Source organism: Nycticebus coucang, chromosome 9, assembly GCF_027406575.1.
Source record: "Nycticebus coucang isolate mNycCou1 chromosome 9, mNycCou1.pri, whole genome shotgun sequence".
Classification (NCBI taxonomy): Eukaryota; Metazoa; Chordata; class Mammalia; order Primates; family Lorisidae; genus Nycticebus; species Nycticebus coucang.
This window is the reverse complement of record NC_069788.1, coordinates 3,360,510-3,432,598: the sequence shown is the minus strand read 5'-3', so window position 1 is coordinate 3,432,598 and position 72,089 is coordinate 3,360,510. Positions and strand designations below refer to the sequence as shown.

The 72,089-nt window shown below is 43.0% G+C and overlaps 2 pseudogenes; both read left to right on the top strand.

Moving 5' to 3' along the window:
• The first annotated feature begins 17,116 nt into the window (after positions 1-17,116).
• LOC128593885 (vasculin-like) lies at positions 17,117-19,666 on the top strand (annotated as a pseudogene).
• Positions 19,667-23,606: 3,940 nt separating this feature from the next.
• On the top strand, positions 23,607-62,755 carry LOC128593884 (T-complex protein 11 X-linked protein 2-like; annotated as a pseudogene).
• The last annotated feature ends 9,334 nt before the right edge of the window (positions 62,756-72,089 follow it).

The following is a 72,089-nucleotide window of genomic DNA, read 5'->3' as shown; positions in this document are numbered from 1 at the left end:
GATGAGAGCATCTGCTCTGCTGGGGCGGGGGGGGGGGGGGACCGTGGAGAGAGCTGCTATGTCAGAAAGAGCCGTCTGACGTAGGAAAATAAATGTTACGCTGCACTTTACGAGCTGCAGAAAATGGAAAATGGTGCAGAGGAAGGTTTAAGTACCTCCAACGTAGATTAGCACATGTTGCGAAATAATTCTGCCCACTGAATAATGAAAGAAAAAAGTTGTGACTTCAGAAGAATTTGCATACTTGTACAAAGGTACAGTTCACAACCTGCTTCAGCACCTCACTTCTCCTGGGCAACCTTGTCACCATCTGGCATAAAAACATATGTTACACATCAAGGACCAGCTCTACCCATGACCGGTTTTCATGGTAGTAACTGATTTTCTTATACTCTAAGATGAGATTTTATTTCCTGAGTCCTATTTGTGGTTATTCTAAAGAAAAACAACAGTGGCAGGGAAGCATTCCTAGCTGGTTAAGAGCATGGCTGCTAAACAACGTGAAATTACCAGGTGGCTCCTGCACACACAGAGCGCTTAGAAATGAATTCAGCCGGACAAGAATTAGTTCCATTTCCATGTGACCAGCGCCATACGCCTCTTTGAAATTTGAAAGACAAAGTTTCTTTAAAAGACATCTCTTGTCATCCTAATCAGGGCCTCACCTCACCTCTTCCCTGCCTGCTCCCCGAGTGCTAGTTAGACACTTTCTCAGACTCCTCTGACCACTGAAGTACAGTAAAAATTCATTTTATTTAGCGAAGTCCCTTCATTCACTTGGGAGATCACAGACCATTCAGTTTTTCCATTTTTATTTTCCAGTTCCTGTTTTCTTCCCCCTTCCTTTCCTTCTGTATTTGCTGTTTGCTTTCTGTAATTTGAATTTAATCATCAGTGCTAGTGTTTTGGGGCCCCTGCATAAAGCCTCTGCTAGAAGCTGGAAAAGACACAGGGTTGAGGGTCCTGATTTCCATCCTCAGGGCAGCTCACGTTCCAGGGAGAGAGAAGAGCAGACTCACAGCAGGGAGCATGGCTGGGGCCTCAGACAGGCGCTCAGCTCTGAGTTCTCATCTGGGAGCTTGTTAGAAATGCAGAGTCCCTGGCCCCACCCCATCCTGGTGAATCAGAAGCTGCATTTTAACAAAATCCCCAGACAATGCATGTGCCCAGAACAGTGTGAGGACTAGGCCACGGGGTGGGTGTGGAAGGTGAGCTGAGGATCGAATAAGCAGCCTCATAGTCCAGACAGCAGCGCTGCCCCAACAGTCCCAGAGGACCCGCTCCCTTCTCTCCATGGTGTTATAAGTGGATTTTGAATCTTCCTGGTCTGAGGATAGTTGAGTAAGGTAAACAGAGGGAAGCTATCTAAATTAAATAATTTAATGGCTTGAAGAAATCTCTTGAATTAAAGGATCCCATTTCTGTTTGCATTTTTATGTATCAGACTTTTTCTGATACCAATAGCTTGCAAGTAAAACTAAGGTCAGATTTGCTTTAACATTCAAAATACATAGATTTATAGTTCCCATAGATTAGAGTAGCTATAAATACAGTTATCTACTAACTCAACCTCTAATACCTTACATTTTTTTTGAATTTTATTTCCTAAGTCCTATTTGTGGTTACTCTAAAGAAAAATACAGATAAGAAAAAGTTCACCATTTTAACCATTTTTCATGTACAGTTCAAAGGCATTAAGCATATTCACACTGTTTCCAATCATTATTCCAAGAAATTTTTCATCAGCACAGACAGAAACTCTGTACCCATTAAACAGTGATTCCCCATCCACCGTCCTCAGTCCTGGGTGAGTGGCCTGCTGTCCCTGTGATCTGACCATTCTGTGACCGTGTAAGTGGAATCAGGCAGGAGTTGTCCCTCTCCGACCGGCCCACCTAGCACACTGTTCTCTAGCAAGAACACTGTATGGATTCATTCATACAGTCGCGTATCTCAGAATTTCATTTTTTTAAGACTGAATATACCCCATGGTATGCACCCCACGTTGTATTTATCCACTCCTCTGTTGATGGACATTCGGATCATTTCCACTGGTGGGCCACGTGAGTTATGCTGCTGGGCGTAGAGCTGCTGGAAGCTGCCCTTGCCTAGCTGTGAAGCTAAGCATTTACACACCTGTCCTGGAACACCACCCACAGGTGTGAACTCTTGGGGGAAACGTGCCCTGTGTCTCTCTGTTACTGCCAGGGTTCAGGATCACTGCCAGCACCAAGACACCCACTCCAAGATCTCCTCTGCCTCACAGACACAGGCTCCTCAGTGGGAAGGACACACCCTCCACTCCATGTTGGTCCACCTGCCAGGTGTCCAGGGCTGAGGGTCAGCCATTTCCTGTCACTCATACATAGCCACTTCCCCCACTGTACATGATGAAACTCCACAGGTGGGTCCAACGAAAGCCCAGCACCAGTCAGGACATCCCAGAACCAGTGTCCCCTCCCACAACCCACACGCTCCGGACAATCTACAAAGCCAGTGCAAATCCACTTGCTCCAGCTTCCCTGGGTCATCTCTTGGTGACTTCAATTTCCAAGGAGCCCCTTAGGCTTTCCCGCTGTCCCAGCTCAGTGAGAGTGACCACTTGTCCCTTGAGTGCATTTTAAAACTTTGAACCACAAAGTGGAAGAACCGGAACTTGAAGGGTTCCATCCCGTGTAACAGCACTTCTCCAGAATGTGTATCCTGTAACCTCCACGGTCACTGAGTTTCCTGGAGTGGCCCGGAGACTTCCTCTGCCTGCAGAAGTCCTGTTACAGCCTCTCCCAGACCTGGGCTGCGGCTCACTCTGCATCCACAGGAACCAGAAGATGCCCTTTGAGTAGCAATTCCCAGGCCGAGGGACCCACCCGAAGGAGAGTGGGCAGCTCTTCCCTGAAGCACCAGAAAGCAGACCCTATTTTAAGTAACATCCCAGCCTGTAGGAGAATTTAAATCTGACTACTTCTGAGAAATCTTTATTTACGTAGGCACTTATGTGTGGCCACTGGTAGGAGGGGCCCAGGAGAATTCTAATTGAATCAAAGAGTAACCGTCTGAAGGAAGAACTCACCCTGGGGTAGGGGACCAGGCAAATGAACTTGACCCAGCAGCTAAACCTCAGGAGTCAGAGAACATGGCAGTTTTGGATACTGTGTGGCATCTGCCTCTCAGGCCTGGCCTCCTAGCTGAGCCCTGGGCAGCAGAAGTATTTTAAGGAAAACTGGGAGGGCTCCCTTCACTGAAAGCTCTGCCCAGCCCTGACACAGAGGCAAAGCCCTGGTGACACACACAGGCCGGCATGGGACACAAGAGCGGAGGAGGTCATTTCTCCAGTTTTAAGGAATATGGTAAAGTGTTTTTTGCCAGATGACATGAGCCCCGAGGCCCAGCACACAGGCTGCAGCGACCTGTGCGGTGTGGCAGCATGGGAGGTGTGAGCAGAAGTGGTGTTAACTTCTGCACAGGTGCAGACACTGATGCCCAGGAGAGTGGCAGGTGCCAGCTGATGGAGGCGGGGTGGGGGGCAATTCCACGCAGCTCTGCTGGCTGTGGCCTCCACTAAGGGCCTGGGTGGGAGAGCAGAGTACGGCCCACGTCTACTACTTCTTGGAGGATCCCACCTGTGTCCATGAGACACTGCTGGAGACGCAGGAAAACCTTTGGGGAAACCCTTAGTGGGCACGAGATGGAATTCTGACTTAGGCTGCCCAAAGGCTCCTGTGACTTTTCCAGAGATTTCCACGGACTCTGGAAACATATAGCCCCTTAAAAGAAGGTGCATTTGCGCAAACTTTAACATTTTTTTTAGGAGGATCAGACGATCAGGTTTTCGCTTCTTACTTCATCCCCAAGCAAGTTTCTCTTTTTACTCGGCTATTTGTTATGTTTTTATGAATGAGGAGCTATTAACATTCGTGGCTCTGAGACTTTCACTACTGCTTATCACACATAACAGGGGACACAGCTTCAAAGATGGAGGGTGGGCAGGCAGGTAAGTGTGCCGTGGTCGTAAGATGATAGGAGTGGTGGGGAGAGCTCAGGCCCAGGCTAAAGGCCACTTCACTGAAAACAGCACAAAAACCAAAGCCTCCGTTGGCCACAGGGAGCCAGTCTGAGGATCTGTACTCTATCCTGGCTGTTCTAACCCTCAGAACATAGACAATGGCTGGGTTGACCTTCTTCCACAGTTAACGTGGATGAAAACTAACCGAGGTGGCCCTGGTGTCCCTCTGGCTGTCCCAGGGGCTGACACAGGAAGGGCCAGCTGCTTAGCTTGGGGAAAGGTGACTACCCCAGGCATTATGATGTCATGGGGCAATCACATGGGATGCCTGTCGGGATGCCCAACCACTGAGGGTGCCCATCCTTCCAGCCGTGGCCCTGAAGTTTCCCCCTGTAATTTTAAGTACTATTCCCAGCTGACCTACTGTGTAAGAGCTGTCACCACTCCAGCATTACAGATGAGAGAACTGAGGCCAGAGACACACAGGTGGTGAAGCAGGGGCTCCAGGACTCCAAAGTCCAAGACTTCAACCAAACTAAATACACTCACGGTAAAGCAAGAGCAAGTCTGCAGGACACGGGTTGTGCAATAGGGTAGAGGGAAGATACTGAACGGGGTAATTTTTAACAGGGAATTGTTGGTACAGAGACAGATCTCAGGAGCATCAGCCAGAGGGCCATGGATCAGAGAGAGTGTGCGCAGGGGCTCAGTGGAGACGGAGGCCCTATAGGCAGGAGCGTGCTCTGCCAGGCCAGGGGGAGAAGGCAGCCTCGGCTGAGCCGCTCGGCTGCTCCACCAACCCCCTCCACTCCTCCACCACCCCGCTCCCTCTGTCCCTAGTACTCATGTGTCTCCAGGACCCAGTGTGTCTCTAGTACTTGTGTGTTATGTCTCCATGATGTGGGTGGGCCTCATCCAGTCCCCTAAAGGCCTTGAGAGAAGTGTCCTGACCTCTGCAAGGAGGGGACATGGGGGCAGCCTCCCAAGTCCCAGCCTGCAGACCCACCCTGCAGATCTGAGCTTGGAGCCCCCATAACAGCTGGAGAGTTCCTTGCAATCACTTGTTCTCTAGACACACCACGTCTACTTGTTCTATTCTGCTGGAGAATCAGGTAGAAACACACCCCACCTTTATCAATTCTAAGATGTACATGTTTTTACATTTCTCTAAAATCAGAAGGAATTTTAAGTTGACATCCTTTCCAGTGAAGTGTGATTATTCCTGGAGGTGAATAGCAATTCCACATCCCTTCAACTAGATCCTGCTCTGGAACACCCAGACCCGCAGCTTGGCAGGTGGGGTGGAGTGGCCGCAGTGCAACCGGCTGGCGTGATTACTGGACCCACGCGTATGTCTTCTCCAAGATCATGGAGAAGCTTTAAATAACTGTTTTCCATAACCCTGTCATTTAACTTTCATCTGTAATCTCTGAAAAAATATTTTTTTCCCAAAGGATGCAGAATCTGAACCTTATGAGGGAAACGGAGTCTTAAAGGAATGTTTTGAAAGGTAAAAGCAGGGAGAGAGCACGGAATACACTTGCTTCTTCTCAGGTGAGCCTGGTGGGCCAGCTGGAGCCCCATTTCCTGTGCAGGTCTAGAGCATTTTAGCCGTAACCAGACCTACTTCATTCTGCTGGTTTTCTCCCTGGTACATTTTCTAAAGAACTGGATATTTGGTCAAAACCGCAGCAATGTTTTTGACATGCCACCGTCTTACACAAAAACAAGACTTGGCCTAACAGTAGGTCTTAGGCACATGTGTGTCTCTGTACTCAGCATTTGTCTGGTACTCGGCCTGCGTCTCTAGTACTCAGCATTCATCTGGTACTCAGCGTGTGTCTCTAGTACTACTCAGCATTCGTCTGGTACTTGGCATGCGTCTCTAGTACTCAGCATTTTTCTGCTACTTGGAGTGTGTCTCTAGTACTCAGCATTTTTCTGCTACTTGGAGTGTGTCTCTAGTACTCAGCATTCGTCTGGTACTCAGCGTGCGTCTCTAGTACTCAGCATTTGTCTGGTACTCGGCGTGTGTCTCTAGTACTCAACATTTGTCTGGTACTCAGCGTGCGTCTCTAGTACTCAGCATTCGTCTAGTACTCGGCGTGTGTCTCTAGTACTCAGCATTCGTCTGGTACTTGTTTTGTGTCTCTAGTACTCAGCGTTTGTCTGGTACTTGTTTTGTGTCTCTAGTACTCAGCATTCTACTGGTACTTGTTTTGTGTCTCTAGTACTCAGCATTCGTCTGGTACTCAGCGCGTGTCTCTAGTACTCAGCATTCATCTGGTACTTGGTGTGTGTCTCTAGTACTACTCAGCATTTGTCTGGTACTCAGCATGAGTGTCTAGTTCTCAGCATTTGTCTGATACTCGGCGTGTGTCTCTAGTACTCAGCATTTGTCTGGTACTCAGCATGAGTCTCTAGTACTCAGCATTTTTCTGTTACTTGAAGTGTGTCTCTAGTACTCAGCAACTTCGGAATAATAACTTAACGTTTTTGACTTTTAGTTTTGGGGGCTTGGACAGTGAACATAGTCTCCGTGTAAAAGAGTTTTGTGAGGCTTAAAAACACTTTGTGAAAGAAACAGACACTCAGTCTTGCCAGTGAAATGGTTATGCTCATCATCTGTCTCCTGTCCTGCGGAAGCTCTCGGCATGGTGCCTTACACTTGGAAAGTACTCGTCATGTTTGTTTATGAATCACAAGAACTGCCTTGACGAAAAGCACACACTATTTTTGGCTTTTTACACAACATGCAATAAATTTTATGGCCTGACTCTTGTAAGTACAAAGTAAAGGAGATCCTCTTTTACCCCAAATGTTCAATATTTTTTAACCAGGCAGCCACCCGCTGCATTGTATTACTCATGTCCGAACCTTTCTTGCCTTGAAAAATATCATCTTCATTGAAATGAAAATAATCATCAAAAAAAAAAAGCAGAAAAACAAAACTACAGATAGTTTAGTTAAAACATGGTTTTCCTAGTTTGAATTTTCACACAGGGAAACAAGAGGCTTTAAGAGATAAAATCACAACATGGACATCTTAATGCTGGAATTATCCCCCTTCCCCTCTCTTTCTCCTGCCTTCTCCTCTATCCACCACCTGCTTGTTTGCAAGATCAATGAGTGAGTCATCCAACCAGGCCGACAGACTCTGGATGACACATTCATTTAAGCCACATCCCAAATGAACTGAAAGTTTAAAAGGCCACATCACAACATCAATTGGTATGCATGCTTTTCTCTCTGAAAGATGATCAGACTCCAGAAGGTCCCTCTGTAACACACTGTCCCAGGAATTATCAAGTCCATCATCTCCACATACAAATGTTCTTCACGGGGAACACTGTCAGCCACTTTGTTTGTATTAATGGCACCTTCCTAATTCTTCAGATAAATGATTCACCACATTATGGTGGCATTTAGTCAGAGGGTCACACTAGTAGCCAGAAGAAAGTGTCAAAACCAAGTTCAAGTGGCAATGGAAAGAGCAAAGCCCCGACAGGCTGCAAGCTGAGCACAGACCGAGGGAAGGAGGGTGGCAAATGGGGGCTGGTGGATGGATCTAGGGCTGGATTATTCCAAAAGCCTCAGTCAGATGTCAGGTCTAAGATGTGAATACTGAGTGATAGCTGGAATCCAGGCAGGGGCTGCATTTATTCAATGGAACCATTCAACTAATGCACATGTGACGCTATAGGGAGATGTTCTACCCTGAGGACATATCAGTGAACAAAATAGAAGTCTGTGATTATATTCCAGTGGGGAGAAAAAAATAACTGATGTGCTCAATCAATAAATTATAAAGCAATATTAAAAGAGGAAGAGGGTCCTCTTTTAAGAATTACCCATCAGGGTAAGGATGATTACAAATGCCAGCGTGAAATTTTCAGGTTAAAAAGTGTAGTCTTGGCACAAGAATTACTTATCAATAACCCACCAGAAAATGACAGAATCACAAAACTAACATGACACAGAGAATTTTGTGAAGGTGATAAAAAGAACTCATCACTAACTCATCACGAAGTTTCATCTACCTTAAATGTTTACTGTGCACGTAACAGAAGAGGGGTTCTGGACACATTTCAGGGATGGCTGTGCGTCCACCTAGCCTTGTCATAAAACACCTCGTCACTGAAACAAAAAGCAGGGCATGTGCATTTCACACTTCACCCACAAGGTCAAAGTCCTTTAGAAAGAGCTTCATGTTATCATTATCCATGTGACTTATTTCACAGGTGGGGACATCGCAGTCCAGAGAATGTTTATAACTAAACGTAATGACTATGGAAAATCCATGACCAGGCAGCAGACAATGGGTCATGTAAGAAGTTAAATTATCTCAGGTGGCGCCTGTGGCTCAAGGAGCAGGGCGCCAGTCCCATATGCCGGAGGTGGTCGGTTCAAACCCAGCCCCGGCCAAAAAAAAAAAAGAAGTTAAATTATCTCAGCAATTTTGAGAACTTGGTTTTCTTCATAATTATTCCCCTTTCTGTCGGCCTGTTCCAAACTGCCTGGTCATGGAGCAGAGCTCTGGGAGAGCTGAGCACGAGAGCAAATGCCTTAAAACCCGTAACTGTTGCAGAACGTGCCTGTGCCCTGCCACAGAATTTCTCTAACGAAGAAATTCCGGAAAAGACTAAGTGCTGCCAAAAAGTTTAAGTTCCCAAGTTTGTTTTTTTTTCCCCCCTTCTTAGAAACGTGCCCTTTTGGACCACACTTCAGAGGAAAATGACAAAAGCTCTCCCGTGAAGTGTCTTCTCTTCTCCCACTATTTCAGTCTTCGGAGCATGGTTAACGGAGTGTCTGTGGTTCAGCTAATAAACTCACTGATCACACTTGGCAAGTGACAGCTACCCTACAATTTAGGTGATAACGATGATTTCTTTAAATTCGGGATTCAAGATAAAACTGAGAAATTCATTAAGAAAGGATGAAGCTCTTCCTGCTGTCCTATCACAACATTTGAAATTTGAGGCCAAGAGAATTCGGCTAAGTATTTTATATCACTCAATCATTCTGAAAGTTTTCCAAGTTACTGCAGACTAAACTTAAAGCAGGATACTGTGTTAATCAACTCTTAAATAACAATGTGGCCCTGCCAAACTGGCTTCCTTAAAACCTCCTTCTTTTGTGTTACTCTGCAATTTTCTCATGTAAGAGACAAAGATAAATGCACCACCTGCTTACCCATTTTGCTACTTAGAGCACTATATTCTCACATTTAGACACACACACACAGGCGCGTGCGCGCACACAAGTATATCAGCAAATTTCAGTGTATTTTTAATAGTATCTCTGTTTATATCCCCACACTACATATTTATTTGCATGAGAACGCATATTTAAACCATTATCTTCTCATTGGCAAACTGCCCCCAATAATGGAATACTGACTTATTTGGGGTAAAAAAAACCACTGAATATTCAAACCACTTTTGTCCAAAACAAAATTTATCTCCTGTGCTTAGTGATCATTTTCCTACCCTTGAAAGGTATTGAGATTAAAAACCTCAGGAATTCCAAAATAAACAACCCAGCCTACAACTCCCCCACCCAAGACCCCCTCCCCTCCCGCCCCCGCCATCCTCTGCCACTTCTGACCTTGACCCTAGAGTCTGAAGGGTGGCCTTGTCAAGGCTGCCAAACTGACTCAGGGTGGGGCTAACTGGATGTGAGCTTGAGTGTGCAATAAAGTGTATGGATTCTTGCCCTTTTCCAGAAAGAGGCTAGAGATATGTGGGCTAGATGAAGCCCTAACTTATAGCCTATTTTGGTTGGAGAGAAAATAAATTGGCTTCACCATGGCCACTGTGACCCCTGGCAGTCTAACTTTTCAGTTGGACAACAGTGAGGTGCTCCGTATACAACTGTTGTCAATGACAAAACCAGGCTACAGAGGGAAGCTTTCACTGGTACCAAGGCTGGAGCTACATTTGTCCAAGAAACTGGTAACAGGGTGACATCACTGGGCTCCAGAAGTTTTGAGAACTTCCATTTGGCTTCCAGGAGCAATTTGAGGTGTTAATTCTGATTTATAAACTTCCTGTGTTTGGATGCTGGTTAACTTAGAAATCAGCTTTCAGGGGCGGCACCTGTGGCTCAGTGAGTAGGGCGCCGGCCCCATATGCTGAGGGTGGCGGGTTCAAACCCAGCCCCGGCCAAACTGCAACAAAAAAATAGCCGGGCATTGTGGCGGGTGCCTGTAGTCCCGGCTGCTTGGGAGGCTGAGGCAAGAGAATCGCGTAAGCCCAAGAGTTAGAGGTTGCTGTGAGCTGTGTGACGCCACGGCACTCTACCCGAGGGCGGTACAGTGAGACTCTGTCTCTACAAAAAAAATCAGCTTTCAGGTTTCCTAGATTTACACTTCAGACACCCAGAAACATCACCCTCCCTTCAAGAGCCAAGATGGCCGGAATTAACGCTACCTTAATCTAACAGAATCCTACTTTGTAAATTAAAAATGTTTTGCCCCAGTTTCCTTACCAAGGAGAAATATGAAAACGAAGGAGGTATTGCTATGAAAATTTCAGCACTGACAGCTTTATATGCTTGAGTATTAAAACATTTAAAGTGCAATTTAAAGAATGAAATGGCAAATTCCAAGGCATGTTTTAATAGTATTTCTGTTAATTGTTGGTGTGAATACCAATGCTCCTACAGTTAATAACCCCATAGCACATATTTATTTGTACAAGATCATATGTTCAAACCATTACCTTCTCATTGGCAGCACACATTCCTATGAACAACAAGATTTTAATAAATTAGGTGCCATCTTCTGTAAATACATTTTTTTAAATCTGCCTTTTATTTATACTGTATTTTAAAAATAATTTGGCAGGGTTTTTTCCTTAACCCCTTTGTGAGGTTAATTTAACCTGTATACAGTTATACCTTTTCTACCATATCCTAAGTACTCAACCATCATTTCATTTTTCTTTTTTTTTTTTTAATTGAGACAGAGTCTTACTATATTGTCCTCTGTAGAGTGCTATAGCATCATAGCTCACAGCAACCTCAAACTCTTGGGCTCAAGCGATTCTCTTGCCTCCGCCTCCCTAGTAGCGGGGAATACAGGTGCCTATCACAACACCCAGCTATTTTTGTTGTTGTTGTTGTTTAGTGGGCCTGGGTCAGGTTCAAACCCATTAGCCCTGGAGCATGTGGCCAGTGCCCTAACCACTGAGCCAAGGGCGCCCAGCCCATCATTTCATTTTTCAAAAAAATTCTGAGCTGTCTTTGAATGATCCAGATGGTGAGCAGTTGAGATTGCCTGGGAATGTGCCATAAGCATTCCAGGGAACTAAGAACATCATCAATGTTCAGTGCTACTTCTTCTAAAACCCTTTCCAATCCTTTTTGGGTTTTTTTTGCCACCCTCACACTTTATTTGGGGCGGGAAAGAAGTTGGTGGGTTACTTGTACTTACCCTACAGTTTTAAAAGAGAAAAACATAAATGTGAACTGCTGATTGTATTATCTATATTAGGTTACATAAGATAAAGTGTCTTTATTTTTATTTATAATCTTCTAGGTGTGACCTTCCTTGGAGCCATCTCCAGGGTGGGGTCCAGGCGTCCTCCTGTGTTTCTCCCCTTCCACCCTTCTCCTTTCTCTGCTGCAAACTTTGTCATCCTTTGTTGATTTTTTTCCCCTTTTGCAGCATATAAGGCATCTTCCCATGTAGCCTGGCCTCAGAGTCAGGAGATGACGGTCTTCCCATCTTTCCTGTTCCTCACATTGCTCACAAGCTGAGCGAGGAGATTTCTCCGGTACGAGAGGGGTGTCTGTACTTTCTCTCCAGTTTCCTTCTTATCTAATGAGTAAAGGATGGAGCTTCCCAACTGCAACTTCCATCAGCCTGAAGAATAATTTTTTCCACCATTTGTAGGACCTCTTTGTAAATCGTAACATCCACAGTAGTGACCAGCTGTTCACTCTTCCACATATTCTAAAGTAACTTTCAGTTTTTCAAATTGAAAAACTGTTTCAATATAGCCGTTTCCTCCATAGCCAGTGATCAACGTGTTTGAAGCCAAAGAACATCTCCAGCATTGTCACTGACTTCTTGTCATGGAAAGAGAGGCACAAAAAACCACGTTGGACGTCTTCTGACATCAAGCAGAACAGGAAATCACTATATGAGGCGACGTCCAACATAGGACAGGAAAGGCTAATATCCCGAAGTGTTGCCCACTGCAGTGGCTCGTGATTGTAATTCTAGCACTTAGAGAGGCTAAAGCGGGAGGAGCACTTGAGACCAGGAGTTAGAGATGAACTTGGGCAACACACTGATACCCCATCTCTACAAAAATGTTAAAAATTAGCTCAGCATGGTCAAGTGCACCTGTAGTCCCAGATACTGGGGAAGCTGAGGCAAGGGGATCCTTGAGCCCAGGAATTTGTGAGCTGTGATGACACCACAGCACGCTACCTACCCGGGGTGCAGAGTGGGATCCTGTCTCAGAATACATATACATTCTGCAGTGTCTTAGGACCTTCTGTAACATTCCTTTCACTTGCTGGTGTCTTCCTAATTTACTTTTTTCACTGAGAAGAAAACAGAAGCAGAAAAATGAAGCGTCTTGCCCAGGGCCCTCGAGCAGATTAGAGATGCATTGAGAAGCCCGTGAGGCTTCCACCCGGCAGCCTGCAGTGAAGGTGGGCAGCAAGGCAGGCTGTTCTAGGCACTAAAAATGCAGATTAGAAGTGCATTGGCGCCTGGATCCCTGTAAAGGCAGCTTTTTGTGGGGGTGCATTTTTCTACCAATAAAACTAATCTCTATGGTATAGCAGACAACATCAATCTCAGATGTCAGACTGTTCTTGCTATTCCTGTTAAACATACCGAGCTCACGCAGGAGAACCGCGCAGAACAGGAATCAGAAGAGCAAGAGCCAACTCCGACACACACACTGGAAAAATCCAGCTCCCTGAAACTGGACGGTCACCTAGAGCTCACGGGCTCTGCCCTGCTATCAAAAGCCCAGAGCTGATGTGCCCAGATGTGGGAGGACCAACAGTCTCTCTCCCCTTTCACAAGCTCACCTCATGAAAGGCCAAGATTGCTAGCGACACCTGACCACCAAATTGCCCAAGTAACTGTCTTCTTTTTTATGGGCCCCGTCGTCCCCAGCTTGGAGGAAGTGGCAGACCAGCAAGACTGTAATCTATTATCTGTCCCCCACTAAGAGCAGGGCTTCGTGGTGACCCCGAGGCAAAAAGGCCAGAGGAGCACTGGGGAGACTGGTCTGATGAAGGCTGTGTTGGACTCTCTGCCCTCCCCCCACACCCCAGCACACGAGGAGTGGGGAGGGAGGAGGGATAGATGGAAGAGCTGGGAGGGGGCCGCTAGATTGCTTTACCCCCAGGGTAGTTTCCTAGACTTGGTCCATGTGGCCGTGACTCTCCCTCTTACACACACACACACATTCACTCTCTCTCATGAATTAGCCGGGTTACTGATGAAGCCCACACATGAGGTAACAGAGCCCGTGAGGCTTCCAACCGGCAGCCTCCAGTGAAGGTGGGCAGCAAGGCAGGCTGTTCTAGGCCCTAAAAAACATAAATAAAAGCAAATTCAAATGACCTGCGATTGTAACATTGTCTTACTGCAGCTAATCCAGCTGCCAGCTATGATCAAAACAGCTCTTTCTTTGCTTGTTTTAAGCCCTAGAGTTTGTAGCTGTTGGCTTTTACGATTAAGACATCAATTTGGAGAAAATCCCTTAATTATCATGCTCTTTAAAACCTTAATCCCCGGATGCCACTTTCCAGGCTTTCTTTGCTCCCTTTTGTCCACGACTCTGGGAAACGTCAGCCCCACAGCTCTCCCTGAAACAGTGCAGAGCTAACCAGAAAGATTGTAAAACTATACGACCAGAAACACTGAAATAAAGTCGTTCTTTCTTTTCTTAGGAGCTAGAGACTAGTGTAAATGTTAATATGCTATGAGCTTAAATCACCCTAGAATCAGTTAACAAAAAATATGGAGTAATGGCAGTGAATAAATTACATTCTTATAAACATTTTGCAGTGATTTTTTTTAAGATCTTAAATGAGAAGAACAAGCAAGGTATTAAATGTAAAGGCTGGTTGAATTATTTTTCAATAAATGAGGAATGAAATATAAATGGACATTAGCTATCAGATCTGAGACATCACATAGATATAAGACAGTGTGCTGAGTAAATCTATTCTGATTGGACCCCGGAAGAGCCGTAGAGGGACCTCAGGCAGTCGGCATATCCTTTAAAATAGTGTGAAAAGTGAAAAATTGTGCATCTTTGTGAAAACGTCTCCCACTGGGTTGTGAAATGGTCCATAGCATTTTATATGAAAGTTTTAAAGCTACTGACCCAAAGAATATGTCTTACATAATTCAAGTTTACTCAGGAGGGAATAAAAGCTGTGCTTTCTTTTTGGTGGTTTTTTTGACTTTGAGTGGTTATACTTATTCAAGTAATAAGGCATTATCTCCAGCTTTTGTAATATTTGGACTACGCAATCATTGTGTAATGCAGATGCCTTTTCTGAACAGAAAAGAAGGAAACCAGTGCCTAATGAAATAAAGACCATTTTATAACTGATAAAAGAGCATAAACTGGAACCTCAGGAGATGTATTTTTAAAAAAATGCATATAATTACACTGCCATATTTTATCATCTGCAAAACTGTTTTATTCTGTTCATTTTCAGAGAAAGAAAAACTTTCTCCCCTTGCATTTTCAAGGTAGTCAAAAGCAATAGAAGTGCCTTATAAAAGGTTATTGGCAATATATTTAATTACTTGGTTACTAAAGAGCTATCTTTAAACTGTGTGGACTTTAAGGAATTTTTCACTTCCACAGAAATCTTATCAAAAGTCAGATAGCTACTCATCTTTATATGGTCTGGGAGAAATGATCAAAGACCAGAATATTTCTGCTTATCAAAAAAAAAAAAAAAAAAAGAATGTGTATTTCTTCTTCTCCAGACTCCTATGCATCAAAAGCTTCCTGAGTATGAAACACAAAAAGAAAAATTTCAGAAACCTGTCATAAAATCCAAAGTTCTATGTACAATGGCAAAGAATTTGTCAACACAATTAGAAATAGGTGCTCAGTCTCTGTCAATATGCATTACACCAATGACAGTGTGGTTGCTTTGACATTTTTTAACCTGTTTTATTAACTTCATATAAACACAATTCGAGATATGTTTTGAAAAGTTACAGACTCCTGGTATTGAAGTTTTATCTTTATGTGTCTTCCGAGCAAGTCTCATCACACAGGAAGTTGACTACAAACTTGCCTGCCTCGGAAGATGATCGCTCAGACTTTTGTAGCACTTGCTCACATTACGTCCCTGTCAGCCATAAATAACTGTCAAGGGAAGAGAGAAAAGACCCCAGGAGGGGAGGAAAGGGCATTGGGACGTTTCCTTTTTTTATGTAATTTTCCAGGGTTGTATTATTGATTTTTTATTTAGGCCCTGTATGATAATATCTGAATGTTTCTTCTTGATAACAAAGTTGTGATGGTTTTGTTCTAAACCTTACATGCCTAGCTTTGCTTTCCAGGTTAGCAATGTGCATAAGGTCCTGGGTTTGGGGACCAGACACAGCCAAATCCAAGCCCTCAACCACACCACCTATCAACCAAGTGACCTGGCCTCTCGGTGAATGGCTCATGTATGAAACGTGTACAGTTGTATTTAATTCCCTCTGAAACAAACCCGACAGCAGAGCTCCGCTCCTGCCTGGCTGTTTGCTCCTTACTTGCTAAAATGTGTCTGTCCCACCCCAGGCCTCCTCCTGGGCCCGGTGCTCTGGCACTCGGCACCTGAAGTCTCCTGTGCTCCCCACGGAAAGCCTTTGCTTGGAACTTTCCAAATGCCTTGCTCATCAGATAAGCACTGACCACACATACCATTCGACAGTTAATTCTCAACTTACACACTGTTGGTAGGACTGCAAACTCATATAAACTCTATGAAAAGTTGTACAGAGATAGCTCAAAAAACTAAAAATAGACCTAGCCTTTCACCCAGCAATGCCACTGCTGGGTATTTACCCAAAGGGGAAGCGCACTCCAATGTTTATTGCAGCACAATTGACAACTGCAAAGATGTGTGAAAAACCTAAGTGCCCACCAGCACAGGAGCAGATTAATAAAACATGGTATACGTAAACCATGGAGATCTATTCTGCTACAAAAAAAAAGAAAAGAAAATGGTGAATGAATACCTTTTGTAACAACCGGAGTGGAAATGGAGACAAGTCTTTAAAGTTTCACAAGCACGCACTCACTATTAAACTGAAACTAGTCGCTCAACACCCACGTACACATTTGGTAGAAAAACTCAATGGAAAGCAAGCAGGTGCGAGGGGCAGCGGGGTGGGGGGAGTAAATTGACATCTAAGGGGCAAAATGCACAGGATCTGGGTGAGGGGCTCACTTACAGCTGTGATTCAAACTGTACAAAAGCAGTCCATGTAACCAAACACATGGACCCCTGTAACACTCTGAAATAAAAGAATTCTCTACCTGTTATAACTTCTATCAATGTTTTGGGGTTTATGTCCAGTAAACATCTGACAGTAAACTCTTTAAGAGCAAGCATTATTTCATGTATCTTTCTCTATATCCATAATACCTAGCAAAATGTCCTGTTCTTGTATGTATTATAGAGAGATGATTTGATTAAGCCTGTAACTGAGAAAGATTATCTAAAATTATCTCATTTTATTTTAACAAAATAAATAATATTTTAGTACTCTTTGAAATTTATTTTTCAGAACCCAGGCCTATAGCACTGAGTCGCACAGCTGGACATGGAAAACGTGAGAAAGGTCCCAGCCAGTGGTGCCCCGGAGCCACATCACCCGCTGTGTGTGTTTCAGGGATCAATTGTGTAATCTTTTCCCCAACTAGGCATGCAGTGATGTCTGTTGGTAACTTGGCCATGCTGTATTTATTCCGTAGCAACTGGCAAACACTACAATCTAGGACTTTTTTTATTTTCTCATTTTGGAAAGCTGGTTTACCAGTACACCACAAAGATAGATTTGGAATTATCTAAGGATACATCTAGATTTAAATACACATTGAAAAACCTCCTCCCGGAATGGAGCGCAGCGGCACTCCCAGGCCAGGGGCACCTCTGGTGGGGCAGAAGGTGATTGAATTACTCGGATATGAAGATCATCTTCTAGGTTTTGTGTAAAAGGCCCAGATAATTTCAAGTGGCCATTTTGGAGTTACAATGTTTTGGGATAATTTTGCCCCAGAAGTTTATTAAAAGTGGCAAGAGTCGTCTTTGAAGTGAATTGATAGAAGTGAACAATTGAACAAACTACTTAAAGGGAGACCCAGGCGTTTCTTCAGTATTTTTGATTCAAGCGGATTATATAACTGGTTAAAGTATTTCAGCTGGTGGTATTTTTTTGCACCCCCCCCTTCCCTGTTGTTGGTGTTCTTCAGCCAAAACTGTAAGATATGTTTGAGTTGTATACTGAATAGTTTCACCAGTTTCAAATGACTGTTTAAATATTGCTGAAGTTTCATGGCAGTTTTATTTTTACCCTTATTAGAAATTTTAGGAATTTTTGACCTCAGTCCTTTTCATGTCACAATGGGACAGCTTTTCTAAATGAATACATTGAAAGAATACAGAATTTTTTTCCTTTTATCTTGTACTTACATGGAAGTTTAAGATGTTGCTGTTTCCCAGCAGCATGGCAGTATTGAGATAGCTATGTGTGTCTCTGTATGTCCTGATATTTAGGAATGCTCTTCAGATGTGAAATTTTCTTTTTGTTTTTGCTTTTTGGCTCATAAATTAGATATTTCATCTGGAGTGGATAAGTACAACCGTGGCAAGTACATGGAATAACACAGAAGACTTCTTGATCTTAAATCCGAAGAACTTGGCTAATTCTGGAGACAGCCATATGAAAACTTTAAAACAGAAGTATGGGTAGCTGACTTGAAGTAACTCTATGTCAAATAGTCATAGGTTAAGTATCTTCAAAGAACTTGCATTTTATTTCAGAGGATATAAAATAAAAACAAACTGGAAAACATAAAGATGACAGAGAAAAAGCCAACACCTTCCTGTGCAGTCCTCTGGGAATTTGGACTTGCCATGAGGGGTTGAAGCCTTGTTTCACTGAGTTGGAGAGACTGGACCTAAAAGTAAAAGGCGCAGCGTGACTTTGCTCCAGGCTGGCTTTATGTTCCTACTCCACCATCATCAACAAAGTCATCATTGAATTTTGAGAAGCATTCTGAAAACTTTTCATGGACAGAAAACTGATATGATGTGAATCGTCAATGACACAACTCTTCAGATGGCTTCGATTCTGGTGTTGGACGTCCTAAGGGAGGTAACTTTGGAAGGAAAGAAAAAAATGGAAGGTGTACTCATGGAAGAAATGGTAGTGAAAACATAAATCATCGAGGGGGATACCATGGTGGAAATACTGTAGCAGTATTTTCCATTCTGGAAAAAGCCAAGGACTACATGAAAACAATATACCTGACAATGAAACTGGGAGGAAAGAAGATGAGAGAGAACGCAAACAGTGTGAGGCTGAGGATTTTCCATCTTTAAATCCTGAATATGAGAGAGAACCAAATCAGAATAAATCTTTAGCTGCAGGTGTATGGGGCCTACACGCCCAGACACACACATACCCAACCAAAAAAATCTCCCAAGCTCCTCTCTTAGAATATCCGCCAAATCCTAAATCTAGAGCTCCAAGGATGCTGGTCATTAAGAAAGGTAATACAAAAGACTTACAGCTATCTGGATTCCCAGTAGTAGGAAATCTTCAGTCACAGCCAGTTAAGAACGGAACTGGTCCCAGTGTTTATAAAGGTTTAGTCTGTAAACCTGCTGCTCCACCTTACAAAACCCACACAATGGAAAAGCCAAACTAAAGAAAATAAAGTTGGGACTTCTTTCCCCCAGGAGTCTACATATGGTGTTGGCAACTTTAATGCTTTTCAATCAACTGCCAAGAATTTTAGTCCATCAGCAAATTCAGTGAAAGAGTGTAATCGCTCAAATTCCTCTTCACCTGTTGATAAACTTAATCAGCAGCCTCGTCTCACCAAACTGACACGAATGCGCACTGATAAGAAGAGCGAATTTTTGAAAGCCTTGAAAAGGGACAGAGTAGAAGAGGAACATGAAGATGAAAGCCATGCTGGCTCAGAGAAGGATGACGACTTGTTTTATTTACATAACAGCAATAGCACTCACCAAGAAAGGGATAGAAACCGGAACTTCGATGAAAATGAAATTCCACAAGAGAATGGCAATGCCTCCGTGATTTCCCAACAGATCATTCGTTCTTCAACCTTCCCACACACTGATGTTCTTTCAAGTTCACTTGAGGCAGAACACAGGTTGTTGAAGGAGATGGGCTGGCGGGAAGACAGTGAAAATCATGAAACATGTGCTCCTTTAACTGAGGATGAAATGAGAGAATTCCAAGTTATCAGTGAACAGTTACAGAAGAATGGTCTGAGAAAAAATGGTATTTTGAAAAATGGCCTGATCTGTGACTTCAAGCTCGAACCTTGGAAAAACAGCACTTTCAAGCCCACAGTTGAGAATGATGCCACAGAGACAAGTCGCAGTGACACAGCGGATGACGACGATGTGTGAAGGATTTCCTAACAGCTTTAGAAACTGTAGTGTGATACATCTTTCATACAGTTGGGGGTGAATTGTAAAAATGAAGAACTGTAACTTATGTAGTGAAATACCCCATTAGAAGACGTTTGGAGGGGACTTCAATATAAAGAAAACCAAGAATGTTGTGTTGGGCTGTGTTGAACATTATTTCTCTGTAAATGAATGTTGTAGAAATGAGGACTTTGCAAGATCCAGCACTGACTTTCTTCATCACGGCAGCATTTCTCTGACTAGCAATGTGACAATGTAACAAATGAGATTTTTCTCATTTCATAATAAAAAATTGTGTAATGTTTAAAAAAAATAAAAATAAACATTGAGAAAACTGAAGATAATCTATGCTTCTCTACCAGAATCAGAAGGTGTTCTGTGCACATAGAAATAACATATTCATTTTATTGGTGGAGAGATTCTACAGTTACCATTTAAACATTCATTTCCTTGGAAAATGATATGGATATTTGGTAGACAGTCCGTGTATTTTATAATAAAACTATGGCCTTGGTAGTTGTTTTCCAGGTATTTTGTGTATGTATAACTTGTTCCCTTTCTAAACTGTGAGCTCTTCAAAACATTTGCTAGATTAAAGACAAGTGCCAATCAAGGGCTGTGTTAATGACTGTGCTGGGCTCCTAGTACTGACTCGTGGAAAACAATCGATCTGTCTATTGGTTCACTGAAGATGTGAGGAAAGAGAATGTATTCCACAAAATAAACAAGTAACAAAGCACATGTATATTGTTAGCCTGGGAGGTGGGGGCAGCGATTATAACAGCTATTTTTTAATAGGCAGAGATTACAGCAGCTATTTTTTTATATGCATCTTTTTGTCATTTGCTCTGTAATTCAAACTTCTGCTTTTAAAAGATGCCATTGTTTGTACTTGGTCAGCATTCTAATCCTTGAGAAGTTTATATTTTGTTTTTAAAACCATGAGTTTGATTGCTATTTTTTGGTAAAGTACCTCCAATTTAGGCCCTGGAGTCAGCAGTGAGCCTCACCACACTTTATCCAGGGGAAGCACTATTTTGGTTACTTCAGAGAGGGAAAGAGACAAGGGAGGCACATTAGTAAAATCTTAATTTGCACATGATAGATTTTTTTTCCATGCAAAGCTTTCTTCTGGAGACAGACATAAAACACTATCAAACAACACCATGACACATCAAAATCGCATTCTCAGAGTCTAATAATCCATTACATATACTAGGACAAGACTTTACGGTATATAAACACAGAAGTTCCTCTCCTATTTCACCAAAACCAGAAACTTTCTCTTACCATAGAGGTGAAGTAATGAATCACTTCATCCGAGAGTTCCAACGGCAAGCTGAGTCCCAGCTTACAAATGGGACACACATGCGGTTCTCTTCTTCAAGGAACTAAAGTTAATTGCAGGATTTTCTAATTTGTATAGCTTCCCAGGATTTCAGTCCTGGAATGCTCCCATGCTCCCTGCCAGGCTCCCCACACTCAGGAGCAGCTTCCTGCAGACACACTGGCTCTCAGGCCTACCTTCTCTGTTAAAATCAAGACTAGCAGGTGTTAAAGATATGTTAGTGTTTAGATGAGGGTCTCATCCAGATGTTGCAGAAGACACTAAAGAATACTTTTAGACAGAAATTGTGCATCTCTGGCATACATTTTGTGACAGGAAAAAACATTCCAAGCATTGGCCTTCTGTGGGATCCCTAGAACCCATCTGCTCACATTCTAAATGGGGAGCGTGTCCACTACGGGACAGCTAAATAGAGACCCAAGATTATGGTGCTTACTAGGGCGAAGCAGTAAAGAAAAACATCCAAACTAAAAAGGCAGTTTACTATGTAAACAGTAATTTTAAATTGACATTTGACTTCAGATAAGTTGAAACATCTGAGCCTGAATCCCATAGCCAAATTAAAACATACATAAAAACCATCCTTTGGGGTTGTGAAGCCTTCAAAGATGGAGTGGTAACATTAAGTATATTCTTTACATAAAGCAGTTCCTAACGGTGTCTCTTCCATGTTTTCAGCACTTGAGTTGTTCCCTGTTACACTGCAGGATCAGGCCCAATGCCTCTGTGTGGCGTGCAAAGCTCTTAAAGACCCCACTTCTCCTGCCTCATGGGACATCCCTGATCCCTTTTCAGAATGTTCTCTGTGCTACTAATATTGCAATTCTTTCTTTTTTTTTTTTTTTTTTTTTTGTTTTCCAGGCTTTTACACAAGCTGTTCTGTACCCAAAGCTCTCACTAATTCCTAGATAGCTGTTGATGGTGGTTGCTCACATTAACATCTCTCATACAAGTTTGGGCTTTCTCCATCCTCTGCTGGTCCCCAGAGCCATGGTCTGGTGCCCCTAGTATGTCCTCCACACCACAGGTAGGTCCCTCATGTAACAGCTGAAGTCTGTTAGGAGCCTATTTCCTTGTTTCTGCCTCCTCATAGGCAGGCAGCTTCGTGTTCATGCTGGTCATGCTCAGCCCTCAGCATACTTCTGCATAGCAGGTTATCAACAATCACTTACTCACCAAATGAGCAAATTAAGGGCCTATACTACTAGTTTGTCAAGATTAATGAATGCAAGTACCTGAGTGGTTGATGTTATTGCAAGGAAATTCATGAAAGCAGAGAACTTTCCCTGTCCACCCTCATATCCAAGCACAACCATTGTTTCTGACACAGTTTAAATACATAGAAAAAATTTGAAATAATGAGTAGAATTTAAGGTATAATCCATCGACCCTAACAAAGCGGTTAATGTGACTGCTCACATTAATATCTCCAATAAAAATGTTAACCCTTTCCAGATTTCTTTTAAAATCATAAAACACAGGGGAAATTTTACTATTCTTTTTATAGCTATCATTACTACATCAATATTAGTAACTTTGTCTAGTAGAGATCAATAAATTTTTTCTTCTCAAGTATTATCCTGAATAAATATTCCCCAGTGTTTTTAGATTTGCATGGCTGAGTTTCAGCAGGGCTTCCTCTCCCTGAAATATGTTATGCCCCCCATGCACCCCTATAAGAGAAACACAGTTGGGTTTCTACATGTATTTCTCAAAGAAAAAACTAAAGAAAGAAAACATCTGTACACACCCTTACCTACATAGCTGCTGGAAAAATCAAAACACCCAACCAGAGGGGTGTTTGGGAGATGGTCTGGCACAACTGTCCCCTCTTTGGAGGGAAGAGGACGGCCACCATCAAAGGGTATGATGAGTCTACTCCAAGTAGTTAACTGTTTTTCTTTAAAAATAACACTAATCTACACTCATACATCATCCAGAGTCACCCCTTCCATATATCATGGAAACAATATAAATGATCAAACCCCTATAATCTCGCCTACCCCTATAATCAAGGAGAATCAGGTGGAGAAGGCGTGGTTGCCTGGTAATGACGTCACGCTGATGCACATGGCACCTTCCCCACCCTCCCACCCCCTGCAACGCGGCTGCGGTGAAAGACCCTCCTTTCCCCAGTCCCAAGGCAACTGAAAGACCCTCCTTTCCCCAGTCCCAGGGCAACTGAAAGACCCTCCTTTCCACACTCCCAGGTCAAGTAAATCTATTGGCTAGATTGAATATTGTGCTATAAGTTACATGGTTTAAAAATACACCCCTGTTTTGTTTTCAATTAATAAAAAGAAACAACAAAAACTACTTGGCACCCAGTTCTCACCTAGAGAAGTGATGGAAGGTGGAATTCCCAATGTTAAAAAATAAACAAATTACAGCTGACAAAATTGACTTTTACATTTCCCTTGTCATGTGTAAGACCATCCCTCATCTCCATAGCACCTCATTTGAGCCTGATTTGGGGGAACTTTCTATTCTCCATCCAAATTCAGCCATCAGCCAGCCTAGCCCGTCCTTGAAGTGGTTCAGGTGTGAGGGAAACCACCCTCTGTGGCTGAAATGACAGAGGCGCTGCTGCCGCAGGCTCCACCCATGGGGCTGCGAGGCTGTGGGCTCTCCCTTCACAATGAGGAGGAGCAGGTGCAGGGGGACCGCCAGGCATGGTAAGCAGGAAGCCAAGAAAAGGTTTCAGGAAAAGCAGGGAGGGTGGAGCGGCGCCTGTGGTTCAGTGGGTAGGGCACCGGCCCCATGTACCCAGGGAGGTGGGTTCAAGCCCGGACCCGGCCAAACTGCAACAAAAATGTAGCAGGGTGTTTTGGGGGGCACCTGTAACAGTCCCAGCTACTTAGGAGGCTGAGGCTGGAGAATCACCTAACATAAGTAGAAGTAGGAGGTTGCTGTGAGCTGTGACACCACACACTCTACTAGGGCAATAAAGTGAGACTCCCTCTCAAAAAAAAAAAAAAGAAAAAAGAAAAGCAGGGTGGGTGTTTCTTAGTTCATCTGCTCTTTTTTTTTTACTTAATTTTTATTAAATCACAACTGTATACATTTATGGGGTATAATGTGATGATTTGATATACAATGTGGAATGCTTACATCAAAACTACTTAACATAACCATCACCTCACTTATTTTTGTGGTAAGACATTTATAATATACCATTCGATCCCGCACTATCATTACTAGGTATCTACCCAGATGAACAAAAATCATTTTGCAACAAAGACATTTGCACCAGGATGTTTATTGCAGCCCAATTTACAATAGCCAAGTCGTGGAAGCAGCCTAAATGTCCATCTACCCATGAATGGATAAACAAATTGTGGTATATGTATACCATGGAATACTATGCAGCCATAAAAAAGGGAGACTATGTGTGTGTGTGTGTGTGTATATATATATATATATATATATATATATATATGTCTGTTCTGCTTTAACAAATATCACAAACTAGGGAGCTTTCCCAACAGAAATGCAGTGTTCTCAGTTCTGGAAGCTGGGAAGTCCAAGGCGGAGCCACTGGCACATCCACTGCCTGGCAAGGACCCACTTTCTGATTCACAGGTGCTGCCTTCCAGTTGGGTCCCTACATGTTGGCAGAGACCAACAAGCTGCTGGGGTCTCTTTGATAAAAGAATAATTCCATACACAGAGACATAGCCCTCATGATCTACCACTTCCTGAGGCCCCACCTTCAACATGTAGTAACATCAAGCCAGGTGCTACCCTCATGACATCTTGAGAATAATTTACTCACCCTGACACATATTCAGAGTCAGGTATTCAGAGAAAAGCCAAGGAAATGGCATGATACCAGAAAGGTACTAGCACAGGGCCTTGAAAAAAAGACCAAGGTGACTTATCAACCTGAGAGTGGGTCAATACTATGACTGTTGACCTGATATTGGTCTACACAGCTCATGAAGACCCTGAAAAGGGTCTGCTGAATCTTGTGCAGGTTTCCCAACAACAGATTTGCAAAGGAGAGAGAAAAAATAAAGGCTTGGTACTGACTTCTAGACCTTTCTCTAATCCCATAATGTCTATCAGAATTTCCTGCCCTGGCCTCAGGGCTTTGCTTCTATATAAATTAATTCTTTTATTTATATAATCTTAATGAAAGGATGACTCTTCACAGGTTAAGGCTGTCCTTTCCTCCAACTTTCTTTCCTCCAACTTTAGAAGGTCCACAGAAGCTAAGGAGGAAACCACCCCCAGCCAAACTACCCCAGTGAGCAGGGGGAATGTGGAAGCTTCTCTGCCTCTGCTTCTCACAATTCTGAGCTCATCCAAGAGGGCAACCAGATTAGAAAAAAATATGCTTAAGGGGAAAACACACTGTACTGATGAAAGGTAAAGAATGCCTCATCAGCGCACTCAGGGCAGACAGTCATAGCTGGCCATGACTCAGCCAGGCATCACTGCCACTAAAAATAATCTGTCCCACGATTCCCTTTCCCCTCTCAGCTGCCCTTACCCTTGATCAGACCTTGTTATCACTCAGCCGGATTCTTAAAGTTCTCTATTAGTCAATCCCAGGGCAACTGATCCTCCCTGCTCTGATCCCACCTATGTATCAAAGTCATTGTGATTTTTCTCATCTATCTGCCCCATATATATTTCTTTTTTAAAACAAGTTTATCTTTTTTGTTTTGTTTTTGGTTAAAAAGTTTTTTTATTTCAAATTAATGTGAGGGTACAAATGTTTAGGTTATCCATCAACCCATGAATGATTAAGAAATTATGGTACATGTATCCCATGGAGCACTATTCAGAAGAAACAGAGACTTTACATCTTTTGTGTTTACCTGGATGAGTTGAAACATTCTTCTTAGTAAAGTACCTCAAGAAAAGAAAAAAAGGGCAGCTCCTGTGGCTCAAAGGAGTAGGGCACCAGCCCCATATGCCAGAGGTGGTGGGTTCAAACCCAGCCCTGGCCAAAAACTGCAAAAACAAAACAAAAAAAGGGTCCTGTGTACTCAATACTAATGTGAAACCAATATGTAAACAAATACATACCCACAGGAAAGATAAAACCCAAATATGTTCTAGCAAGGGAGGGGAGAGGATGGAAGATGATTGGCAGATCTCACCTGATGTGCAAATCTGAGGGTGTTCAGCACGCCCTTGGGTGAAGGGCTCAATTGTAACTTGAATTACCTTAGAATTGTTTTGCAGTTTTTGGCTGGAGCTGGGTTTGAACCTGCCACCTCCAGCATATGGGGCTGATGCCCTACTCCTTTGAGCCACAGGTGCCACCCTTTACCTTAGAATTGGAAACAATGCAGCCCATATATATTTTGATGGTTCCCCATCGCCTGCTGAAGTAAGTCTCCATTTCTTATTCTGACCTAAATATTTTTTACAGCATCACCTTCTTTCTCCCAACCTGTATCTGAGGAATCTATAACCTCTTGCTGTTCCTAACTCTCTGAGAACCTTCCCCCTTTTTTCCCCTCTGAACCTTTGTCCCCACTGTTCCCTGATGGACATGCTCTGCCTTCAATGCCCTTGACAGCATCAGCACATCCTCCCAGATGCTGCTCAGATGTCCCTCACGTTCCCTGATCCTCCCAACCACGGGGATTCCAGCTCTCTCTCTCTCTCTCCTGCTTACTATACTATACAAAATATAAGGTTTTCTCCTAATGAACTTTTAATAAATATGGGTCAGATTTTAAAGAAACAAGCATGATTCTTGCGGGTGGATAGAGATACACGTCAACGCACACACATGCCTACGTACTCACTGATATAAACTACACACAACTATTTTAAAAAAGAGGATCGTATCCAGTTAAGAAATGCAGAATTAAACATCTTTTAATGCACATACACTAGGACTCCACAGATAACAAACAGAGTCTGTTATCTAACATGACTAACGTGACTCTAAAGCTGTTTTACAGCCACCTTTTCTTGAGAAGACTCATATCTGCAAAATGCTTCCAGAATCTGTATGAAAACCTCTATGTGGACAAAATGACCTACCGAGAACAACGGAATAATCAGGGAGTCACATAAAATTCACAATTTAGCTATTTAGTCATTCTCCTGAAGTCTACTGAAGCAGAACGTAGTAGCCGGTGGCTTCGCACTTTATCAAATCAAGCGGTTCATACAGCAGTAATCTTTATGACAAGATTTGTTTTGTTTCCCCAGCAGTGGTTTCATAAATAACTTAGAACACTGAGTCAGGAAGGGGTAAGTATAAGTGTTAAAACTCTTAGAAACTCTAGCCACTGGCTCTTGGTATCCAAGAATTGCCATCAAAAAGAAAAAAAAAACAACTGACATATTCTACATGGCCTTGAAAGCAAGCAGAACCAGTTCCCTCAAACCCAGCCTTGTCATGACTTTCAATTTTACATGAAACCATTCTAGTTCTTTGTTTTTAAAAATCATCCATGCTCTTCTCCATCACCCCTCCTCACAATCAATCAATCAATAAAACACACACCCACTTCACTACAGCAAAATACGTTTTGCAGTGAAAAAGAAGAGTTAGGAGAATGAGATTTAGGTTCTATTCTGATTCAATCCCAGGAACTGTATGCTTGGGTGAAACCCCTTATCATTGCAATGATCCATCTTCAGACTATAAAATAAGGGAATAATTCTGGTGCCTTACCTATTTTATGGTAAGGTCTGAATGAAATAAATCAAGGGACGGCACTTTGTGAATTGCACCCTGAGGTCCTAAAGTGCTGATGATACTAAGGCTAGTTCCTATCAGCCGCCAACCACTGCCTGTGCCTGCCTCCCACCTGGCTCTGGGCTGTGGTCTTCACCAGTTCCCACGCGGGACGCACCCAGCTCTTCCCATCTGCCCATCTGAGTCTGTGCTTTCTTCAGTGAATTCAACACCCCAGGAACCCTCATCCCTAGTCAACCCACTGGGATCTTTCCCCTGAGAACTCTTTTCACACTCATCCTCCTGACCTCAAACCCAGCATCAGAGGTTATGCTTTTACATAGTCTGCTCATGACAATTTGCAAAGCTTGGGGCCACTCCAGAGTGAAGGCTTATACATGAAGACCGTGTTATTGGCCTCCTTTACAACAACTCTAAGCACCTAGCTCAGGGCTGGCTGGCACACAGCTTCTGTAAAAGAATGATCTATGAACTTTTCTTAATTTCTTCCCCCAAAGCTCTTGACTGACACACACTTTGCCCCCCTAAACTTTGACATCTAATCTGTCATCTGTCATTTCTCTATCTTACCTTCAAAATGAAGCCACAGATCTGGCCTCCTCTATGTGACCTGCAGCACTCCAAAAGCTTCTTACCCTTGCCTCATCAACTCCATCTACACCCAAGAACAAAATCCATCTTACACATCCAGTCCTGTCTGCTGCTTCATGGAAACAGCAGACATGCTTTCATGTTGCTTTTGAATAAAACTCCAATACCCAAAAGTGTACTTTAAAGTCATGTGTAATCTGGTCCCCAGAAACCTCCTCCACCTCACAGGGGGCCACTCCCTCATTCTCCCTCTAAACCTGCCACATGGGACTCATCTAAGCTTCCTTCAAAGGTTGCAGTCATTTGCCTTAAGGCCTCTGCACCTGCTGCTCCCTTGGCTGGAAGGTTCCTCCCCAAAGCGTCACACAATCATTTTCACCTGTCCTGAATTGTTTATTTCACTCACATTGGGTAATTCTTTTTTTTTTTTTTTTTTTTTTTTTTTTGACTGCAATGACTTTATTTTAGTGGCTTTCCAAGCCTCCCAAAGGGTCTCCTTAGCCAGGGCTGGCACCCAGTCAACCATCTTCACAGTGGAGTCCTAATTACTTGATTCTGTTTTGTAGATCACAGAGGTTCCTTCCGATGATCTCTTCTTTCATTTCCTCAAATCAGCTTACACATTCTGAAAGTATATCCATCACTCTCTCATACTTTGAGGTGGCGCATTCTGGTCTCCTACTTTGTGTTTGAAGTAGTTCGCTTCTTCTTCTTCTCTATCATTAATCTTTTCATTATCTTCTTATTTCTCTTAGCACATTCAAGGCACAACAAATTATCTTCTAGGCCTGGAGATGGGAAAATGCAGGCTGGTAACAGGAAGAGGGAAATCATCCTCCGGGGAGTGGCGGGCACCCAGGCCTGACCTGCATGAAACTGTAGGCATACCCAACCCTCTGTGCCTGCAGGGAGAAGCTCGCCACGGATCACACACCACCTAAGACCAGAAGCTGTTGTTAAAAAGACCTCAGCAGAAACAGGAAGGGGTCGTGAATTCAGAGTCTTAGGCTGACCAGCTTTTGCAGCAATCCTTGCCCAGGACGCCAATGTAGATTCCTGAGCTGATGTTATCACTTCCACTCTATTGATCTCTTCTGTTTTCATACTCATCTTGGACCTTTTCTGAGGTTTTGCTCTCTCGGTCTCTGCCTTGAGTTTCCTTGAACATGAATGTACTTTGGCCTCCTTTGGTGTTTCAGGAATTTCCCATTTCTGTTCAGGAAAGGCATGCTCCTGGAGCCTCAGAAAAACTGCTGTTTTCTTGCCGTCGGTACTCAGCTTGAGTTGCTGGCCCCAGTTCCTCAAAGTGTCTCGACACACATCATTAATGGGAGGCAAAACGGTTGGCAAGGGAAGATCAGGGTTTTTACATCTAGCTTTTCGGAAGGCTTTTGATTGTTTATTTGTTGGAGGTAGATGAATTTTCCTGAACTCAGAGTTGTAGGGCTGGCTCACTGAGGCAGTCCCTGTTCTCATATCTTCATTGTGTTTCTGGGGATTGTTCAGTTTGACATCAGAAGTTGAAGAAACAGTTGGTTCCATTTATTCATTATCTGAATTGTCTTTAACTGGAACCAATGTCAAAATCACACTTTCCTCATCATCTATTTCCTCTTCAGAGAAATTCTTCTGGCTGCTACAATGATTTGAGTCTGACATTTTTTCAGCAGGACCTGGGGGAGGTAAAGCCAGCAATAGTAAGGATAGGTGCAGTTTACTTCTTTTAATCTACATTGGGTAATTCTTAGTTATTTCCTGGTTGACTTCTCAATCGGTTCTGCTCTCCTGATTGTAAGACATGGAGGTGGGATCTAGGCGTGAGTCTTCCCCATCACTGTGTACCCAGCACCCAGCACGGCCACCTGACACATAAAAGGGGCACAAAAATGTTTGTCAAATAGGAATTTGAGAAGTGATACTTGGGTATTTATTACATGCCAGGCACTGGAAATACAACATAAAATAATTCAAGCCTCTAGCCCAGTGGGAATGTAAAATTGTACATTTGCTATATAAAACAGGACGGTGTTTCCTCCAAAAATTAAAAATAGAGTATGAGCTGACAATTCCAGCTCTGGGTTTATACCTAAAAGGACTGAAAGCAGAGACTTGAGCAGATCTGTGTACGCCAATGTTCATTCAATATGCTCAGTATGGGGAAGGTGGAAGCACACACCAGTGGATGATGGATGAACAAAACATGGAACTTTCCTCAGCCTTAAAAATGAAGAACATTCTGACTCATGCTGCAGCTTGTATAAAGACATTGAGCTAAGTAAAGCAAGCCAGCCACAGAGGGACAAATGCCAAAGTATCCCACTAATATCTTCGAAGTACATGGAGTAGTCAAATTCAGAGACAGGAGTCAGGGTGGTGGTTTCCCGGGACTAAGAGGAGGATCACGAGGAGTTACTGTCTAATGGGTGTGGAACTTCCACTTGGGAAGGTGAAGAAAGTGGCAGAGACGGCCAGTGGGGGTCACTGCACAGCGGCCCGGGTGTGCGTGGTGCCGTTCGATAGTATGCTCAAAAAACAGTTAAAGTGCAAAGCTTTATGCAAAGTGTATTTTACCACAATAGAAAAAAATACCAAACAAATGTTATGGGAGTATAAAAAAAGCAAGTAGTTTGTAAAAGATTCTCTCGAGGGACTAAGGGTCTCAAGGAAAAGCAACATCTGAACAGAAAGAAAGGAAAAAGAATTTCAGGACAAAAAGAAGAGCAGACTTCCGGGACCGGGACACTGAGGGGTCTCAAGGGACGGCTGCTTGGTGAGGGTTGGTCACACAGATAAACCTGAGCTGTAAGTGCCAAAAGATCCTGACAGCTGTGAACCAAAGAAATGTTACCTTACTTTTTACTAACTTGAAACTTGATGCCCCACATAGTTGTGTCTGGTTGTTCTGACCCTCCAAATTTGAGACAGTGTATTCAATGTAACAGTGAACTTGAAGGTGAGCCTTTTGACCAAGAACCAGAGAACCACGTTCAAACACAGTAGGCAAAAGAGATGAACCTTTTGTATCACATCTGAATTCAGATTTCAACATCCAAAGCTGGAGCTGATGCCAGCACATTCCAGCGCAAACATGCCCAGCCTAAGCCTGGGGAGGACTCTTAATTCTCAGCTTAAGATGCTTTCAGGAATTATTAAAAATCTCATTACACTTTTATCTCTATAATTAAAAAAAAATGTTGTTTTTAAGCCTAAGTTTAACTCTTTATATGCATGATTAATTGTGCAGGCCTGTTACGAAACAGACAACAAATCTCACATGTTATGGACCATAAAGAGTTGAATTAAGAATCACGGGGCGGCGCCTGTGGCTCAGTGAGTAGGGTACCGGCCCCATATGCCGAGGGTGGCGGGTTCAAACCCAGCCCCGGCCAAATTGCAACAAAAAAATAGCCGGGCGTTGTGGCGGGCGCCTGTGGTCCCAGCTACTCGGGAGGCTGAGGCAAGAGAATCGCTTAAGCCCAGGAGTTAGAGGTTGCTGTGAGCTGTGTGACGCCACGGCACTTTACCCGAGGGCGGTACAGTGAGACTCTGTCTCTACAAAAAAAAAAAAAAAAAAAAAGAATCATGATATGCTAATACTCAGATTCAGCAAGAGTCACGTCAGCACCGTAAGTGTGAAACAATGCTTCTAATACAAAAAATTACTGTGTCACTAGGACTAGAAAAACCTGCCTCAATCCACCTGAGTGAAATGGGATGGTCCACACATCCCCAGCCCTGCCCTGAGCTCGGAAGGCCCTGCTGTGCACGAATGAGGAACAAGGTGAGGTTTCATGCATCAGAGCTTCTGAAGGAAGGACATGAAGCATGCAGGCGTCCTCAAACTGCGGCCCGCGGGCCACATGAGGCGGTGTGATTGTATTTGTTCCCGTTTTGTTTTTTTTGTTTTTTTACTTCAAAATAAGATATGTGCAGTGTGCATAAGAATTTGTTCATAGTTTTTTTTTTCTTTTTAAACTATAGTCTGGCCCTGCAATGGTCTGAGGGACAGTGAATTGGCCCGTTTTAAAAGTTTGAGGACCCCTGAAGGGATTAATGTCTCTAAAAAAGAGAAAAGAGTTTAAGACTGTAGAGCCTCCTTTGTTAACTACACCAAATAAGAGTTAAATGCCTTCTGAGCGGGTTATCTGCAGGCCTTGGAGTGAGAAGTTCAGACATGTTTTCTGGGCAGCAGAGTGGTCAGTTTCATCGTTTTCCTTTGTGCTTTCGCTCAGTGCTCTGTTCTTTTTTTTCTCTGTTCCATTATAATCTACATGAGAACCGCCTTTAGTTAAACATCCTCTGCCCAGTGTCTTAGGAGAACGGAGGTTGCTTCTGCCTTTTGGGTTTGGTTTTTCCCATAAGTATGTTGTTAAAAACTATATTCTTCCTTCGTATCAAAACCCATGCAGCTTCTTTCTAAATTTAGTTTTCCTCTGTGAACAGCAACCTGCAATCAAAATGCTGGCATATAAATATATTACAGGGCTTTTCGTTTTACAAGTACTGCTGTTGAACTTGGGCCTTTGATACGGGAAGTTCTAGGACATTCTTTGTACCAACCATTCATCTCTTCCTCCCCTGTGCTTCCATCACACTGTGACCTCTCCTGTTTCTGCCTATACCAATCCTGGCATGTTGACTATTGTATGTTCCACGTGAATAAGGTTAAATTTAATTTACTTGTTCATTCAGCAAATGTCTACTGAGTAGCAGTTGTGGGACAATCACTGGACTAGTGGTTGTTAATACAAAGAGAAATAAATAGTCTGTCTTTTCAAGGAGCCCACTGTAATTTCTTTTCCCTATCCCATGCACTGTAAATGTTCTTTGTTGAATTAAACTAAATCTCTAGATAAGCACTAGATAATACTTCCATCTGGAAGACGCTGAGGGCCTTTGCCTAGGTAAATGATCAAGTGTTTCCATGATGCCCTTAAATGCAACATTATGTTTTTGTTTTCTCTTGAGAGTTCCAATGGCTTCAAAGACGGCAGAGAAAGGGAAGGGAGGGCTTACCTAGGCTGTGTGAAGGTGAGGGAGAGCACAGGTTAGAGTGGCTGGCTGGACTTGTCCATGCTGTTTTGCATCAATGTCTATAGCCACATCAGCCCTGGCTGGTCCTACTGTATACTATACTGTTAAAAACTATACTGTTTTTTAACTTTATGGATTAAACCCAACTCGGCATCTAAAAGGGGCTCAAGATGAACTCACAATTCAAGCTTTTCAGGAAGTCTGTGTGAGACATCCACTCAAGTGCTTCTTTCGTGTCTTTATACAGTGACCCTTAAGCAGACACACCTTAGATGAGGGGTATCTAGACCGAGAAGCAGAAACAAACAGTCTGGCTGAGTGGGAAAACCAGTCCGAGTAATGAATGTCACAACAAAGACCCTTATGAATAAGGAGACTTTGGGGATCCAATGGGCTTCTTAAAGTTTATTTACATTCCTGGCTGTGTTACAGATGAAACCGTCATTTTTCCATGAATTTCTATTTAGGAAGTCCTTTATAGAAAGTAACAATTTTTATCTTTACTCAAAAGTTATGGGGCACCATTCTGTGCCAGGTCCTACACTGGGTTCTGCAGACACAAAAGGAGTGTGACATGTTCCCAAGTCACCCCCAGAACAGGGAGGGGGCAAGTGATTAGATAAACTCTCTCATGGGGGCCAGGTCCTTAATCTCCATTCAACTCACAATCGCTCTAATCACATCTACTTTCTTCACAACTAAAAGCGGGGATTTGCTAACTTGACTGTTTAAGGTTTTAACATCCAAAATGGGAAAAACATGGACAAAAAGGAAACAGGAAAAGTAAGAAGGGATGAAAGGATGGAGAGGCCAAATCAGACGACCTGGACAGAGGGAAGTAGTGGGACGAAAAGAAAGTCACTGTGAACTGAAGCTGAAGACAGTGATGTGGAGGCTGCTATGTAAGTGACTCTGCAATGGAAAAGTTTGCACAGTGGGGAGTCCAAGAGAGCAAAGGAGAGAAAACAGCCCCGATGTGTGGTAAGAGTGGAATCCCCCTTGTTCTGCTGAGATGAAGTGAGGTTACGATGCACCATGTCGTGGCTTTTGCCTGCCGACTGTACCTCTTTGCGGGTGACTCTACAGAGTCACCTGGGGCTCCAGGATTAGAGCGTGCCTTTGGAAGGAGGGCCTAGAGTGACGACGTGTGTAATGGTTACCCTGAGGTTCTCTGCCTGGAAATGCTAACATTACTTAGCTACGCAGAACTCTTCTCATGCTGCAGGGTCCTGTTCATCATTTATTTCCATTTAGCAGGATTTTGTGATGTTAGTGGAGGTTCCAGGGAAGATGTGAATGGTTGAGCTGTGTTTTAAATAAATAAAAAAAAAAGTACAAGGTGTTTATTCACCAGAGAAAGACTAGAGAGGGATGGGAAGGAAAAAACAGCAGAAATTCAATAGCTGAAGGAAGTTGGAGGATGTTGGGAAGAGCAGGGGAGTGGAGGGGAGACAGTTGTATCTACACCTTCACTGAATACTCAGGCCCTGGGACAGCCAGTCAGCCCCTCCCAGGAGATCAGGGTCCATTTTGTTTCCTATTCTGATGGAGAATAGGTGGCTTTTGCACTATTGCATTAAAGAAAAAAATGCCTCCCACTGTCCTTGGCGAGTTTTATGTGCATTAAACCTGCCATGCTTCCAACAGACACAGGGATTTTGGCCTTTTTGCGTGTCTGCTTCTGTCCCCTATAGAGAAGTTAGAGAAACATGTTTTCACTCCCGTTTCACTGATGACACAATGGTTTGGGAGGAGGACATTCCGGACCAAAGGCAGATCTACATAAAACATCCAGGCATGTGTGAGAAGTTGCCTTCTGTTTCTTGGGGCTCTAACAGGAGATGACTATACCCTGCTATAAGGAACACTCACTGTGGGCCCAGTCGCCAGGCCATGTCCTCCACACATGTCCTATCATAGTTCTAGAAAAATCCTAAGGTAGGTGTTATTATAATTTTTATTTCATGAGCTCAGAAAAGGTAAGTAACATGCCCGAGATCACACAACTGTCAACTGGTTAGAGTCAGGATACAAATATGCTATTACGTTTCAGAGCCAGGCTCTCGACCAGCTGGCTGCACTGCCACTGGGAGTACTGTGAATGGGGTCTGAGCTTCACCCTCCAGGTCTATCCACCCTCAGTACAGCTCCTGTGTCAGAGATCGCAAGCCCAGAGGATCCATGTGGCCATGTGCCCAGCAAATCAATGACACTCAAAGACCTGAGAGGGGAAATTCAAAACTCCCTCTCAGGTGTGAAAATGTTAAAAGGTAAGAATTCTGAGACATTTTATAGGAAAAAGAAATAGAGATATACTATAGAATAATGTGAATAATTTTTATGAATTATGAAAGATAATTGTGAGATTTCCAAAGAATGCCATGGTTGTGGTCACCATTTTAGCCTTGCTTTCTTTTCCTGCAGACACCTTCATCTCTTTCTTTAGCACTGAAATATATATTTATATATTTATATAAATATATATGATATATAATATATAAATATAAATATATATAAATATAAATATATAATATATTTATGTATATATTTGAAATATTGCTTTTGGCCTGAGAGCCACGGAGAACTTCAACAGGGTACATCGTGGTTGGGTTTGCATTTAGGAAAGCTTTTTAACAGGTGGGGAAGAGACACAAAGAGAAAGGGGCTTCCCAGGTGAAATGGACGCTGAGTTTATTTTTAGACAGTTTGAAGAGCCCAGGAATCCACCACGTGGCCATGTCTGTCTGTGAGGACAGGTGCATGTGGATGTGGAACTTGGAAGAGGGGTCATCCACAGAAGTCTTGGGTCACCTGCCTGTACTCTCATCAGCATCCCCACCTCCTTCACAGACAGAGCAGCTACCCAACAACGATTTGTTGAATAAATGAAGTGGGAAAAGAAGACATATGCTAATAACATGGTTGATCGGAGACGCTGTTCATGCTAAACAGCAAAAAATGTTCAGAATTAAAGAAACTATTGTATCTTTACATATGTATATGAAAATCTTAACTATTTTATAGGGTTCATAAAGTATAGTGATACTGTTTTATGTCTCCAAGAAAATGACTTTTTAAAAAAAAACAGAAGTACACTTGTACTAGACTGTTTATTGCAGCTCAATTTACCATTGCCAAAATGTGGAAACAGCCTAAATGCCCACCAACCCAGGAATGGATTAACAAGCTGTGGTATATGTATACCATGGAATACTATTCAGCTATTAAAAAAAAATGGAGACTTTACATCCTTCGTATTGACCTGGATGGAAGTGGAAGACATTATTCTTAGTAAAGCATCACAAAAATGGAGAAGCATGAATCCTATGTACTCAATCTTGATATGAGGACAATTAATGACAATTAAGTTTATGGGGGGGGAAGCAGAAAGAGGGATGGAGGGAGGAGGGTGGGGCCTTAGTGTGTGTCACACTTTATGGGGGCAAGACATGATTGCAAGAGGGACTTTACCTAACAATTGCAATCAGTGTAACTGGCTTATTGTACCCTCAATGAATCCCCAACAATAAAAAAAAAAAAAAGAAAAAGAAAAAAACAGAAGTGTCCACATAGTCCTAATGTATTTTTTTTTTTTTTTTTGTGGTTTTTTTGGCCAGGCTGGGTTTGAACCCGCCACCTCCGGCATATGGGACCAGCGCCCTACTCCTTGAGCCACAGACGCCGCCCAGTCCTAATGTATTTTTTAAAAAAAGCCTTTGGGTTCAAAAATGCTAATTATTTCATATTTCTATAATGCGGAAATGTAAATTTCATCAAAGCTTTTAAATAAATCCTTCAGTCAAAGGCTAATTACCGGCTCTCTCTCTCTGTTTTGATACAGAGTCTCACTCAGTTGCCCAGGGTAGAGTGCTGTGGCATCACAGCTCACAGCAACCCCAAACTTCTGGGCTCAAACGATCCTCCTGTCTCAGTCCCTGAGTAGCTGGGACTTCAGCTACCCATCATAACACCTGGCTAATTTTTCTATTTTTAGTAGAATTGGGGTCTTGCTGTTGCTCACGCTGGTCTTGAACTCCTAAGTTCAAGGAGTCCATCTGTCTTGGCCTCCCAGACTATTAAGATTATAGGCATGAGCAAGCACGGCTGCCAAAATACTATCTCTTTACTAATTAATTTCGAGAGGGGTCTTGGCTGCCACTGGGAAGTTTTGTATATATGTGTATTTTACATGTAGGATGTACATATGATATAGACATGAATACATATGTACATATGTGGGTACGTGTGTGTATTTATATATGTTGCAGAATGCATATATCACAAAACGTGCTCTCCTATTTTCTAATCTGACCTTCACAGTACAAGTCATTTGAAGCTTTATTTTGCCTCAGTGATTTTTCTCAGTGGCTTCATTACTATATCTAATTTTTTGAGCTGTACAGCAACATTTCCTAAGAGACTTATTTTTGTGTTTCCCAGTTGTAGTTTTATAGATTGCTAGTCGTCCTGGCACATTTTGTTACTATAAGATTGAGTTCCACATTTATGACTCATTTTCCAGAAATCAATTTTCCCAAGCCGGTGTCCATTTCATTTCCCTGGCCAGGATAATTTTGAAATGAACTCACATAGATGGTACTTTAGAAATTATTATTGGCTTGGTTTTTACATTGAATTGCATTTTAACATTCAAATACGGTTTTATAGCATTGACTTCCTTTAAATGGATTTTTATTGTTGAAAATAGAACTTTGTTTTGTAGTAAACTTACCATAAAAGGATGGCTGTCAATATGGGATGACTGAACATTGCTGGTATAAACGTCGGGGGCTAAGTTATCTTTGCTTCTACAATAGTTATTAACTAACTATATGGGGCTGGAGAACGTGAGTGGCCTGTCACGATTCCCCTTCACTGAAAGAGGCAAATGTTGCGACACTGCTCTGTGGCTTTCTTCTCCTGACCCCAGCTACTGACCATCCTCGGGTCTCCATGTTTTCATTGTGTATCCTGGAGCCCTCACTCCCTGGCCCAGCCCCAGTACCCCCAGCCCTCAGTCCCTGACCCCGCCCCCCAGAGCCCTCAGTCCCTGACCCCGCCCCCAGACCCCTCAGTCCCTGACCCCGCCCCCAGGAGCCCTCAGTCCCTGGCCCCGCCCCCCAGGAGCCCTCAGTCCCTGACCCCGCCCCCAGACCCCTCAGTCCCTGACCCCGCCCCCAGGAGCCCTCAGTCCCTGACCCCCACCCCCAGGAGCCCTCAGTCCCTGACCCCGCCCCCCAGAGCCCTCAGTCCCTGACCCCACCCCTAGAGCCCTCAGTCCCTGACCCCACCCCTAGAGCCCTCAGTCCCTGACCCCACCCCCAGGAGCCCTCAGTCCCTGGCCCCGCCCCCCAGAGCCCTCAGTCCCTGACCCCACCCCTAGAGACCTCAGTCCCTGACCCCGCCCCCAGGAGCCCTCAGTCCCTGGCCCCGCCCCCAGGAGCCCTCAGTCCCTGACCCCACCCCTAGAGCCCTCAGTCCCTGACCCCGCCCCCAGGAGCCCTCAGTCCCTGGCCCCGCCCCCCAGAGCCCTCAGTCCCTGACCCCGCCCCCCAGAGACCTCAGTCCCTGACCCCGCCCCCAGGAGCCCTCAGTCCCTGGCCCCGCCCCCAGGAGCCCTCAGTCCCTGGCCCCGCCCCCAGAGCGCTCAGTCCCTGACCCCACCCCTAGAGACCTCAGTCCCTGACCCCGCCCCCAGGAGCCCTCAGTCCCTGGCCCCGCCCCCAGGAGCCCTCAGTCCCTGACCCCGCCCCCCAGGAGCCCTCAGTCCCTGGCCCCGCCCCCCAGAGCCCTCAGTCCCTGACCCCGCCCCCCAGGAGCCCTCAGTCCCTGACCCCGCCCCCCAGGAGCCCTCAGTCCCTGGCCCCTCCCCTGAGCACACTCCACCTTCTTGCCTTAAAGCCTCACTCAGTCCAAGGAGGCTGCTTGATGGCCCTCAGTGCACTCCTGAATCTCAGAATAAGGAAGCAGATCTCTCACTTCCTTCTGACCCTTCAAACTAGTCCTTGTCACCACCATTCATCTTGCAAAGTCCCTGTGTCCAGGTTCCAGCCCTATCACATTTCATCCTCCTTTGGACACAGGTTCTTATGGACAATTTCCTCACGTTCCTCAAAAAACACCAGCTTTTCCCTTATTGTCTTCACCGCCAAGTCCCTTCATTCCCCACAAGTGAGTCCCTGCCAAGCTGTCCGCCTTAGTCCCCTGCACTCTCAGGCCACTTCCCTGGACCTCGGGAGCCAGCGCCGGATGCCTGGGAGGAGACTGACCTTACACAGCTCCTTACACATCTCCTTACACACCTCCGCCCAGCACACCAGCACACCGGCTCCTTTTCCCGAGGATTCCATCTGACTTTCCATCCAGTGTGAGCTCAAGAATCGTCTTTGCTGGTTTAAATGTTTATTCCCCTTCTCTCATGTAAAATCGTGGGGTTCTTTGTCTCCTGATTCCCTGTGGATGTGTGTCTGTGTGGTTGCACTCTCTCTCCTTATCCATATAGTTTTAGGAGGACGTCGTATGTGGAGTTTTGAATTCAGGCAGCCGTCATGTTCCTTACACTGTAACGTGTCTCGGGATCCTGTACTACAATGCTTATCTTTTACTCCTCACAAACTCTGAGTGGCCTCAACCACTCTGCTACCCCTTTAATGAGACCACCTGCCTCTATCTTATTGTTGGGCTCCATATCTTTTATTAATGACCCTACCCCACTTAACATGCCCAAACCTGAATTCTCTTCTAATCTCCACCCACCCACACCCGTTCCTCCTCCTGTGTCCCCGCCTTCGGTAAATGGTGCCACGTCACCCTCCCCACCTGCCTAGTCATGGTCACCAGGGACAGAAAGCGTGTTATCCCTCCAACTCCAGTTTCCAAGTACTAATGATTTTACCTCGAAAATATCTCAAAACAGTTGTCCATCCTTCTCCAAATTATATACCTAATGGCAGCATCACAGCCTTATAACTGGAATTCCTGCTTCCATTTTTGCCTCTTGTCCTCCCCAGGGCACAGAATTTTGATAAACCTTTAATGATGTTGCTCTCCTTCAAATGCCCCATTGCCTTCATGGTACAGTCCACCTCTGTCAGAACGACCTAGGTGACCATACTCCCCCTGAGGACTCCTTCTCCAGACTTCCCTCTCCTCACCTTTCCCTGTGAAATACACAGAAACAGAAACACAGTAGCTTCCAAAAATGGTCCACAAGCTGTTCCGGAAGACCCCCCTTAAGAGGCGAAGTCTAATTTCCCTCCCTGTGAACGTGGTCCTGCCGTCACAACTCCCCTCCAGTGGATGGACTGCAGCAGACAGGATGCTTCGCAGCTTCCAGTGCCAGTCACAACATCCCGCCACCTCCAGCCTGGTGTGTGCACACTGCTCTCTCCATCTCTGTCCCTCGGTCGCCCTCTCTCCCTCCACCAGCCACTCAGGATTGTGCCTTCACTGCCCTTAGTAACCATAGAAGTTCAGCTAGAAAGCTGAACATGTAGAAATCACACAGAGACAGAGAGATGCCCAGGATTCCCTGGCTTTTCCAAACCCAGCAGTCTCAGCAATTTGAGTCTTCTCAGCCAAGACACCAAACATTCTAACCAAGCCCCACTGAGAGTGCTAATTCCCAAGGAAAATAAATAGTATTCCTGTTTAAGTCTTAAAAATTAAGCCATGACATTCTGGGTTGTTGGTTATACAACAGAGAACTAAACCAAAAACACACACACCTAGCTATATTAAAAGTGGTTTTGGCTGTTTTTTTCTGTTTGTTTTTTGAGACAGAGTCTTACTCTGTCACCCAGGCTGGAGTACAGTGCTGTCATTGTAGCTCACAGCAACCTCCAATTCCTGGGCCCAAGCAATCCTCCTGCCTCAGCCTCCTGAGCAGCCGGGATTATAGGTACGTATCACAATGGGGTCTTGCTCTTTCCCAGGCTGGTCTCAAACTCCTGAGCAAGGAACCAACCTGCCTCGGTCTCCCGTCAGCTGGGATTATAGACGTGAGCCACCCCTTTTTTCTAGGTACTTCTTGTTCTCTCTTCATGAACCCTAAGCCTGGAGCATCTCCCCTTTTCCCACCCCCATCCCTTCAGCCACACACTTTTCTCTTCCTGAAGTCTTTCCTAATTTTTACAGGATCATGTTGGGGCCACCAAGTACCCTTATAGCACCTACGTCTGCCTCACACATTAATTCTGATTGACAGTTTGCTTGCATGTATTCCTTATAAGTCTATATGGCTGCAATGTCTGTAATGTCATTGTATTGTTTGATAAACAAATGAAAATAAATTGGATGAGAAAGTGAGTTAAAAATTCAAGTTATGCTTATCTCACTGACAAGAGGAAAACTGTTGCATAAAATAAATAATAACTGTCGTCACCAGTGGAATGGCTACTGTATGCCAATTGCTGTGCAGATCAAAGCTGATAACAGGTAGCATTAACCACCTTCCCCGTGCCCATGGCTGTGCAACACACTTTGCATGCACCATCTCGTTTACATGTCCGTTATCTCAGCTTCTTTAGTTATGAAGCATTGACCTGTTCAGCTGAACAATCTGAGCTTCAATTTCTTCATCTGAAAAACACATATAAAATAATTTTGATCCAAGTGTGAAATCATGCGTCTGTTATGCCTGGTGCATGATAGGTGGTCCATAAGTTATATTTGCTGTCATTCTTATTTCTCAAATGAAGAAACTGAGACAAGTTAGAAAGTTAAAAAATTTTCTCAAGGTTACATGGCTAGCAAGAATCTGCCAGTCGGCTGAGCCCTGCCCTAAACAGCACGCCCCAGCCCTCCCCTCATTCTTTCCCTATTCCATTCCTTGGCATTCACCCACTACTGTCCCTGCCCTAGTAACTAGTAGTTTTAGATGATAGCCTAACTGAAATTCAAAAAGGGAACTGAGCAATGAACTCGCTGAATGATAAATGCAACTGTTGTATTATTACAGCACACCTGTTGGCAGAGCGGCAAACCCTATTAGCGTGTTATAATAATTTAAACATTGACTTGATCTAACCAAAACCTCAATATTCCTAGGGGAGAAGGAACTGAGGGGAGTGGAACTGTTTCAAAAGAATAAGCTTTCATCTATTATGGCAGGAAGTCAACAGATAACGCCTACGATTGATCAAACCAAATAGCCGAATAGCCATATTTTATCTAGGAACAAAAACTGAGCATAGTAGAAGTTGTTGGAGGTGGACGTCTGTGGGCAGCAGGATCAGAGGAGGGTGAGAGAGGTGGATGAAGCACTAATATTTTCATTACGAATGTTAAAGAAATGTTTGACTTTATAAAAATGAATATGTGTTTGATTAAAAATAATTAAAATAGATTAAATTTATCCATCTGGAATTTATATTGGCAAGTGCTGTGAGATAGAGATCTGCTATCCCGGCTTTCCATCTGCCTGTCCAGTTGTCATCTGAGCCAATTTTAATTCTAGTTCTCTCTTCTCACATGTTTGTGATTTGAAGCAACAGTAAATGGATAAACAGAGAGACGTGGACTCTCAACATACCCGTCCTTCTCTCTTTTCCAGGTCAAGGCCATGCTCGTAGACAGCTTGCACCTGCAGTTATTCAAGCCACTCATGGGACACTCAGGCCACAAAGACCAGTGCAAGACGTACCCCGGAGAGCTGAGTCTTTAGATGGTTTAGGCGATGGATACCCTGAGAACTTGGGCTTCACATAAATATCTCCTGTGCGTTTCTAGGTGCTCTGTTGAATGCGACTCAAGATGGTCTAACACACAAATGGCCGATAAGCACATGGAAAAGTGTCCCACCTTGTTATTCACTGGGGGGAAATGCAAACTGAAGCCACCAGGAGATCACACCGCACACCACCCAATAAACTTAGAAGGACTAAGTTGGTGAGAATTGTCACCAACTGTCATAATGGTGGGAACATAAAGTAGTAAAAGCACCCTGGAAAACTTTGGAGACGCTTCTAATGAAATAAATATTCACTCCTATGACTAGCAATTCTACTTCCAGGTATTTGGTCAAAATGGAAAAAAAAAAAGTGTATGTGTGTATATATATATATAGGCAAAAATATTTGTATAATAATGTTTAAGTCGCTTCTTTCATAACAACCCAAAACTGGAAATAGCCCAAGTGTCTGTTCATAGAACAAATGAACTGTGATGCAGTCATATAACAGAACACTATTCAATGATTAAAAGAACAAACTACTCATAAAAACAACATAGATTAATCTCAAAAACATCTTAATGCTTGAAAGAATCTGCTGTGGGCTGAATTGTGCCCCCTCCCAAAGTTCGTAATTTGAAGTCCCAACCCACAGGACCTCAGAATGTGAGCATATTTGAAGATGGGGCCTTTGGAGAGGTTACTGGTAAAGCCAAGTCTCATAGGTAGGCCTAATCTAACATGCTGGTGTCTTTAGAAGAAAAGATTAAGACACAGACAACATAAAGATCAAGGTGTGACCCCTGAGGTCAGAGTGAGCAGGCAGCCATCTGCGAACCCTGAGAGAAGACCGCGGATAAACCAGACCCACTGACACTCTGGTCCTGGACTTCCAGCTCCAGAACAGGCAGGAAACACATGTGTGTTGTTCAAATCGCTCCCCATGTGGGTCTGTTACGGTGACCTTAGCCAACTACCAGCAAAAGCTTACACAAAGGCCTGGTCACTGAGCGGTTTCAGTCATATGAAATTCTGTAACAGGCAAAACTCTCCAATGGTGAAAAACGATCAGAGCCATGGTTACCTCTGAGGGACGGGTAGAGGATGGATGGGGAGAGGGCATTCCAAGACTTTTTGGGGTTACATAGTATATAGATTTGTTAAACCTCATGAGTATCTACTTAAGGTTTGTGCATTTCATTGTCCATAAATGCTATATTAAAAGCAAAACTGCAAGAAACTGACATCAGAAACCATTTCGTCTTTTCATTGCAAATGTGAGCCCAACCCCCAGCTGTGCCATTGAGTTTTGCATTTTTCATTTGATGTTTGCTGAAACTCATCAAGGTGACAGTCACTGGCTGCAATGCCTCAGTCATGCTCATCAGCCAGAAGAGATGAGTTGCAGAATGCAGCTGGATGGAGAGCAGATAGGACTTTCCCTACCAAGGAGGAACAAACAAAGCCAGTTGTACCACCGGCCAAAGGCATTTGAGCCTCAGTTGAAGTGAATTTGATAGAATTTGACATATTGACAAAGTCAGCATATAAATCTGTAGTATTCATAGCCCCCAGGGGAACATCACTAGATTCAGAGGGGCTAATTCTCAAACTCATGTGAGGAGCAGGGAAATGGAAATTTGCAAGAGACGAGGTAATGACAGCTGCACCTGTTCCTGGCAAGTTGTCTGAGTTCCGTCAGGTCAGATGGAAGCCTCTGGACTGTGTTTCCGAGTTGAGATATGTTTTGGATAAGGATAAAGGAAGTCCCCTATACCCTCCTTCCCACAGGCTGTCTAGCTCATACACTGCACAGCAGTATTCTACTTATTGAAAAAAGTTACTGTTTCTGCCCTTTGAGAGATTACTTATTAATCTCTCAAGTTGTCTGAGCACATCTGCCCACTTTTGGCCCAGATATCAAGTCTCGTCTGTCCCTCGTGATCCAGATCTTCTTTTCACATTGCCAAACATCCTCCTTCAATCTGGAGGGAGTGGGCAGGAGGCCGTGGCTGAGGAGGACCCACAGAGGATGGCTCCTCAATCTGATCTTAGAAGAGGAAAGTGAACAGTGGTCCTGACTTAGTGAGATCTGAAATGAGGCACACACAGCACCTTGAATTCTGTTACTGGAGGCCACATAAGGACCACAGCACAAGGCTGGCAGATAACGTGAACTATGTCAGTCTCTGGTTCAAGTTTTGATCTATAGGAAATCTAAGCCTATTAGATCATCCTGCACACATCCTCTCCAGGCCTTACTATGAGAGTGCATTAATAAAAAATAAAGGAACATAGTTTCTTAAGCTCATTCATCATTACAGCTTCATAATGTGAAACGCAATCTCCAAGATAAATCTAAATGTAATGTGACACACGCTTCTAAAGGGTCAGTAGTATTAAATGTGCGAACTCATTTCATTGGGTTATCTTCACTGGAAACTGCTAAACTGTGAAAGTGTGTTTTTGTTTTTTTTCCTAGAACTTAGTGTGAACTTGATTGGCACAGCTGACACTGTCACCACACACCTACAGAGGGAGTTATGTTAATAGGCCCGAGCTGGGGAGGGTGGAATGACAATTTTTACCTCTCCCACTGGAGATTAATAATGAAGAACTGACAGCTCTCTATTCAAAATTTTCAGTGGAAAAGAAAGTTTCTTTTAAATACATATATCGGATAGGAAACAGGCTGAAACCAGTCTGGACTACATCTATTCTGGGAAAATGAAGTTGTCTATCCTATGTCTTAGTTTAACAATACCTATAGGCAAAAGCACAGTCTTCTCTTTCCCCTCGAGCCATGTCCCCATGTCACATTCACTTAAATCGCTCAGTGACTCACAAGGTTCACACCCACTTTGAACGGAGTGCTCTGAAAGGAAGGTTCAGTGACAAGTGACAAAAGTGAATAGAACTATTTTTGGAAGTTGTTGCCCATGGTAAAATTTGTAAGAAACAAATGACAAGTGCATAAATATCTATTAAAAACTAGACAACCCTGGGATATCACAGTCCGAGTGCCAGGCTGACAAGCAGAAGAAGCTGCAAGAAAACTCAGATGGGAAACTCCCTGCGTGCCCAGGCATCATCTGCTAAAGGAGAAAGCTTCAGAACTTATGTATAAATGAATATACAACAGTAGAGACCTTCCATTATTTCAGATATCCCAAAGGCTACCAGGAAAATATGCCAACTTGGCAATTTTAATCACACAAATTTAACCACTTAGGGGAATTCAGGTAAATAAAGATGCTAAGGGTCTTGTTGGCATTTTGACTGAGGCATAGTATGGGACAAGCTCTTCAGATTTTGTAGGTTCTAAAAGGCTCCTCTGTTGGAAGGGAAAGCTACAGCTACAACACCTGATTGATTTCATGACATGAAAGTATCCCCCAGAAAGGAGCCTCACTCCAGGCTTCTCAGCACCTGCCCAGGCTGAGCACAACTCTGCGCCCACTTCAAACAGCACATCCACAAAGAGCCTCACGTCCTGCCTGATGTCAAAATGCGAGCTCCTTCAGCCTCTCACAATTAAAAACAATCTGTGAACTTTGCTTTGAAATGCAACGTTGTGATTCTAATTTCATTGCCCAATATTCATTAAAATATATCAAGTCAAGAACACATGAGTAAGACCCAAGTTAGCGGGTTAACTGGTCGCCTTCACATGTGAAAAATGTTGACCAACTGCAAAGACGTTGATGCTGATGTGAGAAAAAGCACTCATGTGTCCACATTTTACTTCATTAAACAACTGGCTGAACCTGCCGCCAGGGACCCAGGAAGAGAATAAATCAGAAAGGAACTTCAAGACACCCCACCCATCCCCCCAGAGTCAGAAAGGCACATTCTCATAAACGGAGCAGTGAGCAGAGCTGCCCTGCCAGTATCCACCAGATACCCGAACCTGCCAAAACACAAATTCCATCTCCACACTTGCATCCAATAGTTCTATACAAATACTGGGAAATTATCATGGGTGTCATAGAACTGGACCATGAAATGGAAGACGTTCTGTCTCATGCCAGCAGAGCCTTGGTAGGTGGCTGTATTTTGCATCTTATGTCACCCTCTAGCCCGCTGTTTTCAACCTTTCTCATCTCACAGCACATTTGACCCTACAGTGAAGCTTCCACAGCACACTAACTTATGTTTATCAAAAAAACAAGAGTAAGAAAACAGATATACTTACTGTGCTTCGAACTTCTTTCAAAAATAATTTAATTGATCATCTTTAAAGATCTTCGCAGCACACCTAAGATCTTCCCACAGCACACTAGTATGCCAGGGCACGCTGGTGGAAAACCATGGCTCTAGCTGCAGCTCTGAAAGCCTACAGCTCCCAGGGGGGGCCTTAAGTAGCACACACATTAAAGAAAAAGGAGACAGGTGGGGAGGAAAGCTTCAAGCTCAGATGAAGGCAGTATCATTCTCCTGAGCCCTGCAAGAATACATACATTTTAGAAACCAAGTTATGATTAAAAAAGGAAGCAATTTTTATAAAACTGCTGGGATTCCTCAATAACATGAAAGGAGGTCCCTGTAATCTCAGAACTCTGGGAGTGCAAGGTAGGAGGAGCCATTGAGCTCAGGAGTTCAAGACCAGCCTGAGCAAGAGAAAGACCTGGTCTCTACTAAAAACAGAAAAACTAGCTAGGTGTGGTGGTGGGCACCTGTAGTTCCAGCTACACAGGAGGCTGCGGCAGGATGATCATTTGAGTTTGAGGTTGCTGTGAGCTATGATGCCATGGCACTCTCCAGGGTGACAGAGTAAGACTCTGTCTCCAAAAATAAATAAATAAGAAAGTAACAAGGAATGACAAGATAACACAGTGAAATTAAAAATATAGCAAGTTTGTCTGTAGGCCATGTGCCTATCTTCTTCAGAGAAGCTTATGTTCAAGTCCCTTGCCCACAATGAAATGGGATTACGAGTTCTTTTCTTATTAATAAGTTTGAGTTCTCTGTGGATTCTGGTTATCAAACACTTGTCAGAAGCATAACCTGAAAATATCCTCTCCCATTCTGAGGGCTGTCTGCTTGCTTTACTTACTATGTTCTTGGCTGTGTAGAAGCTTTTTAGTTTGATCAGATCCCAGTAATGTATTTTTGGTGTTGCTTCAATTGCATGGGGGCAAGAGGGGAGGGTCCTCCTCGTAAAGTATTCTCCCAGGCCAATTTCTTAAGGTGTTTCTCCTACACTCTTTGCAAGAATCTTTATAGTGTCATGTCTTAAGTTTAAATCTTTTATCCAGTGAGAGTCAATTTTTGTTAATGGTGAAAGGTGTGGGTCCAGTTTCAGTCTTCTACAAGTCGCCAATTTTCCCAACACCATTTGTTAAATAGGAAATCTTTCCCCCAATTTATATTTTTGATGGGCTTATCAAAGATCAAATGACAGTAAGTGCCTGGGTTCATCTCTTGGTTCTCAATTCTGTTCTATATATCTACCTCTCTATTTTTGTGCCAATACCATGCTGTTTTGGTCACTATAGATTTATAGTATAGTTTGAAGTCTGGTAGCACTAAATAAAAAATACACGTAGAATTTTACAGCTTAAATCCATTAATTAAAAAGAATGATCTAGCTGAGAAGCTATTTCAGAAGGTAGAAGTAAAGAGCAAATTTTAAAATACTGAGTGACCGTCTAAGAACTGTGCCTGCTGTAAAAAATCTGTCATGGATGCAAGAGCAAAAAGAAACAAGAAGTCAGACACAGAATTAACCAAAAACACAAAAACAACCCTCCCAAACAAAGACAAAGACAAAATAACCTGTGAATAGACATTCATTTATCACACGCATGCGTAAATAATCACTTGGGTCCCATTATACAAAACACGCTGAAGATAAAGGAAACAAATCGAGGCATCTACTACAGCCTTGCACTGTGGGCGGAAGACAAATAGTCACAGGACTAAAGAGAGCGTCCATGGTGCTCTGCTGGCATGTGCGGGGAGCTGGACCTGACCAGGAGGTAGGAGAAGGTTTCCCTAAGGAAGTTGTTTCCTATGAGGTTTAAGAGACAATGAGTAAAATCATGACACTCCCCTTTTGGGACTGACCTGAAACGAAAAGAATACTCATTCCTGGGAGATGGAGACAGAGAGGCAATGGGAATGAACCAGGGACCTGGGGAGTCCCAGACAGAACAGCATCTGTAAAGCCTGGTCGTAAAGGTGAATGCAGCATGGCCAAGAAGCATGGTAGGGACAGAAGCCCAGTAGGACCAGTGGAGAGGGACACACACAAGAGGACAACTGCCAGGGAGCCAGGGGCTAGTGGTTCTCAACCTTCCTAATTGCTTCGTTGTTACAAATGGAACAAAGTGGGTTGCGACCCGCAGGTTGAGAACCACTGGGCTAGATGCTGGGACAGCCGGGTTGCTGTAGGTCAGAGACATCAACAATTTTCTCTGTACTACAACCTGCCATATAAAAAAAAGCCTTTTCACATCATAGCCCAGAGTTTACCCATATGAACATATATACAAATCACTTTGCTAGACCATAATAGTATTTTTTAAATTTTTTTATTAAATCATAACTGTATACATTTATGGGGTACAATGTGATAGTTCGATATACAATATGGAATGCTTAAATCAAACTGATTAACATAACCATCACCTCACTTACTTATTTTTTGTGGTAAGACATTTACAGTTTATTCTTAGTTGTTGACAAATATACCCTTGCATTGTGCACATTAGTTGAGATCCTATCAAATGCCCTTCCTCCTCCCACCAAACACCTTCTCCCTTCCCCCCTCCATCCCCCTTGTTAGACTATATTTGTGTTTTATAACTCATAAGAGACTGTGTTTTTATGCTGGTTTCATATTGAGCACACTAGGTACTTTTTTACATTCTTGAGATACTTTCCTAAGAAGGATGTCTTTCAACTCCGTCCAGGTAATCATAAATGGTGTGAAGTCCCCATCTCCTTTTATCACTGATACTCCGTGGTGTACACATACACACTTTGTTGATCCATTCATGGGTCTATGGGCACTTGGGCTGCTTCCATGAATTGGCAATTATGAACTGGGCTGCAATAAACATTCTGGCACCAATGTCTTTGTTATAAAATGATTTTTGTCCTTTGGGTAGATACCTAGTAATGGAATTGCAGGATCAAATGGAAGGTCAACTTTTAGATCCTTGAGGATTCTCCATACTTCTTTCCAAAAAGGCTGTATTAGTTTGCAGTCCCACCAGCAGTGTAGAAATGTTCCCGTCTCTTCTCAACCACACCAACATCTGCAGTTTGGGGACTTCATGATGTGGGTTGTCTCTTAATTTTCTCTTAATCTCTAATCTTATTGGAGTTAGGTAATATCTCAAAGTGGTTTTGATTTGCATTTCTCTGATGATTAAAGACAATGAGTATTTTTTTATGTGTTTGTTGGCCACTCGCTGGTCACTTTCAGAGAAGTTTTATTCAAGTCTCCTGCCCACAGAGAAATGGAGTTGTTTGATCTTTTCTTATTGATTAATTTGAGTTCTCTGTAGATTCTAGTTATCAGACCTTTGTCAGAATCATAACATGCAAAAGTCTTCCCATTCAGAAACCTGTCTATAAATAGAAAATACCAGATTGCTTTCTTCATAGTAAAAGTAGATAATAATTCATGAAATATTTTAAGTTTATATACATGTGTATTTCACATGTATAATTATTTCTTTAACACTCTTATGATTTTGCAAGTTGATTTTATGAGTCGTCAATGGATATGGTTTAATGTCAACATTTTTTACAGTGCCGAGACTTATTACTTGAGAAACATTGATTTAGAAAATGAGGATGAAGGGTGGCGCCTGTGGTTCAAGGAGCAGGGCGCCGGTCCCATATGCCGGAGGTGGTGGGTTCAAACATAGCCCCGGCCAAAAGCCACAAAAAAAAAAAAAAAAAAAAAAAAGAAAGAAAGAAAATGAGGATGAAAACAAAAATAGAAACTTCAGATATATGGCCAAGTTTATTTATAAAATCACTCTTCAAAGTTTTATTCAAACCCAAAATGTCAGGAAAACAAAACCTAAGGATTTTTTTTTGGGGGGGGGAATTATGCTAATTGAAATAATAGAATAAATTGAACACAATGGAAACTGATTTAAAAATTTTAAAAGTTAGTTCTTCGGGGAAGTGCCTGTGGCTCAAAGGATTAGGGCATCGGCCCCATATACTGAAGGTGGCGGGTTCAAACCTGGCCCCAGCCAGACAAAAAAGGTTAGTTCTTTGTAAAAAAAAAAAAAAAAAAAAAGTATTCTTTGAGAAACGTAGCAGAAAAGAAAAAACACAAGCATTAGTAATGAGAAAGCACTTATAATCAAGAAATATGAGGATGTTTAAATTTAAATTATGAAAGAATACTGACACAAATATCCTGAAAAAAAAAACAAATGTCTTAAATTATATAGAATTCTAAATATTGTGTGTGCAGCATAATTTTTGTGAGAAAATATAATCAAAATGGACTCAACGGAAATGAAATACCTTAATAGGCCCATAACTATGGACATTATTTTTTAATTTGAAGAATTGCCTTCAAAGAAGATTCTAGAATCCAATGGTTTTTTATAAGTAGGATCTTACAACCATCAAATAACAGGTATTTCTCATGCTCTAGAATACCAAAAAATGCAAAATGCTATTTTAAAAACATTGAATGAAACCAATGCATTCCCAATGTCAAAATTTTGACAAAATGTAAGTGACAAAGATGTAGAGGAAAAGCTATACACAATTTTGGCAATAAATACTGGGCAGGGGGTTGGTGGGATCCTAACAAATGGTGTATAACAGAATATAAGCAAATACCACTTCATGTCCATAGGAAAAGAGCCTATTTTTAATAAATGGCATCGAGCGGTTTATTTTGAAACAAAATAATGTAGATCTCAGCATACATCAAGTTAAATGAACCAAATGAATAAAATTTGAGTGTAAGAGGTGAAACTCTGAAAGAATGAGAAGAGAATTTAGAGACACATTAATGGAGTTTTGGAGTCGGGAAGCAATTTCTAAGTATATTAGCAAAGAAGAAAACGCAAAAGAAAGCCTATCTCTTAAGCCCTGGGACTTCAGCCTTTGGGCCATATTTTTTCCTCTTCACTGTTTAAAGTTACATCCTTCTGACTGAGATTATTATATTTTTCTTATTAAAAATAACTTGCTTAAGTCTAGGCTTTAGTGGGGATAAGCACCCCTCTCACTAAATTTCAGCTTTCCAAAGCTGAATAAATAACTAAATCTGAGGGGAAAGACTTCATAGATAAAAATCAGGGAGCAAAATGAGAACGCAAAAGACTGATTCAATAACAAGTTTCCAACACCAAAAGTTTAGATTAAAAGGCAAATCATAAACTATAAAAATGTTTGCAACAAAATATCACAAAGTGATAATGTCTTTAAGAAAGTAAATTTCCCGCCAAGAAACAGTTGAATGAATTATGACTATTCATATAAAGAATTATTAGCCACTAAAATAGTTTTCCTGGGGAAATGGTCATGATTTACTATTAGTGGAAGAGAAATATGCAACTATAGATCTCTATAGGCATATACAGAAAGCTATGTCTCAATTCTAACAGTTTATATATACTGTGTATTTATATCCTACACATATTTATCTGTATATCATACATAAATTTATATTCACGTGTATAGACACATGAATTTATTCATTGCAGGTAATATAACAAATATGAATAAAATTACAAATGAGTTTTATTTTATAACTTTGTTTTTAAATTTGTATAAATGAATTACTTTCATAATTCGAAAGTACATAAACATTTCCAAAGAAAGCAATTAGCTATCTGGCAACCAGCCTCTCCCAGGTGCAATCAAACTTCCCTGAAGCTAATGTTCTGCCTTTACAGAGGGCAACACAGAAGGGGCTTTGTTGCATGGTGTACCTAGGTTTGCAGTGACGTTTCTCTTCCATGACATTCTGCTCTTTAATGACACAGAAGACTTCACTTTCAGAGTGCTGCTTCCCTTTCATTAGCAGGGTAATATTAATCTTATTAAATTACTACTGTAGAAGAGCCTATATGGTGATTCCTCCCAAAGTTTGGTTCCAGGGAGAGACTTGACTTTAGGGAAATGTGAGTGATTTCCTTTAACCAATAATAAATATTATATCCAAATTCTTAGCTTTGCTGGAGCTACGTGGAGACCCAGTGCAGAAGCGGGCTCAGTGTCCAGCTGTGGAGAAGGGTCCGTGTTGGCAGTCAGAAAGCTTGTCTTCCTCCTGGTCCTGTAGACTTGCTGCTCTGCTCTTTTTTTCTGATCCTAATTATAACTTTCACAATAATATAATTTTCTATGGCACATCAAGCCCATTCTGGAAGTGGCAGAATATAAATTATAAATTACATACGACTTGGTCATTCTGAGAGGAATAACAGATAATGTCTTATCTGCTTTTGGTCTAAACTCTGCCCACCTGAAATATTTTTTCATCTCAGCTCTCAAAGCCTGCACATAGGTGGCAAATTGGAGAATGGCAGAAAACCGTTAACTACACGGTCACTTCTGTAGTCAGCCGGTTAACGTCAACCTTCTGGTTCAACCACTGCTGGGACCCATCAGGTAAGTGGGCCTTAAAGACTCCTAAAAAAGTATGTACAACAAAATCCTATCTTCACGATGAACACATTCCTGCTTCATTCAGTCAGTGTTGTTAAGCGGTCACATGCGCTGAGGCCTGCTGGGCGGTGGGAATGAACACAGACCGTTCACAGAGACTCTGAGCCTGCCACAGAAGAGCACCTCCGGGGCACGCACGACCTTGGTCATGTTGTTCTTCCACGGCTCGGTCTTTGCTCCATGATGATGACTACATTCTGAACCTAATGGGAATCAGATTCCAGATAATTCCCCAAAGCAGTCTGCCAACCTTGCCTGAGAGCAATTATAGAACCAGGAGAGGAGCGCACCGCTTCCCTTTCATTAGCAGGGTAATAGTAATCTTATTAAATTCTTTGGACTAAGTGCAGACACAACACGGGATAATTCTCTTTTTGCTTTAAAGATTTTTTTACACCTAAACGTCTTGCATTTCCCCAGCTGAGCAGTTTATGTCCATGGCCCTCATGCCTTGCTGTGCTCCTATCTCTTACTATGATCTGGTTTGGCTCCCCCTCCCTCCGGCACGGACCCTTCCAGGAACCACAAATCAGCTTTTGGTTGCTGTCCTCAGAGGCCCTCAGCTGGGCCATCTTTCTCCTGTTCTCTGCAGCCTTCGGTATGTTTCATCTTGAAGTAATTCCATCGGCCTCTGGGATGAGCAGCATTCTCTGACTTTCTCCTCTTTGCTTGCATCTTTGGTAACTCACCCAACTTGTCAATCTTTTCCAAGCTTTTCACAGAGTTGGAACATTTGTTCCCTCTCCTGCATATTTATACTTCCTCTTCTGGAAAATTCATTAATGCTTTAAAGATCATTTTTGCAAGGATGACTCCCAAATCTTTAGCTGTCAAAGATGAAAGTCTCCAAAGCCACAGTGGATGGGTCACACAGACACCTCTCCATTGCTTTAAACTTAATATACTTAAAATAAAATCCCCCATCTCCCATAAACCCACACCCACCATCTGACTATCGCAGGTTGGAGCCTCTCAAGCACCCAGACCTCACACCTCTGAGTCATTTCTTAAAAACTCAGACTACACCATTAGGTCTAACTCTAATCCTCACTGGAAGTAGTTGGTTTGGTCATTTGCGTATTGAGTTTTGATTTCCTCACCTGTAAAATAGGGTTAAAGTAAAGCTCAAATAAGAAGGTAAGATCACAGAGGAGGCCGTGATCTGTGATGCTGACTGCATGCGGCACACATAGTAGGTCCTGTGTGGGTGAGCTGTTCCTCTTGCTCAGGCATATAACAGTAGTATTTTCTCACTGACCAAAAGAATGAATGAAAAATGATTGAATTGACACATTTACTTCTTTTGAATGCCCATAGCATTTACTGTCTGCTACATCACACCTGTGGCTCAGCTTATCTATTATCCAGTCTTTTGCTAGCATTTTAACTGTATGTGTCCTGACTTCTGAAACACTCAGGTTCATGGGAGCAGAAACCTGCCTTGCCCTTCTTTGCCTTTCTCTCGGGGCCTGACAAAGTCCTTATACCCAGCAGGTGCACACCACCATCTGACTTGACAAAGTCCTTATACCCAGCAGGTGCACACCACCATCTGACTTCGTACCCCATTTACAAGTCTGTAACGTATGTCAGCTATTTTTTCCCATTAAAGGGAATTGGCATGGATGATTACGAAGCACATATTCTTGAGACTATTTGTTTTTTTTTTACTTTGTGACTCACACTGATTTTAACGGCATGGTGAGAGAGGGTTTAGTCAGGCCTCTTCACTTTTCATATTTGCTTTAATTCAGGCACAAAAATTCCTTCTCAGCTGCACTCAATGTCCAGGGGCATTTTAACCCTGATGTAAAATTAATCAAGCTGTGTCTAGCTGGGTTGTGGGATTGCAACCACAGATCACACTGGAAGCAGGAGAATTTTTCTTTGTTTCTTTATTCACTATGGCATTTCTCCACTAAAGGAGACGACGTTGCTCTCTGTCATCTTTCTTAAGATAATTTGCTCCCAGGGGAAGACAAAGCAGAAAAGCCACTGCCCACGCTCCGGCCAGCACAGCAACCACGACGGAAGGGGAGAGACGGACGTGTCAACCACCACCGCCTGGGGGTTATCTGGTCTCCATGAAGAGAGCTTCCCAGTGGATGTGAGTGGGTGAAATTGCTGTCACCCACAAAATGATTTTCATTACTGATTTCCCAGCAGACTTTTACTCATAGCTCTATCTTTATTACTCTGCATCTTGGCATATTAAATATGCTGAGATTCAATGAACAGAAATGAATGAGTAGTGGACACTTCCCAGTCATGCCCAAGCCCACCAGGGTTGTACATCAGTTACAGGTAACTGTCACGGGCCAGACACAGCAAATGCAGGTGTCAGCCCAAACAACTCTTTCATTTCTCTTTCTGGAATAAACTCCTCTAGGAATGTGACCTTGACAGTTTGTCTCCCCTCAAACTCCTTTTTAAAATCCTCTAACTAGAACTTTCAACATGGAGTGCTCACATGGGCCAACTGTGCAAAGTATGGATTCCTAAATAATATAGTTCCATGTTAGTTGTCTAGAGTAGCTTTAACAAGGTACCAAGGATTGAGTGCTTTAAAATACAGAAATCTGTCATCTCAGAGTTTTGGAGGCCAGAAGTCTGAGGCCTAAGTGTCAGCAGGGTGATGCCCCGGCTGCTCTATAAAGATGGGCCCCAGGCCTCGCTCCTGGCTCCCAGGTCCTGGGCTCGTGGCTCCTCATCTGCACCTGCTGTTCTTTCCATGTGACTGTGCCTCTATGTCCAGGCTTCTGCTTTTCATGAGGACCCAGTCCTCATCTTCAGTCCATCTTCTATAAGGGCCCCACTTCTGAACAAGGTCACACTCACAGGTACAGAGAGTTGAGACTTCAGTGTTAACCAGTTTGAAGAAAATATTTCAAATTGTATACAAAAGCAACACAATGTACCCCATGATCGCATTAATATACACAGCTATGATTTAATTTTAAAAATTGGCTATTAACTAATAAAAACCATTTCACCATATTATAAATGGTAAGCAATTGAAGGCCAAATGACTTTTTGTCAATAAATAATTGGACCCAATGGGAAAAAAAAAAAAGCAGGGAATGATATTGATAAGACAATGGATTGGGAGGTTTCTTTTCTCATGCGCCAAAGAATTAAAAATTTTATAATCATTCATGGAGGATATTTCGGGGAGGGAACCCCAGAGTCTGAGGTTTTAGCACCCCAATAAAAATAAAAGCAAGAGTGGATTTATTGAAGAGACCAGCCATAGATCTTGCTAACCACTTCTCAGGTGCCACCAAGAGACTGACACATGAGCCCTCTGAATGACCTCCCTGAAGATCGTGCAATCGCAGCAGCTGACAAACATGTCAAGCCCCTGTCATGCTTCCCCACATACGCAGTGAGCACTGCCCTGTGTATCCACGTGCACAGCTCACAACAGCTCCCGTGACAGCACATAGATCCACACGGCAGGTGGATCTTACAGTGAGCACTGCTCTGTGTATTCACATGCACAGCTCACATGAGCTCCTTGACAGCACATAGATCCACCTGCTGTGTGGATCAACTTCACTGCTTTGACAGAAGGCACTCAACCACGAGCATTTCAGGACAGACTTAGGGAAAACAAATAGAGGCAACCAGCACCAGGCCTGGCTTTGAAGGATCAAGAGAAGGCACACAATCCCTGAGACTATCCTCTGCAGAGCACACAAGAGGAGTAGAGTTGGTACACCCATAGCAAAGGTCTGAGAGACCTTCAGAATCTCTTGCTGGGCTTGCTGGCAAAGGTTTTTCCCTCCTGAAGTCAGTCAGTAAAGACGAGAGGAGGTGACTGCTTCATCAAATACAAAGTCTGCAACACACTCTTCAAGAAATACAAAGAATCAAGCAAGTATGACATCACCCCAGTAACAAAATAGATCCTTGAAGCTTTAGTGGACTGACCCCAAAGAAATGGAGATCTAAAAATCACCTGACAAATAATTCAAAATCATCATCTTCAAGAAACTCAGTGAACATCAAGAGAATACGGAAAACTAAACAAAACCAGGAAAAGAACACATGAACAACATCAGAAGTTCAACAGAGATAGAAACCACATAAAAAGAACCAAATGAGCTGAAGAATACAATGTCCAAAATAAATAATTCAACAGAAAGCTTCAATAGGAAAAATTGATTAAGTAGAAGGAAAAAGTCAGTTAACTCAAAGATAAATCATTTAAAATTATTCAGTCAGAGAATGAATTATTCAGTCACAGTAAAGTAAGTATCAGGACTTATAGACGTGACCTTCAAAACGAAGGAGGGATGAACATTATCCCAGACAAACAAAAGCTGATGGAGTTTATAACCAGACCTACCTTACAAGAAATGCTAAACATAGGTCTTCAAATTGATAAGGCACTGACCAGCAACACGAGAACATAGGGAGGTATAAAAATCACTAGCAAAGGTGTTAATAAAGAAAGAATAAAATTCAAAAGACTCTAGTAGTACTGTAATGTTGGCACACAAACAACTTTCAACTCTAGTATAAAAGATGAAAGTATTAAAATAACTATAGCTACAATAATTTCTTAATAGATACACACAATAAAAAGATACAGATTGTAAAATCAGTAACATAAACCAGGAGGGAGCAAAAGTGTACAGTCTTTGTATATAATTGAAATTAAGTCGTGATAACTTTAAAATACACTGTTATAACTATTCTGATGTTTTAGATAAGCCTTATTGTAATCACAGAGAAAAAAAACCTATAATAGATACACAAAAGGTAAAGAAATCAGAGACTACTACACAAAATCAAATAGCAAAGGAAAATCACAAAAGAAGAAGAAAGAAAGAAAGAAGGGAACCACCATATAGCAAGAACACAGTGAACAAAATGGCAATAGTAAGTCTTGACCTGTAAATTATTACTTTTAATGTAAATGGATTACATTCTCCAATGAAAAAACAGACTGGCTGAATGGATTAAACACACACAAACATACACACGGTCCATCCATCCACCTGCAATCTACAAGACACACTTCAGCTTTAAGGATATACGTTGGCTGAAAACGACGATGTGAGAAAAGTTATTCCATGTTAATGGTAACCAAAAGAAACCAAGGGCAGCTCTACTTATATCAGACAAAATACACTTTAAGTTAAACACTGTTCTGAGACAAGAACATCATTCTAGAATGATAAAGGAATCAATTCCACAAGAGGATACAACTATTATAAACACAGTGGGCCCTCCATATCCATGGGTTTGGCATCCACAGACTCACCCAACCATGAATCAAAAATGTAGTTAGGCCTACAATGGTCGCATCTGTATTGAATGTGTACAGACTTTTTTTTCTTGTGATTATTCCATTAAACAATACAGTCTAACAACTAAGTAGAAGAGTTTTCCTTTGTGTTAGGTCTTCTAAGTAATCCAGAGGTGATTTAGAGTATACAGGTGCAAATACTATTTCATTTTACATAAGAGATTTGAGGCTCTGAGGATGGGGTCCTGGAATCTGTCCCCAAGGACAGTGAGGGATGACTGTGTATGTGCTCAACAATAGAGAACCCTAAATATATAAAGCAAATATTAACAGAATGAAGGTAGAAATAAAGAACAAGGTGATCATAGCAGGGGATTGTAACATTCACTGTCCACAATGGATAGATCATCCAGATAGAAAATCAACAAGGAAACAGTGGAATGAACAATATCATGGAACAAAGGGCCTAACAGACACATACAGAACATTCTAGCCAACACCATCACGATACATATTCTTACCAAGACCACATGGAACATTCTCCAGGACATATCCTGTTAAGACACAAAACAAACTTAACAAATTTAAGACGACTGAAATTAGACCAAGTGTATATTCTAACCACCAAGGTGTGAAAGTAGGAATTAAGAAACATGCCTTTAAATAATCAATGGGTCTAAAAAGAAATGTTTTTTAAATATCTTGAGGCCAGGCACAGTGGCTCATGCCTGTAATCCCAGCACTTTGGGAGGCCAAGGCAGGAGGATTGCTTGAGACTAGGAGTTCACGACTAGCCTGGGAAACATAGCAAGACCTTGTCTCTACTACATGCCTGTAGTCCCAGCTACTCGGGAGGCTGAGGCAGGAGGGTCACCTGAGCCTGGGGGTCCAAGCCTCAAGTGAGCTGTGTTTACACCACTGCACTGTGGCCTGGGCAACAGAGGAAAATCCTGTCTCTATCAACAAACAAACGAATCTTGAGACAGACAAAAGTAGAAGCAGGACACCCTAAAATTTACAGGGTGCTACAAAAGCAGCTCTAAGAGTGAAGTTTAGTGTTATCAATGTCTAAATTAAGAAAAGAGAAAGATCCCAAATGAACAACTTTAATTCTCAAAGAACTAGGAAAAAACAAGAAGAAATTAAGCACAAAGTTAATAGCAGGAGTGAAATAATAAATGTTACAGGAGCAATAAATTAAGTACATAGTAAGACAAAATCTAAAATCTCAAAACTCAGAATTGTTTTTTGAAAAATTAAGTGACATTGGCAAACTTTTAGCTAAACTAAGAAAAAAGAGAGCAAACACTCAAACAAAAATATAAAGGAAAGGAAAAACATTGCAGCTGACGCCATAGGAAAAAAAAAAGAGCCAGAAAAAAGTACTATAAACAATTACTCTCCAGCAAATTGGATCACCTAAGAAGAAATGGGCAAATTAGCAGAAACAGACAACCCACCAAGAATGAATCATGAAGAAATAGAAAATCTGATCAACCCAGCGATGACTAAGGCGACAAAATCAGTCATCAATGTTCCCCAACAAAAAAAAAAACCCACAGGCCCAGAAGGCTTAACTAGTAAATTCTATGAACATAAAGACTTAATACCAATGTTGAAACTTTTCCAGAAAATTAGAAGGGAGACAACTTTTAAACTTTCTACAAGGTTTACATTACCCTAATACCAAAGCCAGATAAGGATATTCCAAGGAAAGAAAATTATGTGCCAATATCCCTGAAGAACATAGATGCAAAAATCTTCAATAGAAGTACACTGATTTTTAAAAAGCACATTAAAAGAATCATATGTGTTGATCAAGTAGGATTTATCTCTGGGATGCAAGAATAATTTAACATACACAAATCGAAAAATACAAACTCAACATTAAGAAGGATAAAATTATATGTTTATGTCAATACATGCAAAAAAGGCGTTTGGTAAATTCAACATCATTTTATGATTTTAAAAAAACTCTCAGGGAATTAGGCAAAGGGAAAAAAAGCAAAGCAAAAGGGAAAAGAACTCTCAGGGAATTAGGCACAGAGGAATGAATCTCAACATGATAAAGACCACACAGTGTATGAGGAATGGTCACAGAATCACACTCCTGGCAGAAAGCTTAGTTCAGGAATCAGAAATGAACGCCCACTTTCACCACTTCCTTGCAGCATAATCCTGGATGTCCTGGCCACAGCAACTGGACAGCAACAACAAATATAAACTGTCCACATCAGAAAGGAGGAAGTAAAACTGTCTCTTAGTTCATGACATGACCCAATAGCTAGAAACCCTCAGAGTCTCCATTTAAAAAAGAAAAAAATTGTTAGAACTTATAAATGAACTAAGTAAACGTTTTAAGATACAAAATGAACATATGGAGCCACGGGGCAGCCGGTCCAGAACAGAGGAAGAGATAACATCAAGATGCCCAAGAGTGAGGAAACTGTACTCCAAAATGATCCCAATGAAGCAAAGTGTGGAGCCCATAATTCTGAAACATCAGAGAAGAACCAAGAAGAGGAAGACTTCTGTTTAAATAACGACTCTCCTCGTCTAATAGAAACAATTAACGAAGTTTCCAGGATGAGCATTGCTCCTGAAATCATGGTAAACCAAGATTTCTACATGGAAGAGAATGTTTATCTCCAAACAGTCTGGAAGACAGGTTCATGGAGACATTGTACAATGTTTTTTGGGACCATTTAAGAGAACAACTCTTGAGTAATCCTCCCAAATTCACTTGTGCTCTTGAACTTATGACAGAAGTTAAGGAGGTTTTGCTATCACTGCTATTACCACGCCACATCCGCCTAAAAAATGAGATTAAAGAAGCTCTGGACGTGGATCTCCTCAAGAAGCAGAACCTGGAGCCCTAGACGTCTCTCGTCTCTCTAGCTACATTCTTAGTTTGATGACCCTGCTATGTGCACCAGTCCGAGATGAAGCAGTAAAGAAACTACAGAGCATAACAGATCCAGCACAGTTACTGAGGGGCAGCTGCCATGTTCTGGGCCTAATGAAAATGGACATGGCGAACTATACCATCCAGAGCATTCGACCCTACCTGCAGGAATATTCCATCCAGTATGAAAGAGCTAAATTCCAGGAACTCCTTGACAAACAACCCAATCTCCTTGATTACACCAAGAAATGGCTAACCAAAGCAGCCACAGACCTCATTACACCATGTCTGAATGCTCCTGACATCCCCAGCTCCTCCAGCATGGCCTGTTCACCTCCAGACAAGGCAGCTAAGAATTCAGATCCTCCCAATCCCATAATGGTGCTATACCAGGGCTACCTGAATCTCCTCCTCTGGGATCCTGAAAATGAAGAATTCCCTGAGACTCTGCTGATGGACAGAATCCGGGTCCAGGAAATGGGGTCCCATTTGCGCCACTTGACTATATTGGCCTCAGTCTTACCAGTGACTAGAAGTTTCTCTGGTTCAATTTTATTCAACTCACCTGGATTTGTGGATAAACTGAAATGCATAACCAAGGCTGTGACTGAGGAATTTAACTCCAAGCCTGAAGAAGCTATGTTGAATGTGAGTGAACAGGTGTCTCAGGAAATTCACTGTGGCCTCAAGGACCTGGGCTTTACTGCCCTAAGCAGTGAAAACACAGTATGTCTTATAGGACAACTCCAGAGCATCACCAAGAAAGAAAACTGTGTTCATAGTATCATTGATCAGCGCCTCCTTTTGTTTCTCAATGCCGTTTGGTTCGTGGCATGCAGGAGTCTCTGCTACACTTCCCTGAAGGCCTTAATCACATCAAAGGAGAGTTGACAGAACTAGGCCGGAAGTTTGTCAAGCTGATGCATCATAATCAGCAGGCATTTGGCCCATACTATGCTGGGATCCTAAAAAATGTCGATACTCTAGTTCAAGCACAAGAAACAGAAGTGGAACCTATCTGATAGTGCTGGACTCCGGCCATGGCAACAGGGACCCAGGAGAGAGGGCTCAGCATGTTCCTGAGATGATATCACCTGTGGCCAGCAGAGAAGCCAGCCATCTTCCTCACTACAGCCGGGATACAGGGCTGCAGGGGTCAGCATGTAAACACCAGCTGACCCAACCCCCTTCGTTAATAAACTTCTGAGCTGCAAGAAAAACAAAAAATGAACATATGAAAATCAATTGTGTTTCTATATACTAATAGCAAACTGTGTGAAAAAAATTAAGAAAGCAATCCCATTTATTAAGTAGCATCAAAAAAGATAAAATACTTAGGAATAAATTTAACCAAGGAGGCAAAGGATCAATAATCTAAAACTATAATACATTGATAAAATCAATTAAAGTAGATGCAAATAAATGGAATAATGCCCATGTTCACTGAATGGACTAATTAATATTGTTATAACATCCGTTCTGCCACTGCTGAACTGCAAATTAAATGCAATCTCCATCAAAATCCTGGTGGCATTTTTACAGAAGTAGATAAAATAATGCTATAACTCATATGAGACCACAAAAGACCCCTAATAAGCAAAGTAATTTTCAGCAAGAAGAACAGAACTGAAGATATCACACTTCTTGATTTCAAATTTTATTGCAAAGCTTTAGTTATCAAAACAGAAACAGAGACCAATGGAACAGAATGTAAAGCCCAGAAATCAACCCACTCATTTTCAATAATTTTTGACCCAGGCACCAAGAGTCCCCCATGGGGAAAGGATAACCTTTTGAATAACTGTTGATGAGAAATCTGGACATCCACATGCAAAACAATAAAGCTGGACTCCTGTCTCACACCCTGCACCAAAATCTACTCAGAATGAACTAAGACTTAAACATAAAACTCCAAGAAGGAGGCCGGGAGTGGTGGCTCAGCTGGTAATCCCAGCACTATGAGAGGCCAAGGCGGGTGGACTGCCTGAGCTCACCAGTTCAAGACCCCATCTCTAAAAACAGCTGGGCGTTGTGGCGGGCGCCTGTAGTCCCAGCTACTCAGGAGGCTGAGGCAAGAGAATGGCTTGAGCCTGAGAGTTTGAAGTTGCTGTGAGCTGTGACTCACGGCACTCTACCAAGGTGGATGATAAAGTGAGACTCTGTCTCAAAAATAAATAAATAAATAACCCTCCGAGAAGATTTAAGAGGAAAAGCCCCTTAACCTTGATTTTGCCAGTGATTGTTTAGATATAACACCAAAGACACAGACAAGAAAAAGTACAAATAAGCAAGTTGGGTGACATCACACTGAGAGGCTTCTGCCCAGCCAAGGAAACAATCGGCAAAGTGAAAGTCAGCCTGTGGAGTGCGAGAGAACATTTGTAAACCATACACAGCAGAACTCCATAAGGCGGCCACCCAGGGGACTGTAACGAGCTGACTGGCACACAGGGGCTCAGCATACCGGAGCCCCAGGCAGTTGCAGTGATACGTCTTGTCCAGTCACTAAAGTGAGCTCAACTTACCAGGTGGACAGTGTGTGGAGGACGTCAACTCTGCAAGTTCTACTGTGTTTGATGAGCAGCTAATATCCAAATAATAAGGACTTCATGCAGCCAAATGGCATAAAAATAACAATTAAAAAATGAATAAAGGACCTGAAAAGTTATTTTCAAAAGAAGACACACAAGTAGCCGATGGGCACATGAAAAGGTGCTCAGCGTCGCTCCTTGTCGGGGAAATGCAGATCAACCCTCTAAGCAGGGGTCCTCAAACTACAGCCCGCGGGCCCCAGGTGGCGGTGTGATTGTATTTGTTCCCGTTCTGTTTTTTTTACTTCAAAATAAGATATGTGCCGTGTGCATAGGAATTTGTTCATAGTTTTTTTTTTAAACTATAGTCCAGCCCTTCAACGGTCTGAGGAACAGTGAACTGGCCCCCTGTTTAAAAAGTTTGAGGACGCCTGCTCTAGAGTCACCTCACACTCACGACAATGCCACTATCAAGAGAAACCAGAAGCAAAGCAAAAGGGAAGGACCGGCGAAGATACGGAGAAAAGGGACTCCTCGCGCACTGTGGATGGGAATGCAGGTTGGTCAAGCTACTATGGAAGAGTATGGAAATTCCTCAGAAGATTGAAAATAGAACACACACCAGAGCCAGCTACCCCACTTCTGGGTATCTGTCTACAGGACGGAAATCAGGATGTTGAGACGCCTGCACGCCCACGTCCGCTGCTGTGCTGTTCACTTTAGCCAAGATACGGGGACACCCTAAATGTCGTTGTGAGAATTGGATGCACAAAGAAATTGTGGGGTGTGGGTTTATACAAACACACACACAGTGGAATAGTGTTCAGCCTCAAAAAGAAGGGACGTCTGTTCTTTCTTTTCTTTTCTTTTTCTTTCTTTTTGCCAGAACAGTAATTCCTAAAGTAAGTTAAAGAAAAAATAGCCACTGTACATAAAGATGAATCACAAGCCACTATTTGACCATGAATGGCATGACAGAATGTGAATACATTAAGAAAAACATTTGCAGAGAATCTTTATTTTTCTCTGAAATGTGTTAAGAACTATCTGACAAGTATATCTAAGGTCATAGTCGGTATAGCTTGTACTCTAATTGTAAATAAAGGCATTAAAAGAGAAAAAGGAAAGGGAATTCGGTCACTTGTGACAACATGGATGGACATGGAGGATGTCATGGTAAGTGAATTAAGCCAGACACAGAATGACACTGACCACTCGAGGGGCTGTACCAAACTGGCCACCACAAGGTGGGCAACGCCAGGAACTGCCGCGGAGTGCATGTGGTGCGTGTCTGGTCTGTGAAAATTAGACCAACTTAAGGGCGTGGTCAGTGTAGGGAGGTGGCCGACTATGGAGGTTCTACTGTATTGCGTAATTTCACCCATATGTAGAAGAAATAGCAAGACTCACAATAGAAGAGAACAGAATGGTGGCTGCCAGGGGACAGGTGGAGGAGGAAATGGCCAAAGGACACTTGAGAAGTAGAAAGTTTCAATTATGCAAGATGCGTTTGGGAGAGCTACCAGACACCGCAGTACCTGTAGCTCACAATACTATACGATATGCCTAAAATTCCTGTGAGAGTAGATTGCATGTGAAATGTTCTTATGGAAAAAACAGTAAGTGTGAAAAGAACCAGAGGAAACTTTGGGAAGTGACGGATATTGTCATGGCTATTATGGGTGTATAATTATCCCCAACACACGTACACATCAAATGAGCACAGCTATCTACGCATAACTCAATAAGGTGTTTTTATAAAAAGAAATGAAATAGAAAATATGCAATCTCTGCCGGATGAAATTACCACACGTTTTTGAGAAGGGAGGCGAGAAACCTTTGACGTTGATAGGCTATAGACCAACATGGTACAGAAAAACATTTAAAACGGGCTTTTGATAATGTTTTACAAGAGGAGGCTTACCACTCAGAATTGTGCAAGCTTTCTTGTCTTCACATGCGAGGTAGAACATTTACTCTTATTTTTTTGGATGTTCCACAGGACGTTACATTCACTTCTAACATCACATCATGTTTTCAAGCAGTTTCTCAGACCAACTTAAAGCCTCTACAGAAGTGATTGAGGTTGAATGAGATCCTAAGTGAGGGGCCATTAAGTCCTTATAAGAGACACCAGAGGGTTCTCTCGCTCTCCACACACTCACAAAGGGGCTGTGTCAGCACACAGCCAGGTGGCCACTACCTATGAGGCGAGGGAAGCGGCTTAGGATGACATCTACCTGGCCAACACTCCATCCTGGACTTCCCCAGTCTCCAAATAAAATTTCTGTTGCTGATACCACCCACCACTATTGCCGTGGCATTTTATTAGAACAGCGTCAGCCAACTAAAATACACCTCCATTCACGCCTTCAGATTCTCACCCGACAATTGTATTTCCTGGATCATTAGATAATGAGGATCCCATCATCACGCTAGTTCTCAACGTTTATCCCACAAATATACTCTCACTTTTTATAATTTTCTAATAATCATATAGAACCATTTTTTTTAAGAAAAAAAGACAGATGTTAGAGAAAGAACGTGAAAGAGTCATTTCAGCAAGTAACTAACTAGCCATTTGATCCAACTTCACAGCAACGCAGGAGAAAATAGACTTAGTTAGGAGCTGGAGAATAGAGGCAGCAGGAAGAACTGGGTCAGGGCCTCTGTGCCGCGCTGTGCAGAGTCTGTGCCTGAACTGAGAAAAGCACCCATTCCCCAAGTTAAAAACAGAAAGTGAAATTGTTACTGCACATCCAGACCCAGGGCTGATGGCCAGTCTGGTCAGGGGAAGATAGAAGTGCAGGCAGCTGCCCCCTCTGGTATGATTAGGCGACTCCATAAAGCAGTGATGAGAGCTTATCTCGCCCCATCACACCTCTCGGTCCAGACTGGTCCATGCCAGCTGCGTCATACAGAATGGGGATTTTTAGAAGGCTCTGTCAAAAGAGCATCTCAAGCCCATGGAGAATACTACTCATCCCTTTTAGTCATTCAATGCCAAATCAATTCTGGTTCAAGACCAAAACTAATGTTAGAAGAAAAAAGTTTTCAAGTATTTGTTTATTTTAAAAGAACAAAATCTCCTCCAAAGAATAGTGGAAAGTGTAATCCTTCTTCCCACAGGGGTGTGGAGTGGGGTGTTATGTGAGGCCAGGCCTGAGAGAAAAGACAAAAAAGCCCTCCCCCCCATTTCCAGACTAGCCATCTGTGACTTAAAAAGGAGGGAAGAAAACAGTCTTGGAGAATTTTTGGCTTCCCCTTTGCCAAATCTTTGAGAGTTCAATTTCCATCCAAACTGTGAAAGGGACATAATTATTTCCACGTCTGACTAATACGCACTTGTTTGTGAACGGCCATAATCCTGTAACCCATCTGGACCAGGGTCTTGGTGTGTACGAGAGCTGTCAAAAAAGTGAGAGCTGTTTTCCTCCTGGCTCCTCTGCCGGCTGAGTCACCACATCCCTGGGCAAGCTGTCTCCCCTTCGCGTACCCACTCCTAAAAACAGGACGGCGGTGATGTTCCCGACCTCCTTACCCCACTGGGACACTGTCAGCGTTAGCAAGCAATAGACCCATATTGTTAGAGTAGATAGGAGGAAGATTGCTTAAGTATTAAAAGATTGTTTTTCCCTCCCAGAGATGGATGTTTCACCTCCACCTTAAAACTCCTAAATAGATCACGGTCCACAGAAAGGACACGAGAGTTCTCACAGAGGCACGGTCCTGAGTGACTTTGTGGGATAAATCTTTGGAATATTTCTTATTAAAAAAAAAAAGTTTTCTTATAAAAAAAAAAAAAAGACCATTGATGTTTTATCTGGGGTGGCCTTTTTACACAAGGCAAGCAAATAAATCATGGGTTGAACTATTAAGGAAAAGTTATCACATTATAGTAAAAATAACTCTGAACTGCAAGGTTGAGGGAAAAATCCAGATTCTATATCTTGATCACTCGCTTTTTACAGTGCAGTTACCCAGCCTCTCAACCTTGGTTTGTTCATGTGAGGAATGAGAAAGTATGGTAATAACAGTTACTGAGTGTAGGGTACTGAATTGGACCATAATTCCTGGAAATTACAAAACACCATGCAAATACTAGGTTTTGCTCCACTGTTGAACACACTAGCCCATCTCTCTGGTCCTCACAGCATCACTCCATTTGCTCTAAGGACAGTGGTTACTCCAATTTTCTTGGACATAAAAAGAGTGTCCAGCATCTGCCGCATAATTAGAGCTCCTACCCGGCCATTTTTCACTTTGACAGGGGGAAAAAAGGAAGGGAAGGTCCGTGTTCCATGTTTAGACCATCCTTTGATTCAGACGTGAAATGAGAGGTTGCCAGCCGAGGTGGGTCCGTGCTGACTCAGGAAATGCACTCGCTCCTTCCGAGGGGCCTCAAGCTCTGCCTGGGGCAGGGCGTCCCCTGTAGCACGGCTTGGAGCACGGGCTAAGGAAAAGGTCTATGCAATAAGGCTTTCAACATTTTCAAACACTGGCGCTCAAGAACGCAGTTTTTCTAGATGACAGCTAAGGTCTACCCCAACCCTGAAGCTCGACCAGTCTCCACATCACCAAGCCATAAAAATAATGAAGGGACAGTCACGTGACTCCATTCTTCCCAGTTTCAGACCCAGCCAGTCTGAGTCAGTCCAGAAAATAACCTATATTTTCAACTTACCAGAGTGTGTCAGCCTTCCCCGGCCACCCTTTCCAGCTGTGCCCTGAGAATCTCTTTTCTGGTGTCACTATCTGCTGTTACATCAAGGTCCACCTTAACTACTGGAGTATAAAATTCTTTGGGTGCAGGAATCACACTTAGGGCTTTTCATGCTGTGACAACCCCAGTTCCCTGAGATTTATACTTGTTCATGGCGTCAACCACCAGGGAAGCACTGGGTATGTTCTCGGCTTCAACTCGCTGGTCCTTGAAGGCCACTCTGCACGACCAGCAGCCACAGCCTTTCCCTGCTCCCTTCCTCCTTCCTCCACTACCCCAGAGAACTGAGCACCCCCCATGGGGCGACACTTACAGAGCAGTGAGCCCTGGGGCATCAGCATGTTGGGTCCACATGCTACAGAAAGGCTGAAACAGTCCTCAGTGTGGAAAAGGTCTTGCAGCAACCACCCCGTGGTTAAAAATAAGTATTGGCAATAGGCACGAGGTGGGAGGAAGAAGAGAGACTCGTTTCTCAAAACTGAATATCAAGTGTCCACTGTCCATTTATTCAAGTGTTGGGCTGATTCCAAGATTGACTCTAGGACACAGGACTTCTACGAGTTTGAATTTTACTCCTATACTTCTCTCTACCTATTTCTACACTTGGTCTACACTCTTCAGAATAAAAAAGATCTCCCCGTTCAAAGAATACCCAGCAGAGACAGGAGAGTGGGCTCAAAGGAAAAGCAAAAAAAAAAAAAAAAAAAAAAGGGAACGTTCTGGACTCTGACCTGCCCAGAACACCCTGTTTATCTTCCCTCCCACTGGTGCCAGGAAAGTGGTTGCTGAAATACTGTGAGAAGCCGATGATTTCAGCGCCTGGAGTGGAGTAGGGTAAATTAGTAGCTCAGCTTTGTGTAACCGTTACAAGCCCGGAATGTTAAAGCAAACAACTGATTCCCGGTGAGTGTGTGGCAGAGGGGCGGCCCCACGTACTCACAGCTCTGTGTCCATGTCCTTAGTGATAAGCCTTTGCAGACCTTTCCTTCACCAAGTGAGGCCCATTTTCTCACCTCTTAAACCTGGACTGGCTTTGTGAATTGCTTTGGCCCATAGGATCTGACGTGATGGCCTGACAGTCAAGAGGCCACGCGTGCTTCACCTCTCTAGAACCCCACTCCTAGCAGGAGATGAGCCTGGGCTCACGGCCGCGCCTTCTACATCACCCAAACTGACAGTCAGGGCTGGGAGTGAAGTCATCCCATACCAGCCTGTCCCCGACCAACGCAACAGCATCACAGAACTTAGCCAAAACTGAGCAGGACCTCGTCAGCCCACAGGCTCGTGAGCACAGCACAGGACAATTGGTAAGGGCTGCTCAACAACAGTCAGCGGGGCACTGTGCCCACTGAGAGAGGCACACAACTAAATCTGCAGGTAGCCATGAACCCAAGCCAGTAGTTCTCAGAGTTCTCACTCCTCCCAGGACTATTTGGAATCCAGAATGAGCTGTTCCAAAGACACATTTAAAGCTTCAGGAAACATTTTTAATAATAGAGATCTTAGAAACTAATGAGAAATGGTGAGTGCAAATCTACCGTATCCTCTAGTTTCCACAAACAAGAACTAGTATTGTCCTGGTTCATGAATGAGAAACTGGAAGGGAGACGACGACATGCGGTGAGCCTGGAGCTGAGACGGGAACCCTGGTTGAGTCTGACACCGCGGCTCAGGTCATGAACACAGCCCGGTGGCGTCTCACTGGAGATGTGGGTGTCATCACGGCTGGAAACCAAGGGCCGTGCGGGCGGTAGCACCCCTCTCCACAGAAGGAACAGGGATGGAGTGACCAGCAAAGGTGCAGGAGGCGAGGGAGCAGCTGGAGTGGAGGCAGCTATGTGACACCTGACAGATGTTATTGCAGCAATAAACAAGCCCAGTAAATCCCGCTTCCCTCCTGAGGACAGTTGTCTCCATGGTGAAATAATGCAGAACCGGGCAAGAGTCAGCCGCGGCCTGGAGCAGACAGGGGTCAGGGTCACACAGAGCCGGGCAAGAGTCAGCCCCAACCTGGAGCAGGCAGGGCTCAGGGTCACACAGAGCCAGGCAAGAGTCAGCCGCGGCCTGGAGCAGGCAGGGCTCAGGGTCCCAGGGGCTTAGCAGATCCCTGCCTGCTCTCTGCCGACTCTGACTCATCAGTCTCGGGGACTTTGGGCCTTGTTTGCTAATAGCTCTCCCAGTGGTTTCAACAAGCAGCAGGCAGGGGCACAGAGCAGGCGGGAATCTCATGTCGTCATTAACTTTTCAGATTTGATTTGCGATTTCTCAACCTCCCCTGTGAGTGTGGCAAATTATTTTTTTACCCATTCCATGTGTGACTAGTCTACCCAATCCTCATGGAAATTGCCATATTAAAAGCCCTGAAAAATCTCTGTTTTGAAGAGCCAAGTTATAAATTAATCCCTTCGTATAGAATTAACAACTAATTTCTCTCTCCCAGGCAACCCTGTGGTGTAAGTATGAGCAGTCCCATTTTGTAGATAAAAAAGTTAAAGTTTGGAGACAGGGAGTATGCAACTTGCCAAAAATCTCAAAGCTGGCCCCAGTCAAACCTTGGTAAAAAGAATCCACACTTCCAACCAACCCTTCACTCCTATCTGCTATGACCACAGTGTCAAGAGAACTTGGGTTTTTAGGATGCCTGTAATTTCCTGGATGTCAGCAGCAGGAACGAGGTTCATTTTGTGCCCTTGTCTGCCTTCTCTTCACTAACAACTTGGAAAGGGAGCTGAAGATGGAATTCCAGAGTCGTCAGCACCATGGCAGGTAAGTCCCTGACGCCATCCTGAGAATGCATTGCCTGCCAAAGGCATCACACTTCCAGATTCCTCATAGCTGATTTCAACTCTGCTGAAATACGACAGCAAACCATTAGACTCTCCCTTAGGTGTGGATACAGTTAGGTTTTTGAAATGAACACTCAAGACACAGCCTCTAGTTTTTGAATCAACCATGTCATTTTCCTCCACATTGGAGGTCTGGGACGTGCTCCTGCCCAACTTCCCTGATCT